Genomic DNA, 72089 nt, shown 5'->3' on the forward strand with positions numbered 1-72089 from the left:
GCAGGAGCTAGCATTGAAGATGTACTACATTGCGGTTGTTGTTGCCTCTTGCTCATGGTAGCTTTATATTTGTAAATATATTTATGTATATTTCAAACAGAGGATGTATTTATTTCGTACTGACTTTATAAATTCTATGTCTTAGCAACTCATAGCTTGTACTACCAATCCTTGGTATTTTGTATAGAAATTATTTATTTGATTTATTTATTTCTGCTATCCTATTTGAGTTGTATTGTCTATCATTTGGCTTACCTATCGGGATGGGGTAAGTGTCATCATAACTGGCTGAATTTTAGGTCGTGACAAGTTAGTATTAGAGCTCTAGGTTTAAAGGTTATGCGAATCATGAGTAAATGTCTAGTAGAGTCTTGTAGATCAACATGATGACGTTCATACCTATCTTCGAGAGGCTACAGGGCATCTAGGATAAACTTCTCATAGTTCTTTCTTTATCGTGTGGCTTGAAATGACGAGAAGGTTTTCTTGGGATGTTAAAAGAACTATTGGTTGCTTGATATCTGTTTTGTTGTATTGTACAGTCTCGAGTTGTGATCATATTTTCCAGTTATAGGATGGAGTAGATTCTTATGTCTCGTTGACAAGTTTAGACTCGGGAAGGTTAAGTGATTACAGGATGGTTGTTACCATGGTAGGTCGTAGTGAAATGCCAATTTGAGGCTAAGCATGTGGGTTATTTCCTGTACGGTGGTCTACGAATATGTAATCCTTATGATGTTATGTGAAGAGTTTCTTTCTACCAGTGAGTTATATGTGTTGTGATTTGAGTTTGGATCGGTTGAGAAAGTTGACCTGATTGTCACGAGGATGAATGCAAGCTTAGCGGATGATTTAAGGTATTTTATGGTTTATGTTGTAGGAGCTTATGAAGGATTTAGTTGAATTCCGGTGCGGGATTATGGCAATAATAGATTATGGGTATTGTGAGTTATCGGATGTTTTGTTCTATCGTTGTAATCCAAGTGGGGGATTATGCTATAGACGATTTGATTTCATAGTTATGTTGTATTAGTTTCGATCGGAGGCATACTTGTGGATCGGTTACGACTTGCAAAAGTTGGTTTTGAGAATGACTTAAGCAAGGAAATTTCTGGATACATGATGCATTACACCTTATGGATATACAACGGTCTTAGAATGGTTTACGTTTACTGTTCATGATGGATGTAATTTACTAAGAAAATGGATTCACTCAGTTACTTATAGGTGTGGACTACTTATTTGGGTGTTGGTGTGATAGTGAAGCACAGGTCATTTGGCTCGTTTGAGCGGCGCATTTGAGAATGGATATAGTGGAGGACCCTCGAGGAGGTTCTAATGGATTCAAGACTCACATGTGGCATTTGTGAAATTTTGGGAATTGTAAAAGGATAAATCTAAGATTGCATTGGATGGTATTGGGACCCGCTACATTTCTATATCATTATGGATTCTACATTCTAGTATCAGAGAGGTTAAGGAAACAATGTCAGATTCATAGAAGGTTTCCTCAGAGTAGGTATCTCGATTGTGTTACTTTGGGGCACTTAAGAGGGAATACAGTATCTTATGGGCTTAAAGGAGACATAGTTTCATGCTAGGATCTGTTGTAGTGAGCTTTGGGTTAACAATCATAGTGTACTAGCAAGAAGAAATGTTAACTTAAAGGTAATTCAGAAGGAACTCAAAGAAATAGGACAGCTTTTGGTAGATTGGATTGGTATGATAATGGGTATAATTAGTTGTTTGGCTTCTTATGATGTGGTGATCAATCTCTACAAGTATGTTGTGACAATACTATTGGATTTGGCGATCTTCTTGACTTGGTTGAGTTATAGGAATCCATTTCTGATGGCTAGTTAAGTGCAAATGAGTTTTGTAGAGTTATCGAGGATTTCTACCATGGTTTGAGATGGATATTTTCTACCGGCATGAGGAGTAAGTTGTGTAATATGATTTTCTCCTGGATGGGATCAAGTGGAAGGTTTCTGGCTGACTGAGTATGTATCCTGCTAGTGACCCAGAGTTGATAATGTGGTTCTCGTGTTTTCATATGATGTCGTGATAGATGCGGTGCATCATGTGGGATTGAGGTTTGCATATACTAGGTTGTGGTTGAGTTTTGAAGGGAAGGTCATGAATTTTAGATAGAACGGACGGTTCCAGATATTTAGATGAATGCTAGTACTACTTGGTATTACCTGAGAAGGGCGCGCATTTTAGAAGGCGCACTATGTTTTAACTTACGAATGCTTAATTCGTATTGTGGTACTCGTCTGGTCGGTCGACTACTGATGTTCAAATTTTTCCATATGGCACGAAAGAATTTTGTAAGTATTTCTCATGGAATGATTATATATGAAGTATGTGTCAGTCACTTGAGTGGTCGAGTTAGAAACGGATACGGTGATTCTGGTATTCTAGGGATTTGGAGACTGGGAGTTTCCAAAGGCAAATTATTCCTTGGTTACGGACTGTGAAGGTATGGCTAAAGCTAGATAGATAGTGGTATGTATTATGGTTAGGTCATTGTGGACTTTTGGACACTTATTTATCTATTTGTGGATGATTAGAGTTGATTTGGGGGCTATTGGTAGGCCCAATGAGGATATGTATTCTACACCAAGTCGGATTTGTTGACTTAGCACTGTTATTGTTAAGGGGTGTGTCATTCAATTGGAGTTGAGCTTGTTCGTGTTCTGATATGTTCTATGTGTTACTCTTCTATGATATAATAGGTTGTGATCTGTTAGTTATTTCAACACTAGATGTGATTCTTTTTGGACCCTATGGCAAAAATTTGAGCGAGATGGTTATCAGGGTGTTGAATGGTTGATTGTGCCTTAGTTATGGTGTTTCATGTTGATGGTATATTATGCTATCATTTTCTCCAAAGTTATGGTTATGCACTTCGTGTGGTTGTTTTTGATTTGCATATGATTGTTGATTTTGAGCATTGTGGCTCGAGGTATTTCATACGGACCAGCGTTTGGCTGGGCTCACCCATTGTAGTGGAGTTATGTTGAGATATGATCTTTTCTATTAAATTCGCATGTCCTTAATCTACAATGTGTAATGTGTTCATAGCATTATGTTTGTGGTGGTACCCATTGAGCCTGTGAGACGAATCACTCATTTGATTCACTTTCCATTTTGGGTGCATTTGAGTTGTTTCTTATCAATGCACGAATTTGCACGGTTTGTGGCTTAGGTAGTACTATTGTGGCATGTCAGTAAGCGCAATTTGTATTGGGTGAGTTGAGTTCATTGGACCATTAATGAGTGCGACCAAATTTGATTACGGTACTTTTGGGAGAATAATATCGGACGTCAGCTTATAATTTAGCAATAGTTCGTATCGGGTGAGAAAGCTCCATAACTGGTTGATTTGATGAATGGTTATGAGTTTTTGCGTGTTTCATTCATCATTGAAATTGTACTAAGGTTTTTATTTAATATGACGTTTATTACCTGTATCGGGTTTATTTTAGGTAGATATCGTGGTCAGAAGTTATTGTTGTGTGTATTTGCGTTATATGGTATATCATGTAACTACATCTTGGGTTATGTTTTTGTCTTGGTACAACTTGTTCAAACGTATACATTACATATATGTGAGAGTCGGGTCTTCTAATGGATTTCGGATGCTGGAGATTTGATTCTAAGATTTATGGGCTAAGATTCAAGAAAGGATCTTCATTTATGTTGTGTTGTCAGGCTTATATGGATTTGGGTGACGTGATATAACCTACGGGTGCGTGCATGGTGAGTTTACACAATGATTTGATGGCTTTGGAACGATTCTTAGCATGTTCAAGGACGAGTGTATACTTAAATGGGGGATAATGTAATGATGCAATCAGTCATTTTAAGAATTTGCATTTCGTTCAATTGTTTGAAGTTTTGGGTAGCTTCATATGATGTATATGAGTTGTGTGAATCGTCGGTTTTGGTTTTCAAATGATTCGGGATTGATTTAGAAGAATGATTCTCAACTAGGAAGCTTTAAGTTGGAAGAGTTGACCAAATTTGACTTTTGTGTATTTGACCCCAAATTAGAGTTTTGATGGTTCCATTAGGTTCGGATGGTAATTTTGGACTCGGGCGTATGCCCGGATTTGTATTTGGATGTTCTTTGAAGGTTTTGGCATTAATTGGCGAAAGTTGGCAATTTGAAGGTTTGGAAAGTTTATAGATTTGACCGGGAGTTGATTTTGATGTTCCTTGACTGGAAGGATGTTCCGCAAGGTTTTGATATATCATTCAAAACTTGTGTGCAAAATTTGATGTTATTCCGAGTTGATTTGATGAGGTTCGGCACGAGTTTTGGAAGTTGAAAGTTCAAAAGTTCTTCAAGTTGATTTGAGGTGAAATTCATCATTTCGATGTTGTTATGTGTATTTGAGGTCTCGAGTTGGTCTGTATTATATTTTGCAACTTATTGGTATGATTAGACGAGGTTCCGGGGAGCCCGGGTGTGATTCAGGTAAGTTTCAGATGGTTTTGATCACTTTGAGCAATTTTGGTGCTGGCGTCTCGCACCTACGTGATTTTGGCAGCTGGTGCGGTACAGCTTTTGTGGAGTTTTGGGTCCCTTCTGCGAAGGATATAATGCAGGTGCAATGTCGCACATGCAGTTGGTTGTGCACACCGCAGCAGGTCATATTGGCTTTGTAACTTTTATTGATTATTGTGGAACGGGTCGCACACCGCAGTTCGCCTTATTGACTTATCTATTATTGTGGATTGAGTTGCACGCCGTAGTAGGCCGTATCAGCTTTGGATTAGTGCTTGGTCAGGATCCACACCTCTGGAGTCTGACATACCAGCAGTAAGCGCAGGCACAATGATATATATACTCGTGCTTTAGTGAGGGGCTTATGAGTCAGGCACCCGTGCAGTGCTGAATGGTGGTGGTGTGTGTGATGAAGTGGAAAAATGAGACAGATAGCTTGAGTATGTTGAGGGTGAAAGTACTTGAGAATATCACCGTGAGATCATTTATTTGACATGCATACTTGGCATGTAGGTAATAGAGATGCATTTTTTCCTCATGCTATACAGTATTATAACATTTATGACTTGACATGCATATTGACATGTAGGCGTAGAGATGCACTTTCCTCATGCTATATGATAATGGAATATCTTATCTGTTGTTGAAAGTTTGGGAAACGTCACAGGTTTTCTGATCTACTCATATTTTGGTTATTTCGATGATAGATCATGGATTTAGTGTTATTCCTGAAAAGTATGTTTATTTTTCGTAACTGCGAACAAGTTGAGCATAATATCTTTTGAATTATTACTTGTACAACTTTTATTATAGTATTACGAGTTATTTTTGGCTATTAGTGTTGGACTCTAACCGATTTTCGAGCTCGTCATTACTTTCAATCTAAGGTTAAGTTTGCTACTTATTGAGTACATGGGTCGGTTGTACTCATACTACACTTCTGTACCTTGCGTGCAGATTTTGGAGTTGATGTTACTGTGTATGGCGGGAGCTGACATTGAAGTACATGCGTTCGGGTTGTTGCTGCCTCTTGTTCATGGTAGATTTAGATTTGTAAATCTGTTTATGTATATTTCGAACAGATGGTGTATTTATTTCGTACAAGCTTTATAAATTTTAAATCTTAAGAGCTCATTACTTGTACTACCAATCCTTGAGATTTTATATAGAAATCTCAATTATTTGATTTATTGATTCCTGTTATCATGTTTAAGTTGTGTTGTCTATCATTTGGCTTATCTAGCGGGTTAGTTTAAATGTCATCACGACTAACTGGATTTTGAGTTTTGACAAAAATAATAAGTCATTAAGGCTATTTAAGAGTAATGCCAAATTTCTGTTACAAAGCATTATTTTTGAGATAGTAAGATTAGTTTTCAACATTACACACCATTTTTGTGCTTGCTCGATTTTCTATAAAAAAAAAAAAAAAAAAAAAGTGTATATCACGCACTAATAGGACTGTGTACATCAGTCTCTAGGATTGTGACACGTGATATTCGTAATATGAATACTTAAAAGCAACATTTCATTTATAACATTTAACAAAACGTATAATTATTGGGACATATAGTATTACACAAGATCAAGTCCACAACCATTTTAGCACAATTCAATGCAAGCACAATAAAAGCCATCAGTTATTTTTGGGATTCAGACCTAATTTTGTATCCATTTCTTCCTTTTTCTTGGACCAGCATATGCATCTGTGAAAAAGACAACTGGTTTTCAGAGCAGGAGAACAAACCCCATCGCAATCATCTGAAGTATGACATTTTCTCAGTGCTGCCGCCTTAAAGGATGAAACATCTGCAATTATATACAAGAAAATTGTAAGCAATTCATTATATCACATACGAGTTAGGGGTGTCAAATATGCGAGTCCGACGGAATATAGGCGCGTCAAAATGGGTTGAGTTAACTAATAAAAGAGTTATTAGTCCGCCCAAACAAAAAATATTTAGATTGAGATGAGTTAAATCAAAATTAGCTAAATAATATGGCATAACACGACCAACCCACCTCTTATCAAATTTTAATTTTTCTGTTTGTTTTCTTGTAATTTATTTAATTACTAATAAAACTTATGAATTTCCCCCCTTTATTGCAGCTATATATATAACATATTAAATTTAAATTTATTTAAATATTTTGATAAGGTTTCTCATAGGTCCAAATCAGCTTAACTTTTAGACGAGCTGAATTTGGATGGGTCAAAATGGATTGAGTTAATGAATGAGTAGTCAATGACTCGCCAAAACTTAAGCCGGTTCATAATTTTATGGGCTAATTATGTCACCCCTATATATGATTATTACCATTCTTTTTTCCTCTTTGCTCTAAGATATTACAATGAAAAACTGACATTAAATGAAATGACTATGAAGGAAATGAATAAGAAAGAGAAACAAACCCATGGTAATCAGCAACAAAGCAACAAAGAAAGCAAACTTCATAAGAGCCTTGGCCATAGTTTATCTCTACTACTGCACTTTGTAAAGAGGACAATATTATAACTTTTGTATGATTTGAATTAAGGTCTTGTTTAGCATTATATAGTGGCAGAGGCAATGCTCAGTCGAGATTAATGCAATCTCATGAAAAGAAAATTAAATGATTTAGATATTAAGACTAAATTATCTTACCTTGAAGGATAGAGATGAAAGGTAACAAAAGGTAGACTTTTTAAATTATAGGATCTAATTTTGGGAATTCTTAATTACTTAAGTATTTTCCCATAAATGTTAGCATCTTCAAGATATCAACTACTGATTCTCCAAACATGCCTAATTAAAAATTGAGTACTTTTCTTAATTAGGAGCTCTCAAATGAAACGGAAAAAAAAAATGATTTTCTCAATAAGAAATTAACTAATCTACCAATTCTTTACTAAGATCAGAAACATCTACAAAAACATATTTGGTCAGTACTTCATTTTTTAACCAACTTGAATACATGTGCTAATAAAAGTAAGTAACTTATGACATTACCGGTCAATGCAAGTCTAATAATGATTACGCAGTACAATGTGGGTGATGACGTCCAATCCTATACCTTTAAATGAAGCGTAGCATTATCGTTAGCAATAATAAACCAAATAAGGTTGGGATCGAATTCCATAAAGAGTAGGCCTCAGCGGCGGAGACAGGATCTTCGCGAAGGGGGTTAAAAAAGTAAAAAGTTAAAAAGGACTGTAGATAATGGGAATTAAACCTATGACCTTACAAAGATTTTGAACCCCCTTGACCACTAAGTTACACTTTTGGGCTATGTCAAGGGAATTCAAAACATAACATATAGAGGTAAAAAATATATTTTGCCTTATATATACAGTGTAATTTTCTGGCAAAGGGGGAATCCACCCCTGGTAGGCCTATGTTAGAGTGTCCAAATGTGTATAACCTTGATGATTCTTAATGTAATATTCAAACAAAAAATGGTTGTTCAATTACTTTTAAGTTACTTCTAGAATGATTACAAAAGCTAGTTTAAGAATTTTATCGAACACTTAGAATACGAGTAAAAATGTAGTTATTACAAATAAGAGAAAGATGCTAGGATTGCTTCCCCTTCGTGTAGGCTATGCTTTTGGGTATACACATGTTCAATTTTAGTTAATTACGCATGTGTTGTGACCTCAATTTCTATTTCACCCACTTAACGTCTTCCAACACTTAAGAGGTTTTTTCCCAAATTGCTCTTCCAAGTAAACTAAGGCTCAATTATAAGCAATCGATTAATCCAAGTAAAAATCACACCATTCATAGCTAGATTTCATTAATCAAATGATTAACCCACTTAATTCCTTACTAATTATTTTGTACCTAAGCTAAATTTCACTTTTTCAAGATAGAACAAGAAAAATAGGCATGGATTTAGTGTTTGCAGTCACAAAATTATTCAATAAAGCATAGCGTAATATGATAACTCAATAGGTCATTTTGAGTTTTAGCCTTTATTTTCGTGTTCCGAGACCTCCAATATCTTCATTTAGCCTTCCTCGATTTGCATGCTCAGTCCGTGTCTTTTTCAGGAAACTTCTTATGTGAAAATTTGAAGAAAATGTGAATTGTAGCATTAAATGATGATTTGAGTTGACTACGATTAATATTTTATGTAAACGGACCCCAGATAAGTATTTTGATGGTCCCGGTAGGTTCGTATCATGATTTGGGACTTGGGCATATGCCCGAAATTGAATTCGGAAGTTCCTAACTTGATTTAATGTGATTTGTTGAAAACTAGTAATTTGAAGGTTTAAAGAATTCATGAGTTTGACCGTAGGTTGACTTTGTTGCTATTGGGTTTGGATTTCGGTTCCAGAACTTGGAATAAGTTCATTTAACTATTAATGACTTTTTTGTAAGATTTGGTGCAAAACGGTGTTGATTTGACGTGATTCGGACATCCGGTTATAAAATTCAAAAGTTCTTAAGTTTCTTTGAAAATTTCATACAGTTTGATGTCCGATTCGTGGTTCTAGATGTTATTTTGGTATTTTGATTGTGCGAGTGAGTTCGTATGATGTTATTACACTTGTGTACATATTTGGTTTGGAGCCCGAAGGGCTCGCTGGGTTTTGGATAGGCTTCGGACCATTTCTAACTTAGAAGGATTGCCGGTTTCAGAGATTTCTTGTGTCTAGCGCTTTGTTCTTTGCGATCGCATAGCCACTCTTGCGATCGCAAAGCTTAACCTGCTTTGGGGTGGGATTCCTTCTATGTGAACGCAAGGTCAAGGTCACGAACGCGAAGTAGTGGTAGGATCACCCCTCGCGAACGTGACGAACCCCACGCGAACACGATAAGTAATTGGCCTGGGAGGGGATCTGCTGAGTGTTCTATGCGAACGTGATCAAAAGGTCGCGAACGATAAGACCAGGGGGATCCATAGCGAATGCGAAGGCCAATTGGGTCCAAGTGCTTTGCGATCGCGTCAGGTCCTTCGCGAACGCGATGAAGACCTGATCTAGTGATTTAAAACCTCCAAAAGTGGGATTTATCCCATTTTCACATCTCTACATTTGAGCTCAGCCTAGAGGCAATTTTAAAAAGGAATTTCATCCACATGTCATAGGTTAGTAGATTTTAACTCATTTTCTTCCATTTTCATCAACGGCTATTGATTTCTAACTTTTAAGCAAAGCTTTTGCATGGTAGAAAGTAGGATTTAGATAGAAATTGGGGATTTTGAGAAATTGATATTTAGACCTCAAATTGAGGTTGGATTTTGAAACTAATCACATAATCGGGTTCGGGGGTAAAGGGGTAATTGGGTTTTGGTCCGAATTTCGGGTTTTGACCAAGCGGGACCGGGGTTGACTTTTGTTGACCTTTTCCAAAATCATTAAAAATTTGAATCTTTTTCACTCGTGAGTAGTTTCTAAAGCTTATTTTGAATTATTTGAACTATATTTGGTTAGATTCGATTAGTTTGGAGGCCAAATTTAGAGAAAATGCCCCGATTGAGCTTTGATTTGATTGCGGAACGATGTAAATGTTTGGTCCAACCTTGATTTGAGAGAATTAGGAACCCTTAAACTATATGTTATGTGAATTATGTGTGAAACGGTGTATATGTGAGGTGACGAGTGTATATGCGCCGTCATGATACTTACTTCCATGTCTTTCTCATATTTTATGAATTAGCTCATTCCATACCTTAAATGTTACATGCTTTAGTTTCTTTCTATGCTGCAATTTGTTTCTTGTCATTAATTATTCTTGTATTTCATTGTTCGTCCCTTCCATGACTCCGTGCTTAATTACTACTTGCCTTAATTGTCTTACTTGCACCTCTTAATTATCACGTACTTGACTTATCTTGTTACTTTTGTATTATTTATAGCATTCCTTTGATTAGTATGTAATTCCTTTGTCATTTTGCTTTCATATCCCAAACTGTAGAGATCCTTGTGAATTGAGATATTGGATTGATTACTTTTATGAAATTATGTGTAGATCAGGTTGTACGCCACAACGGTTATGATATGGTGTAATAAGGGAGGATTATGACATTGATTATGATGATGTGGTGGGATCGGGTTGCACACCACAACGGTTGTGTATGTAATGCTTGATATTGATAAATAACAATAAGGTGTAATAAGGGAGGATTATGACATTGATTATGATGATATGGTGGGATCGGGTTGCGTACCACAACGGATTGTATAAGCAATTTTTTATATTGATAAATGATGCTATGGTGAAATAAGGGAGTATTGTGTGTGTACGCTGGGATCGGGTTGCGTGTCACAAAAGATTGTGTGTGTATACTCATTGTTGTTATTGTGTTGGGTTTCAGCATTTTTTGTATGAAATTATAAGATCTGTTATTCTGGATTCTCTGATTGCGAGGATTTAGTTCATATTCATAAATTAACTGCCTTACTTTCATTTCCTCTGTTTCCTTTCATGTTATTATTATTATTACTGCATATAGGTTGTTGTAAGTGACACGTCTTAGCCTCATCACTACTTCATCAATATTAGGCTCGGCACTTATAGAGTACATAGGGTCGGTTGTTGTAAGGACCCGACCGGTCGTTTTGAGCAATTGCACTTCGCTCGGTAGTTTTCGGGCATGAGTAGCTTCGTATGATATATTATGACTTATGTGAATCATTGATTTGGATTTTTAGGTTATTCGGGATTGAGTTGGGAGAATGATTCCCATCTACAAACTTTAAATTTGAAAGGTTTGACCAAGTTTAGACTTTTTAGTATTTCACCTCAAATTGGATTTCTAATGATTCTGTTAGCTCCGTTGGGTTTTGGACTTAGGAGCGCATCCGGATCGTGATTTGGAGGTCCATGGTAGAATTTGGCTTGAAATGGCGAAAGTTGAAATTTTAAAAAGTTTGACTGGGAGTGGAATTTTTTATATCGGGGTCGAATTCCGATTTCGGAAGTTGGATCATGTCCATAATGTCAAATGTGACATGTGTGCAAAATTTGAGGTCCGCTCAAACGGACGTGATTTGATAGGTTTAGGTATTGGTTGTGGAAGTTGAAGTTTCAAGGTTCAATGATTTCGAATTTAGGTGTGATTCATTGTTTCAATGTTGTTACGTGTGTTTTGAGGCCTCGAACAGGTCCGTCTTATGTTTTGAGACTTGCTAATATGTTCGGACGGGGTCCCGAGGGACTCGGGTGAGTTTCGTACGAGGTTCGGATCATTTTCACTCCATGTTGCATAGCTGAAGAGTTTCTAGTTCTGGTGTGACCACACCTGCAGAATGTTGGGCGCAGCTGCGGAGCTAGAAAAGCGGCAGTGTCATTGCAGAAGCGAGAAAGGAAGCTAGGCGTGAGGATCGCATGTGGGGGTGCTTGGACACACCTGCGCAACCGCAGATGCGGTTCATGAGCGCAGAAGCGTGATCGCAGAAGCGGCTTAAGACCGCAGGTGCGGGGGTTGCTGAGCATGGCTATTTTCGCAGAAGCGAATCATTTACTGTAGAAGCGGTAGTCGCAGATGCGACTATTTGTCCGCAAATGTGAAATCTGCTAGGCATAAGCTATAAAAACGAGGTTTTGATTATTTCTTCATATTTTGAGATGGGACTAGGATTGAGGCGAGTTTTGGAGCAATTTTCATCACAGGGATTGGGGTAAGTGTTCTACACTCAGTTTTGATTATATTTCATGAATCTATCTTCATTTTTAGCAATTGGTTGATGAATTACAATAACAACAACAACAACGACCTAATGTAGTTTCACAAGTGGGGTCTGGGAGGATAGTGTGTACGGAGACCTTACCTCTACCCCGATGGGATAGAGAGACTATTTTTGAAAGACCCTCGGCTCAAGAAGACGAAAATACAAAAAGAGAAAATATATCAGTACCATCATGGAAATAATAACAACAACACAAGAACCAGCGAATAGATGAAAGGCAGAAATAATGACCAGTAAATAAGACCCGGTACTATAAAAACAGAAGAGTAGTGTAAATACAGCACTGACCACTAGTAGTCTAAGACTAAATCTTATCAGCCTAGCCTCACACTGGTAGACTAAATATGTTCAACTACCTCCTAACCCACAACCTTAATGCTCGACCTTCATATCGTCCTATCGAGTGCCATGTCCTCGGAGATCTAAAGTCTCGCCATATCCCGCCTGATCACCTCTGCCCAATACTTCTTAGGCCACCCTCTACCCCTCCTCGTACCCACCAACGCCAACCGCTCGCACCTCATTACCGGGGCATCCAAGCTCCTCCTCTGAACGTGGCCGAACCATCTGAGTCTCACTTCATGCATCTTGTTATCAATAGGAGCCACTCCCGCCTTCTCCTGAATATCTTCTTTCCTAATCTTATCCATACTAGTATGCCCGCATATCCATCTCAACATCCTCATTTCTGCTACTTTCATCTTCTAGGTATGTGAATTCTTAACTAGCCAACACTCAGCCCCATACAACATGGCCGACCTAACCACCGCCCTATAAAACTTACCTTTGAGGAGCGGAGGCACTTTCTTGTCACACAATACTCCAGATGCTAACCTCCATTTCATCCACCCTACTCGTATGCGGTATGTGACATCCTCGTCGATCTTCTCATCCCCATGGATAATTGACCCAAGGTACTTGAAACTACCTCTCTTGGAAATGACCTGCAATCCAAGCCTAACGTCTATGCCCGCTTCCCTCGTCTTAGCACTAAACTTGCACTCAAGATATTCCGTCTTCGTCCTACTCAACTTGAAACCTTTTGACTCAAGGTCATGTCTCCAAACCTTCAGCCTCTCGTTAACGCCACTCCGCGTCTTGTCAATCAGAACAATGTCATCAGTAAATAACATACACCATGATGGCACCTCTCTTTGAACATGGTGTATTAGTGCATCCATCAATAGAGCAAACAAGAAAGGGCTGAGCACAGATCTTTGGTGTAGCCCCATAACAATCGTGAAATGCTCGGAGTCGCCTCCACTATCCTAACTCAAGTCTTAGCTCCATCATACATGTCCTTAATCGCCCTAATGTAAGCAACCGGCATACCTTTAGCCTCTAGACATCTCCAAAGAACCTCTATAGGAACCTTGTCATATACTTTCTCCAAATCAATAAACACCATGTGCAGATCCTTCTTCCTATCCCTGTACTGTTCCACCAACCTCCTAATAAGGTGGACAGCTTCCGTAGTAGAACGACCCGGCATGAACCCGAAATGGTTGTCTGATACAGACACCGTCCTCCTTACCCTCGATTCTACTACCCTCTCCCACATATTCATGGTATGACTCGATAGTTTGATACCCTTAGAGTTATTGCAACTCTGGATGTCACCTTTGTTCTTGTACAACGGAACCACCGTACTCCACCTCCACTCGTCTAGCATCCTCTTCGTCTTGAAAATAACATTAAATAACCCTGTCAGCAACTCCAAACCTGCTCTACCCTTGCTCATCTTACGCATAGCTCCCATGACCTCCCCAACCTTGGCGCGCCTCCAGTACCCAAAATTGCGGTGGCTCTCAGAATGCCCCAACTCGCAGCACAATATCCTGATCCCCTTATTCATTTAGAAGTTTGAACACCGAGTTCAAGTCAGACTTGAGCGAAACTAGTACGGTTGGACTCGTAATTGAATGGGTTGTCATATTTTATGAGTTTTGTCGAGTTTCAAGGTGTGGGCCCAGGTATGATTTTTGGCTAAAATTGGGATTTGATGTAGGATTCGATCTTTATCAATTGTAATTGCTTCCTTGGGCTTTATCTAATGTATTTGAGTTGTTTTTGGATAGTTTTGAGCCATTCAGAGGTCGCTATGTGCGTGATGGCATTCTTGGAGCATCGCTTGGCTTGCTCAGTGTCGAAATTGGCTTACTTAAGATAAGTAACTCTACTAAACTTAGTATTAAGGGTATGAAACCTCGAATTATGTGTTATGTGATTAGTGTTGAGGTGACGCACATGATAGGTGACGGGCATGTGGGCGTGCACCCATTGAGCCGTACATCATGCTAGATATCATGTTTAGGATTTATGCTGATATTGTTGGGACCCCTGGCGATCGTTTGCTGTCATCTCATTGATTTCATTGATATTTCGTACTCAGTCACATTCATGCATTCATATTATATCTCAGTCTCAGTTGTGCTTATTGATACATCATATCATTACTCTGGGTCAGTTTTCATGACATTGTGAGCATGTGGGTAAGATTAAAGAGATTGATGACTGAGTGAGGCCAAGAGTTTGATTATGAGTGATAGTTATGGGATCGAGCTACATGTCGCTGTGAGCACGTGATTTTTGTTTCACACAACAATCACTCCAAAAAGAAATAAAAAAAAATATAATTGGCCCTGCTGTACAATTTCGGATTTCTGTACGGCACCTTGTGGATTTATTTGTGATTTTGGCCCATTCTTATTTATTTACTTTATTAAAATAAAATTCAAAAAATATATATGTGTCCTGCGTAATTCAAACCGTAATTCGGTCGTTAAATAGAAAATCGTGAATAGGCATTTTCGTCCGTGATTTTATTTGGTTTGACTTTACCGGTTTTGAAATATTTTAGTATGTGTGCAAATAATTGTATTTGAGTGTGTATTTAATTTTAATTTGATTTTTTTTGGCTTAGCTTTGTTTTAAAATAAATAAGAAGAAAAAAAAAAAAAAAAAGAAAAGACCCCTTCCGGACTTGGGCCAATTTTAACAAAATTGGCCCAAACAAACAGCCCAAGACCCAGGCCTGCCCAGCCCAGGTCACCTGATGCCCAGGACGTCCAAACGACGTCGTTTGAGTCGTGCCTGATCTGGGCCGTTGATCTCAGAGTGATCAACGGCCAAGATCAATCCCCATAACCCATCAACAAACCCGACCCATTTACACCCGGACCGACCCCAACCCCTTACCCTTGAAACGACGTCGTTCCCTGTTAGCCGAAGGATCCTGGCCCTTCATCTCGTCTCATCCAACGGCCAGGATCCACTTGCCCACTAACTATATAAGCGCATAACACTACCCTGCCCCCCCTATCCAAACCCCAGCCTTCGTCGTCTTCACCACAACACCTAAAACCCTAGCCGCCTCTGCATACTTCCGCCATGAAAGCCGGCGGCATGGACGCCGGTGACCTTCCCTTGAACACCATAGGACCCCCAGGCCATCCTGAACCCAAATCTACCAACCCCATGTTTCGAATCACCCCCCAGGTCCTCGAATCTTCATTCGAAGATTCGAGTCAAAACTCGATCTGACCCAACCAACCCCAGTTTTGTACCAGATACTCCCCAGACCCCCCTCGTGACCGAACCATACTTGGTTTGGTCCGAATCTAACCAGGGAAACATGAATCCCGGATCTGAGTTTTGGAACTTTGTAGTTCCTCGTCACTAGTTCATACCCGTTCGAGCCAAAGAAATTAAGGTCCAAGGGACCTTAATCGAAGTGTTTCTCATCTGAGAAACACTTCGATTAAAGTCCGTTCAGCCTTAAGAAAGGCTGTCCAAGTCCGGTTCAAGGTTTCCGATTTTTCAAGATTTGAGGTGAGTCTGCCTTCTTCCCTTATTTGTTTGGTCCATGTGAGGGATTAGATGTCTGTTCATGTTTTGTGTCAATTTGTGTTTTGAATTTTTATCAACTTTTGTTCGTCCACTCTGTTTGAACATCTGTGTTTGTCTGAATCCTTCTCCTCCTATTCTGATACGGCATGCGTATTGGTTGTATTCCAATTTGTACTAACTAACTGATTCCTCGGATGCACCATTCTATTTTAATCAGTATAAGTCGAGTCATGTATCCTATACTTCTGAATGTTTGATTTTCGGCTACGATTGTGTACGATAATGCTAATATAGTCGAGTCGACATGTGTCGTCAATTAATTTCAACTGTCTGAGCATAGTAAATCGATTTGCCTCTGTTGAACATTTGTTGAAATCAATTCAGAATCAGTTTCGTTTACCTATAGCTGTTGATTTGGACCAGTCAATGTAAAAAGGGATTGTTTATGTTTAAATCCTGAATTGGAAGGCATGTGCACTCGTGCACAGCATGTGCATTGGTGCACCTCATGTGCCTTGTGCACAGCCTGTTTTTCTGCATTAAGAAGCTTTTAAGTTTTAAACAATCTGACAGTATATGCTGTCAGATATATTTTACTGCCCATACTTGCTTTTAGATAATAAAGTAAAAAAGTTAAAGCCTGCTAAGGGAATGTCATGGGATTAATACTTAAATAGTTGAGTGGAAACTGAAAAGTAATGGGCACATGGGAGGGGTATCTGATTAATCTAACAGGCTGTAAAAGTTTTGATGTGGAGGCTTATAAAAGGGGAGGATCTGAGATTAGGACAGGGGGATTAGAGAAAAAACACACACACACTGTGAGGAGTTTTGAAAGAGAGAGTTGATAGAGATACACAGAAAAAGCATACAGAGATAGAGAGAGGCAATGAGAGGGAACATCTGAAAGTTTCAAATTCTGAAAACAGAAACTGGAAAGGTTTTCTCTTTGATAAACCAAATAGATTTCAAATTGAGGACTGATATTAGAACTTGAAAAGAAAGGAGATAGGGAAAGAGATATCACAAAAATCAGGAATTGTCTTCTCCCTACTGTTTGTCGATTCTCATTTTGTTCAAACTGTCCAAGTTAGTCCTGTTTTCCTTCAAGTATCAGTTAAGTCTATTGTTTGGATTTGTTTGTTGGCTTCCCCTGGAATTGGATTGCTTGATTCTCTGACTCCATTACTACTCGGAATTTGTCTCATTCTGCCTCTCCTCCATTGGCTTTATTGGCCTCTTGCACTGGGATTTCTGTTCTATTTGGCACCTGCTGTTACTGCTGTTGTTTGGTATCGCTTCTATTGCCCTACTGACCCCTTGCTTCTCCTGTTGTATCCAATATCCAGGTACATACTAAGACTCGCATTTGATGTAACAATGAAAGCATGAATCAAAAGATTTGAAGGAGTTATAATCACCTGTTGTATTGCTTACGAATTGCCTTTTTTAATGTTGTTAAGATATGCAGTTTCTTGGTCTGTTAGCCTAATAGAGACACATTAGTAAGGTTGTACTTAATTAAAGTTTATGCCCATCTGGAGCTGTGACATTTTATTCGTTTGGTAGTACATAAGATGTAAATACAATCCATGAAATGTGCAGCCATTTTAATACAATTGCTAACTCAAAATCGCCATTTCAGCATGTTTTGAATATGTAGGGGCAAATGATTGTTTAAGATTTAGCTAAAGACAATACAGTTTCAAACTCTTGAGTTTCAGTTTGCGTGAAGCAGTTTATAGGATGAGTAAAATACCATTAGTCGCATTTCTTAACAAGCAATCTTAATTAATCTTGTCTGAATAAGTTAAAGTTAAGGAGCTCTTGTAACAGTCATAGCATTTCATCAATCCCATATACGTTTCTTTTATCAAGTTCAAAGCATGTTTACATGAGGTACAATGTTTCTTCATCCCGTAAATAATTAATTGGATGATTAGCTAAAAATCTGGATTTGGGCCAAACACATAGTAAAAATAGCACGCATCTTTTTTTTTATTTTTTTAAGAGATAAACACATTAGAAATGTAATCGCTTTAGGATGTTCCTTCTAAAAAAATGAGACGAGCCTCGCCAAATGAGATGAAAATCGCGGGGTCCTCAATAAATAACCTTGATAATTATCTAGAATTCAGGATAGGCCATTTAATAAATTTCATGGCCTTCCACAAATAATAACGCACTAGACCCCCTTAGGCGCCCTTAATGAATTACACTGTTAAACTTGGGTGCACATTGATGTGACCCGAATCCAAATCTCGACGGAGTCGAAATGTGTTAACAACTACGGGCGCCTTGACTGTGACGTGGTTTGAGGTGCATTTTCACGACGTTGCAATTCTATAAAACAAATGATAATAATAAAAGCGGTTTAAACTTAATAAAAGCACATAAGTCACAACCTGTATTTAAATCAGATATTTAGCCATTATAATAATTTAAGCGACCGTGCTAGAACCACGGGATTCGAGGGTGCCTAACACCTTCCCTCGGGTCAACAGAATTCCTTACTTAGAATTTCTGGTTCGCAGACTTCATTTGGAAAAGTCGAAAATTTCCTCGATTTGGGATTCAAGATAAACCGGTGACTTGGGACACCAAAAACCAAACCTTTCCCAAGTGGCGACTCTGAATTAAATAAATAATCCCATTTTGAATATTGTCACTTAAATTGGAAAAACTCCACCCGCGCATCTTACCCCTCGGGGTGGGGCGCGCAAAAAGGAGGTGTGACAGCTCTGGCGACTCTGCTGGGGACAGTGGACCCAGAACCACTGGTTCAGGGTTCAAGAATTCGAGCTTAGAATAATTGTTATATTTGGCTTTATTATCTGATCTTTATTACATGTTTTTGCATAATGTGCTAAATGCTGTCTTTTACCGCTTTGATATTATCTGAACTGTATATAAACTGTGCCGAAACCCTTCTCTTCTTACCTCCGGGGAGAAGCTCGCTGGTCGAGACTCCCTATTCTGTTAATGTCAATACCTAAAATAAGAAAGAGGACGGACAAGTTACAAAGCCGGACGATCTCGCGGGTCCCCGGTACGTAGCCCCTCCTCGACTCGAGTTGGTCCGCTCGGGTACACAGTCTAGAACAAATACCAAGGTTTAAACCTAGTATAACGAAACTTCATGCCGGATCCCTAGTAGGAACGTTTATTTGCATTATGTTGCATTTGACTTAGGGGGCTCAACACAGGGGTTGGGTCCGTCTAGGACAGGCAACCTGAATTGAAAAGACCACCCTGCTGCATCCTATTTGTTTTGTGCATTTATTTGCTTCGGTTCCGCATGCTGACCGGTTTCTAAAAAAAAGAGGAAAATAGCAACGTGGAAGGATAATTACTTATTTTGGAAAAATAAAACCAATGTTCAAGTATTGTCAAAACCTCACCGGAATTGTTCTAAAAAAAAAGAAAAAGAAAGAATAAAAACAAAATTTGTCTTCTTAGTTTAAATTATTAAAAAAGGGGGGTATATATAAAAAATCAAAAAAAAGGGGTATTTATTTTTAAAGTAAAAAAAAAAAATAAAAAAAAAAAAAAAAATCAAATTCATAATTCAAAAAATGTGTTGTTTCTTTCGTAGTGCCCCTTTTATGAATTCAGACTAAAAGTCCAAATTTTTCCTAAAAAGAAATACAATATAATCTTTATCTCTTTTCAAAAATGTAAAAAATACGCATTCTTGATTTCTAGGTTTATTCGATTTTTTTCCCTATTTTACGATATCCCCGAACTACGCCGGTTTGATTCTCACCGGATGTGAGATACGTAGGCAACCCTCGTCGGGTTCAACCCCCATTTTGCTAAAATAGCCAAAATCAAAAAAATATATGTTTCAAATTTTTAAAGAGTCATAAATAAGTCAGGTGATGCTGTTTTGACATGAATAGCCGAATGGTCCCGAAAGGGGACGCCGGAAGGCTGACTTTGCATAAATAGCCACTTTTGGGTTTTGCTTAGCATTTTTAGACCCACACAGCCTTAAAATCTTCGTCCCCGAAGTGCTTAAAGGCCGTGTTCAAAGCTTGGTCCCCTCTGTAAAATATTTTGAGTCAGTCATTTTTGTTAAAATCACCTTAATAAATGTGCAGGATGAGCACGATGCAAAATGAACATTTTTCAATAATGACCAAAATCCCTATCAAGTTACGGCTATGGTGGAATGATCTAGGTGTTGAAGGGCAAAATGAGGTTAAGAAAAATCTGAAAGGTCTTGTGGGTCTGTTGGAAATCCAGCCTCGGGGAGATATCATAAGAGCTTTGGTTACCTATTGGGACCCGGCGCACAATGTTTTCCATTTCCCTGATTTTGAGCTCACCCCAACTTTGGAAGAAATGGCCGGATACATCGGGAATACTGAACTTCCGTTGAGGGAAAAATACTTGGTCGCCCCAAGAGTCGTCACGGTACATCGGTTCCTGGATTCATTGAAAATACCTAGAACAGTCCACAACCCGGATCTAGCAGCCGGATTCTGTACTCCAGACTTCATATATGATAGATACGGTCACGAGGGGGGATTCAATAATCCAATCAACAAACTGTGCAGCAAAGGAGTTCGTCAGAAGTGGGACGAGCACAGACGGGTGGCGTTCATGATAACGTTTCTGGGTCTTCTGGTATTTCCCAGGAAAGATGGAAACGTTGATTTGAAGATATCTGGGGTCGTCGGCACTTTACTCACGCAAAGCAACAGTACTCTCGCGCCTATGGTGGTATCCGACATCTTTCGAGCTCTCACAGCTTGTAAAGCTGGGGGAAATTTCTTCGAAGGTTGTAACTTGCTTTTGCAGATATGGATGACCGAGCACCTTTGCCATCATTCCGAGATTTTGAGCCATGGTTCCCCGGGTAAGACCCGCATAGAAGAATCTTACGCAAGAGCCAAAGAGATCAGTTTGCCCGAAGGAGTCCTGGCTTGGACCTCGTTCTTTCAAGCTCTTACTGCCAGCCAAATACAATGGAAGTTGGGATGGTTGCCCGTTGATGAGGTCTTATATATGTCAGCGACTAAAACTCATTTCTTGCTGATGGGGCTTAAGAGCATTCAACCTTACGCACCCGGCCGAGTTTTAAGACAGTTCGGAAAATGCCAGACAGTACCTCATGAGGAAGATCTAAGCACTCAAGCAATCGAGATAAGTCCTAACGGACAGTTCCCAGAAGCAAAGATTCGCCAAATCTGGAATGAGGGTCAATATTTGAAATCAGATACTTGCGTGCGGGATCAAGCCAAAGGAGAAACGGCGCCAGGTTACCTTGCATGGTACAGAAGGGAACTCGAGCACGAAAGGCCAGCTAAGAGACCCCACATCCGGAATTTTACCGAATCATCACAAAAGCAGTGGGATTGGTTAGCAAAAGAAAGAGGCTATTGCACCGAAATCAGCAGGTTAAAGCAACAAGTGGAAAAATTGAAATATGAACACAACGTGCAAGTTGCTACCGATCTGGGAGAACGGAACAGGTTGATTCAAGAAAATGAAATGCTCAGAGCCCAGATCAAACAGATAAGGTTGGATGCAGATGGACAACCAAGGCGTCGATCGGACGAGCAGTTGATAAAAGGGCTAAAAGGTGAAATCAGGGAATGGCGAGATGGTTTGGAGAAATCTGAAAACATCATAGCAGAGCTCAAAGCACAGTGGGGCACAAGAACAGACAAGCATCGCAGGTACTTGAATCGATTGGAAAGCGACCATGAGAAGACTGTTGCTAAGATAAAGAGAGAGATGGCTGCACTTGAGATCAAAACAGCTAATCAGGCCAAGGATTTCCAAATTGAGAGCAGATACTGGTATGACTCATTAGCCCAGATGAAGTTGGAAGTACGACGACTGAAGCATCAGCATGTACAAGATGCTCAAGTTTTCAAGATATGCAGCGATCAGACAAGACGCCTGCTCGTAGAGAAGAAGCAAACCAGAGATAGGATCAAGGCCATTGCCCATGCCATCACCAGACGATGCCTACGATGTGAGAACATGTCCAGCGCTACCGTCCTCTCGGCAGTAATGGGTTATGTCAAGCAGACTATGCACGAGCTAGAGCAACTTGAGTGGGATCTCACGCCTAGGACCGCGGCGAGGCCGAACGACGCCCCGCGGAAACCAATTTTTAAAACCATAATGCATTCATAGGTCAAATCTGTATCTATAGCATCTTCTGCCTGTTTTTTTCATCAGGGTGATTTTTAGTCTATTTTTGAGTCTAGGTTTATTTCCAAAGTTTGCTTTTTCTTTTGCAAATGTAGTTTGTAACAGACTGCTTCAATAATAAAGAGTTTGCTTCTTTCACGCTCATTCGTGTTTTCGAACTACGTAATGATCTGATTCACGTGAGTATCGTGATACGTAGGCAATCCTCATCGGATCCGATCGCATTTTATTTTCCTACAAAAAAAAATATATAAAAGAAAAATAAATGAAAATAAAAAAAAAAAAAGAAGAAAAGGGGGAAATAAGAGGAAAATACCGGAATGACGCATGCTCTCGTAGCAGACATATAGTAATCCACTTAACTGTATAGGTGCATCATGCCCAACGTGAGATTAACTATCTGTTATTTGCTGCAAATTAACCGTGCGCTTGTCATTGAGCATGTTTCCAGGGTTTTTGAAAAGACGGTTGGTTTGGTGAAAGTCTGGCCTCGCACTCATACTTCACGAGGTCAAAGAGAGGTGTTCAACTACCTATTGTTAGGACCAGAAACAGTACTCACACCTACTTCACCAGGTCAAAAGGAAGTGTGGAAATGTCTTCGGAAATTCCATTGCAAACAGTCCCCGTCTCTGAGGAGAGCTCAATCTCAGCCGTCCTCACGCCTGAATCCGCAACTGCAGAAGAAAATAGAATCCTACGGCTCCGCATGTTGGAAATGCTGGATGATTGGAACAACGGGAAAGAGCCGCCAAGTGTCGTCCCCGGATTCCCTGAATTATTCTCCAGGTCAGGTGGGACTTCTAATGTCCCCATAAATTACCCTGCTACCCCATTCGGGTATCCAGCCAACTCCGTTTTCTCCGCCGGATCACCTTCTGAGCCTCATCCCCGAATGTCGGCCACCGATGCAAGCATGAATATCTTTACTGCATCGTCTTGCCCAGCTACGGCACAGCCTGCCACATACAAGCCCAGCTTTGACTCATCCTCTTTTACATTCCAAGCACCATCGTTCTCAATGGAACCAACCAGGTTCGCTACCAACAATAATCCTCTACCGCCTCAGTGCGAACTCGCACCGGGACAGGAACAGAACCCCAGGATTGCAGAACAAAATGAGATTGCTAAGAGAATGAGAAGCCTTGAACAAAGTTTGAAGAATATGCAAGGGTTGAGTGGACAAAAGAGCGTCTCTTACGCCGATCTGTGCATGTTCCCTCACGTGCACCTGCCAACGGGTTTCAAGACCCCCAAATTCGAGAAATATGATGGGCACGGTGACCCCATTGCACATCTTAAGAAATACTGCAACCAATTGCGGGGAGCCGGCGGAAAAGAAGAACTGCTCATGGCATATTTTGGGGAAAGCTTAGTAGGGATAGCTTCGGAATGGTATATGGATCAGGAAATGTCCCGATGGCATATATGGGATGATCTCGCCAGAGATTTTGTAAAGCAATTCCAGTATAACATCGACATTGCGCCAGACCGAAACTCTCTGTCGAATTTGAAGAAGAAGCCGTCGGAAAGTTTTAGAGAGTATGCTATTAAGTGGCGTGAACAGGCGTCGAGAGTGAAGCCTCCCATGGATGAAGTGGAAATGGTCACTACCTTTCTCCAGGCTCAAGAGTCTGACTATTTCCAAAACATGATGTCGGCCATGGGTAAGCCATTCGCGGAAGCAATCAAGATAGGAGAAATGGTAGAGAATGGGCTGAAAACGGGTCGGATTCTGAGTCAAGCAGCCCTAAGGGCAACCTCTCAGGCCATCCAAAGTGGGTCTGGAGGAACGACAAGGGGGAAGAAGAAGGAAGAAACGGCTATGGCAGCCTCTGAAGCAAGGGAGTATCGTCATCACAGGCCCCATTTTCCGGAAAGGGCCTCACAACACTACTACCCCCACTCAAATGCGGCATATGCTCATCAACCTTATATGGTCATGAATGCCCAACCTTATAACCATTCACCACAACAAGCCAGCCGAGGCCCAGCTCCACCTCCCAGAAATCAGCCTCCTTACCGCAACCACTATAACCCACAACCCCCTCAAAATAACTACCGCTCCCAAGAGCCACCTCGACGGCGGACTTTCACGCCCATCGGTGAGCCATACTCGACTTTGTTCCCAAAGTTGGTTCAGTTGGGTTTCCTACAACCCATCCCTCAAACAAGGCAAAACCCGACATCTCCTTCTTACAAAGCCGGAGTCAGATGCGCCTATCATTCAGGGGCCGAGGGTCATGATACAAACGACTGCTGGTCATTGAAAAGAGTGGTCGAAAATTTGATAGAGCAGGGGAAGATAGTGCTAAGGGACGAAGAGATCCCAAATGTAACTAACAATCCATTGCCCGCTCACAATAATGGGCCGCTGATCGGCATGATTTGTGAAGACAAAGAGTTCGACCCTGCCTTGAAAGCCATAATTGCCATTGTCGACACAGCGAGGAGGCCTGAAACAGACCAGAAATCAGAAAGGGGGAGGAGGCCAAGGCTGCAGAAAGCAAGCCTGAAAAGAAGGTGGAGAAGAAAGTGGTACCGGCAAAGGGTGGAGTTCTTTACATACCGCGAGGTCAAGCCAAGAAGACGCAGAACTTCGGGATCAAAAAGACAAAACCTATGTATGTGCCAAAAGGGGCCTATGTGGTCCGGGGGACGATTCAACCACCTCGGCTGAATGAGCCAGTGGTTATCGGACGCGTGCCACAAAAGCCAATGACCAACCCGTCCACAGTACCGTGGAATTATCAAAAGACTTTGGTAACATACAAAGGTAAGGAGGTCATGGAAGAACTTCCAGAAAATACTTTCGTTGGAGGGTACTCAAATACCCAAGAACTGAACAACGCCACACAAAGGCGCTTCCCTCCAAAGGAGCCTGTGAGTGTTGAAGAAGCGGAAGTGTTCTTCAAGCAGATGAAGATGCCAGATTATGAAGTGATAGACCAGCTGCGCAAGCACCCTGAGCAGGTGTCCATGCTGTCACTATTAATGAGGTCAACCGAGCATCAAAAGATCCTGCTGAAAACCCTGAATGAAGCATACGTACCGGTCGAAACCTCGGTGGAGCAACTAGAGCGGATGACCGAAAGATTCTTCGCCGTCAACCAAATCTCCTTCAGCAAGAACGATCTACCCCCGGAAGGAGCAGCACACAACAAGGCATTGCATTTAACAGTCAAATGTGAGGACTACTATGTCAAGCGGGTGATGCTGGATGGGGGATCAGGTGTTGACATCTGCCCGCTCTCCACGCTGCAAAGAATGGAAATTGAGACCGGAAGAATTCGACCCAACAACGTCTGCGTGAGAGCTTTCGATGGTATCAAGAGAGACACCATGGGAGAAATAGACCTGTTGCTGGTCATAGGACCAGTCGAATCTCGAGTCACTTTCCAAGTGATCGACATGGACACATCTTACAATTTCCTCCTTGGCAGGCCTTGGATCCATGCGGCAGGAGCCGTGCCTTCTACTCTTCACCAGATGGTGAAGTTCGAGTATGAAGACCAAGAGATCGTGGTCCATGGAGAAGATGAACATGCCATTTATCGGGACCCATCTATCCCGTATCTTGAACCAAGAGAAGGGAGTGAGCATACGGTCTATCAAGCTTTCGAGGTGGTATTGGCAGAGCAGCACGAAGAGGGAGTACCTTGCCCCCAGCCTTTCTTGTCTAACGCTTCGGTTATGGTGGCCAAAGAGATGATCCGACACGGATTTAGGCCAGGGAAGGGGCTTGGACGAACCCTTCAGGGAATGACGGAACCCATTACTTTACCAGTCATCAAGAAACCTTTTGGACTAGGTTTCAAACCTACTCCAGCAGACGAAAAATGGGCAAAGAAAAGGAGAAATGAGGGCTGGAAGTTGCCTCAACCACTGCCGGATTTACATGCGACTTTTGTCAGGCCAGGGTACACTGAAGAAGAAGAAGATGAGGTCTTCACAGTTGAGGAAATCGAGGGAATATGTGGGGCAATGAGGGAAATGCTCTACGAGGTCCACATGGTTCAACCAGGCGAAGGCACGAGCACTGCTGAGATGATATACATGGGGCCAAACGCCAAGCTCCAAAACTGGGAGATCACGCCATTCCCAACTAGACGGAAGTCCGGGTAGACTTGTCCTGCCACCTTTCCTGTATCACAAGTTATCCCCGGGACATAACTTGAACGTTTTCTTCTTTTCATTTGTTATTCCGAATTCCTAGTTGTAAACGTTGTTGTCTTCCAATTTTCCAAAGAAAATGAAAAAAAAATCTTCATTGCTTTCCTTTCTTTCTTTCGTTCTGATTTTATTACTTTTCCTCTTATCTTCCTTTTCAGTCCTAATAATGCGGCTTTAAATATGACATGCTTGCGGACTTCACGCCCGGATCACAATGAGCTATTTAACTGCGAATTAATGGATCCAGAACCAGAATATGATGCGGAAGAGGCTTTTAGGGAGATAAACCGAGAGTTGGAATATTTCGAGAATAAACCTAAGCCAAATCTGAATGACACTGAACCGGTAAATTTAGGAACCCCGGAAGAAATCCGGGAGACCAAGATAAGCATTCACACGGACAAGAAAACGCGAGAGGCGATAATTCAACTTCTTCTTGAATTTAAAGACGTGTTTGCTTGGTCATATGATGACATGCCGGGACTAGGCGTCGATCTAGTGGTTCACAAATTGCCGATTCATCCTGATTGTCCTCCGGTTCAACAAAAGCAACGAAAGTTCAAAACCGAGGTCAGTGACAAAATTAAAGAGGAGATCACCAAGCAACTGAAAACAGGAGTGATCCGAGTAGTCCAATATACAACATGGTTGGCGAATGTGGTTCCAGTACCGAAAAAGGACGGGAAAACTCGAGTATGTGTAGATTACCGAGATCTGAACAGAGCAAGTCCTAAAGATAATTTCCCGCTGCCCAACATCCACATCCTCGTTGATAATTGCGCCAAGCACGAGATACAGTCTTTCGTAGATTGTTACGCTGGGTATCATCAGGTATTGATGGATGAAGAGGATGCTGAGAAAACTGCCTTCACCACGCCTTGGGGCACCTACTGTTATCGGGTCATGCCGTTTGGTTTAAAGAATGCTGGGGCTACTTACATGAGGGCCATGACCGCCATTTTCCATGACATGATGCATCAGGAAATAGAGGTGTACGTGGACGATGTAATAGTCAAGTCCAGGACACAGGATAATCACATCCAAGACTTGAGGAAATTCTTCGAGAGACTAAGGAAGTATGACTTGAAGCTAAATCCAGCAAAATGCGCTTTCGGAGTTCCGTCAGGTAAACTTTTGGGTTTCATCGTAAGCAGGAGAGGTATCGAGCTAGATCCGACTAAAATAAAATCTATCAAAGATCTACCTCCCCCAAGAACGAAGAAAGACGTGATGAGTCTTTTGGGCAGGCTAAACTACATCAGTCGGTTTATTGCCCAGCTGACAAGCACGTGTGAGCCCATATTCAAGTTGTTAAGAAAGGATGCGGCGATTAAGTGGACAACGGAGTGTCAAGAAGCCTTTGATAAAGTCAAAGAGTACCTTTCGAATCCCCCAGTCTTGGTCCCTCCCGAACCAGGGAGGCCACTTTTCTTGTATCTGACAGTCTTGGAGAACTCCTTTGGCTGCGTCCTGGGGCAACACGATGTGACCGGGAAAAGGGAACAGGCGATCTACTACCTGAGCAAGAAATTCACCAGCTACGAGGCCAAATACACTCTGTTGGAGAAGACATGCTGCGCTCTCACATGGGTTGCTCAAAAGCTGAGGCATTATCTCCAAGCCCACACTACATTCCTCATAAGCAGGTTGGATCCCTTGAAATATATATTTCAGAAACCAATGCCTGCTGGGAGACTGGCTAAATGGCAAATCTTGCTTACGGAGTTCGACATAGTTTATATCACTCGCACGGCAATGAAAGCCCAGGCGTTAGCAGATCATTTGGCCGAAAACCCGGTCGATGAGGAATACCAGCCATTGGATACCTATTTTCCAGATGAAGAGGTAAACACCGTAGAAGTGATCTCAGAGGAAGCTCATGTTTGGAAGATGTTCTTTGACGGAGCCGTGAATGCCAAGGGTATAGGGATTGGGGCAATTTTGATCTCACCTGCCGGTCAGCATTATCCCGCCACAGCTAGACTTCGTTTCTTCTGCACAAATAATACAGCTGAATATGAAGCCTGCATTATGGGCATACATATGGCAATCGATCAGGATGTCAAAGACTTACTGATTATGGGAGATTCTGACCTGATCATCCGGCAAGTTCAAGGCGAATGGAAAACTCGGGATGTCAAACTTATCCCATACCGACAACATGTGGAGGACCTCAGCAAGCGCTTTAACTCAATAGAATTCAGGTATATTCCGAGGTTTCACAATGAACTGGCAGATGCACTTGCTACTCTGGCTTCTATGCTACCCTACCCGGGCGACGCCCACGTCGATCCTTTGGAAATCCAAATCAAGGAAAGACACGGTTACTGCAGTGTAATCGAGACGGGATCGAATACGCAGCCTTGGTACCATGACATCAAGAGATTCTTGAAGACACAAGAATACCCCGAGCATGCAACTGGAGATCAAAAGAGGACCATTAGGCGACATGCAAGTGGTTTCTTTTTGAGCAGTGAATTGTTATATAAGAGGACTCCGGACCTCAATCTCTTAAGATGTGTCGGTATCGAGGAAGCGAGAAAAATCATGCACGAAGTACACGCAGGTGTGTGTGGACCTCACATGAACGGGTATGTCTTAGCGAAGAAGATCCTTAGAGCAGGTTATTACTGGATGACCATGGAAAAGGATTGCTTTAGCTTTGTCCGGAAGTGTCATCAGTGTCAGGTGCACGGTAATTTGATTCATGCACCGCCCACAGAACTGCATCCCATGTCCGCACCTTGGCCATTTGTCGCTTGGGGCATGGACGTCATTGGACCAATTGAACCAAAGGCTTCGAATGGACACAGGTTTATACTGGTTGCCATCGATTACTTCACAAAGTGGGTAGAGGCTGTCACTCTCAAGTCGGTCACCAAGAAAGCTGTAGTGGATTTTGTACACTCAAATCTTATCTGTCGCTTCGGTATTCCTGCGACTATCATTACAGATAATGCAGCAAACTTGAACAGTCACTTGATGGGAGACGTGTGCGAGCAATTCAAGATAACACACAGGAATTCCACTCCTTATCGGCCAAAAGCCAATGGTGCTGTAGAAGCTGCAAATAAAAACATCAAGAAGATTTTGAGGAAAACAATACAAAGTTCCCGACAGTGGCATGAGCAGTTACCTTTTGCGTTATTGGGGTATCGCACTACGGTGCGCACATCGGTGGGAGCGACTCCTTATCTTTTGGTTTATGGAACCGAGGCCGTAATACCGGCAGAGGTAGAGATTCCTTCACTTCGAATCATTGTCGAAGCAGAAATCGAGGACAGCGAGTGGGTTAAGACTCGACTGGAGCAATTGACGTTGATTGACGAAAAGCGGATGGCTGCAGTTTGTCACGGACAGTTATACCAACGAAGGATGGCCCGTGCTTACAACAAGAAAGTCCGACCTCGGAATTTCGAAGTGGGACAATTGGTACTGAGGCGTATTCTGCCGCATCATGAAGAAGCAAAAGGAAAGTTTGCCCCAAATTGGAAAGGCCCATACATCGTAAGGAAAATATTGCCAAGAGGAGCATTGTATTTAGGTGATATCGAAGGAAATGACCCTGACACAGCGGTGAATGCAGATGCAGTCAAGAGGTACTACGTCTAGATCATACTCCAAGTGGTCCTGACACGTTGAAAAGGGCGAAGGTGTTTATTCCCCACTACTCCCCAAACACTACCCAATTCTCGCTACTACCTTTTGAGCCGTTGTATATAATAAAAAAAAAAACAAAACATTGATTGAGGCCTGAACTACGTTTGACTTGATTCCGAAAGGATACGTAGGCAGCCTCTCCCTGAGGTTCAGTCACACCAACAACAAAATCCCATTCACCCTGAAATGGAAAACCGGGGCATGTCAGACACTTGAGAAGTTTAGTATCAGCTACCTCTCTTCACCAGGTACAAGCCTTCAAATCAATTACCAAAGATGGTGGGAAACCAATAAGCATCACAAAAGGAAACCAGCACACCCTGAGTTGAGAGAAATAAAATGAGAGAGTCTCGGCGGTGAAAACCTTCGGGCACCACGAGGCGACGGGAGAAGAGAAACCAAAATGAGAGAGTTTGTTTAGTAGAAACTCGCAAAGAGTGCTATCAAGCGACGACAGGAAGAGAAATGAGAGAGGTCAGCCAGTGAAAACCCGCAAAGGGCGCTGTTGGCCGAAAAGGAATGACGCCACCCCAAGAAGGTCGCGGCAAAGTTCCACCAGTTTTGGAACCACAGATCTGTTCTGGTCTAGGAAAACGCAAGTTCATGGAAGGTCAGACGTCCAGTCCAAAAGGCATGTCATGTCATTTAAAGCCAGCATTATCTTCCTCAGATAAGTCTTTCTCTCCCCGAAAAGGGTATTTCTTTTCTGATTTGTTTTCCCCTTTTGTTTCTTTTCGAATCCCTTTCGCATTTTAACCCCGAGTTCAGGACACACCGGAAAGGGTAGGTGGCATGGTTTGTTTACACGGAATCCCGTCTCATGAAGGAAAGCACCTCATCTCGTTGATATGATTACCCAAGCATGATGAATCATGACGTTTGATGGTGTTCCGGAGAAAAGGAAAAGAGAGAAATCTTGAAATCTTCCCCAGCAAGTCCACCTTCGGACAAATCCCCACAGAGTCTCCCCCTGTACAAATCCCAACAGAGTCTTGTACAATCTCCCACAGAATCTCCCCAAATTATAAAATTATAAGAAAAAAAAGAAAGAAAAAAATGGAATCTCCCCAGCACATCCCAGCGGGTCCTTTGGTAGACATCCCCAACAAGCTTACCCCAACAAATTCTAGAAATCCCACTTTGAAATAAATCCCCCAGCATGCCCATTGTACAAAATCCACACAAAGAATCCACTTTGTAAATATTCCCCACAAAGCTTCCCTTTTGTACAAATCCCCACAAAATACCTCCAATAAAACCCCCGTTGAGAACCTCCAAGCAAAACGGGACACAAAAAAAAGAGAGCCTTACGAGGCAAATCATCACAGAATCTGGAAATACAAGCCTGAGCGGTCCAAAGGGTTTCGGCATATGAATCAAATCAATGGCGGGACTTCACAACAGAAATGAAGACGCAACAAAGCAACTGGGAACGATCGAGGTCACCGAACCGACCGTCATTTCCGAACTAACAATTGTTCTTTATCTGAAAAGTTGAAACAGGTATAATCCAAGACAACCGTGCAAGAAGCAGGTGTCGCCCAAAGAGGAAGGTACAAGAAACATTTTGACAATAAGGAATTCACTCGAAAGGTAAGCTTCCACGAAACTCCCTTTTATCTAAAACAAGAAAACTCAAAAATAGATCGTGTAGTATTCTCGAGCTTTATCCCCAGCCAGTCAGCATTAGGGTTTTAAACCCTAAACTGAACTTTTCCTTCTAGCCAGCATTAGAGTTTTAAACTCTAAACTGAGCTCTTCCATGCGATCAGCATTAGGGTTTTAAACCCTAAACTGAATTTTCCTTTAGTCAGCATTAGGGTTTTAAACTCTAAACTGAACTTTTCCTTTTAGCCAGCATTAGAGTTTTAAACTCTAAACTGAGCTTTTCCATGCAATCAGCATTAGGGTTTTAAACCCTAAACTGAATTTTCCTTTAGTCAGCATTAGGGTTTTAAACTCTAAACTGAATTCTCTTTAGTCAGCATTAGGGTTTTAAACCCTAAACTGAACTTTTTCCTTTTAGCCAGCATTAGAGTTTTAAACTCTAAACTGAGCTTTTTCCAATGCAATCAGCATTAGGGTTTTAAACCCTAAACTGAATTTTCCTTCAGTCAGCATTAGGGTTTTAAACCCTAAACTGAACTTTTCCCTTTCAGCCAGCATTAGAGTTTTAAACTCTAAACTGAGCTTTTCCATGCAATCAGCATTAGGGTTTTAAACCCTAAACTGAATTTTCCTTTAGTCAGCATTAGGGTTTTAAACCCTAAACTGAACTTTTCCTTTTAGCCAGCATTAGAGTTTTAAACTCTAAACTGAGCTTTTCCATGCAGTCAGCATTAGGGTTTTAAACCCTAAACTGAACTTTTCCTTTTAGCCAGCATTAGAGTTTTAAACTCTAAACTGAGCTTTTCCATGCAATCAGCATTAGGGTTTTAAACCCTAAACTGAATTTTCCTTTAGTCAGCATTAGGGTTTTAAACCCTAAACTGAACTTTTCCTTTTAGCCAGCATTAGAGTTTTAAACTCTAAACTGAGCTTTTCCATGCAATCAGCATTAGGGTTTTAAACCCTAAACTGAATTTTCCTTTAATCAGCATTAGGGTTTTAAACCCTAAACTGAATTTTCCTTTTAGTCAGCATTAGGGTTTTAAACCCTAAACTGAACTTTTTCCTTTTAGCCAGCATTAGAGTTTTAAACTCTAAACTGAGTTTTTCCATGCAATCAGCATTAGGGTTTTAAACCCTAAACTGAATTTTCCTTTAGTCAGCATTAGGGTTTTAAACCCTAAACTGAACTTTTTCCTTTTAGCCAGCATTAGAGTTTTAAACTCTAAACTGAGCTTTTCCATGCAATCAGCATTAGGGTTTTAAACCCTAAACTGAGTTTTCCTTTAGTCAGCATTAGGGTTTTAAACCCTAAACTGAACTTTTTCCTTTAGCCAGCATTAGAGTTCTAAACTCTAAACTGAGCTTTTCCAGCCAATCAGCATTAGGGTTTTAAAACCCTAAACTGAATTTTCCTTTTTAGTCAGCATTAGGGTTTTAAACCCTAAACTGAACTTTTTTCCTTTTAGGCAGCATTAGGGTTTTAAACCCTAAACTGAATTCTTCCTTTGTTTGGCGTAAGGGTTTTAAACCCTACACTGAACCTTTCCCCAGCTAGTCGATATTAGGGCTCCAACCCTGAACTGAGCACGCATATCCTCTTTCATCAAATTTATGAACTTCCTGGTGAATAAGTAACGAAATTTTCCTAGTGAAACTGGGGCAGAAAATTTCGTTTGTTTGTTTCCCTTCTCCCGCAGGTCTGACCTCGAGCCACATGGATCGAAATGACCCAGAGATGAATCCCAGTTCGGAATCAAAGAAGAAAAAGACAAAAAAGAGGTATCCCGAGATATCAGAGTAAAGGGAAAGCAAATCGACTCCAACATTTGACTAAGGTCCTGACCTCTGCCGGTCACATTTTATTCGGTATCCCGGAGATTAAAAAACAAGTCGCCGCAACTCGCAAGCATCAAGTTTCAGATCAGAGTCTACAAGCAGAATCAGCTAAGACCCAAGATCAAGTCGTAAAAGAATCATAGATAGGAATCTTGTAACTAGCAGTTGACATGCATAAAAGTAGTTAAGTTCAGTTTCCAATTTTCGCTTGGTTGTAATAAGGCGGTCAGTGACGTAGCAGTGACAACAGCAGCAGCAGTAGCGGCAAGCATTGCAGTCCCATGGTAGTCCCAGCTACCAAAACTTCTCGAACTACATTGACCTGATTCCTGTTTAGCCCAGGATATGTAGGAAATCTTTGAAGCAAGATTCGGTCAGATCTTTCAAAAAATGCTTCATACGGAGTGGTCTATAGGCAAAAATCGCTCATACACGCTCACTTGATCTTTGCACGAAAACCCTTCGTGTTTCCGAACAAAGAGGGGCAGCTGTGAGCACGTGATTTTTGTTTCACACAACAATCACTCCAAAAAGAAATAAAAAAAAAATATAATTGGCCCTGCTGTACAATTTCGGATTTCTGTACGGCACCTTGTGGATTTATTTGTGATTTTGGCCCATTCTTATTTATTTACTTTATTAAAATAAAATTCAAAAAATATATATGTGTCCTGCGTAATTCAAACCGTAATTCGGTCGTTAAATAGAAAATCGTGAATAGGCATTTTCGTCCGTGATTTTATTTGGTTTGACTTTACCGGTTTTGAAATATTTTAGTATGTGTGCAAATAATTGTATTTGAGTGTGTATTTAATTTTAATTTGATTTTTTTGGCTTAGCTTTGTTTTAAAATAAATAAGAAGAAAAAAAAAAAAAAAAAAAGACCCCTTCCGGACTTGGGCCAATTTTAACAAAATTGGCCCAAACAAACAGCCCAAGACCCAGGCCTGCCCAGCCCAGGTCACCTGATGCCCAGGACGTCCAAACGACGTCGTTTGAGTCGTGCCTGATCTGGGCCGTTGATCTCAGAGTGATCAACGGCCAAGATCAATCCCCATAACCCATCAACAAACCCGACCCATTTACACCCGGACCGACCCCAACCCCTTACCCTTGAAACGACGTCGTTCCCTGTTAGCCGAAGGATCCTGGCCCTTCATCTCGTCTCATCCAACGGCCAGGATCCACTTGCCCACTAACTATATAAGCGCATAACACTACCCTGCCCCCCTATCCAAACCCCAGCCTTCGTCGTCTTCACCACAACACCTAAAACCCTAGCCGCCTCTGCATACTTCCGCCATGAAAGCCGGCGGCATGGACGCCGGTGACCTTCCCTTGAACACCATAGGACCCCCAGGCCATCCTGAACCCAAATCTACCAACCCCATGTTTCGAATCACCCCCCAGGTCCTCGAATCTTCATTCGAAGATTCGAGTCAAAACTCGATCTGACCCAACCAACCCCAGTTTTGTACCAGATACTCCCCAGACCCCCCTCGTGACCGAACCATACTTGGTTTGGTCCGAATCTAACCAGGGAAACATGAATCCCGGATCTGAGTTTTGGAACTTTGTAGTTCCTCGTCACTAGTTCATACCCGTTCGAGCCAAAGAAATTAAGGTCCAAGGGACCTTAATCGAAGTGTTTCTCATCTGAGAAACACTTCGATTAAAGTCCGTTCAGCCTTAAGAAAGGCTGTCCAAGTCCGGTTCAAGGTTTCCGATTTTTCAAGATTTGAGGTGAGTCTGCCTTCTTCCCTTATTTGTTTGGTCCATGTGAGGGATTAGATGTCTGTTCATGTTTTGTGTCAATTTGTGTTTTGAATTTTTATCAACTTTTGTTCGTCCACTCTGTTTGAACATCTGTGTTTGTCTGAATCCTTCTCCTCCTATTCTGATACGGCATGCGTATTGGTTGTATTCCAATTTGTACTAACTAACTGATTCCTCGGATGCACCATTCTATTTTAATCAGTATAAGTCGAGTCATGTATCCTATACTTCTGAATGTTTGATTTTCGGCTACGATTGTGTACGATAATGCTAATATAGTCGAGTCGACATGTGTCGTCAATTAATTTCAACTGTCTGAGCATAGTAAATCGATTTGCCTCTGTTGAACATTTGTTGAAATCAATTCAGAATCAGTTTCGTTTACCTATAGCTGTTGATTTGGACCAGTCAATGTAAAAAGGGATTGTTTATGTTTAAATCCTGAATTGGAAGGCATGTGCACTCGTGCACAGCATGTGCATTGGTGCACCTCATGTGCCTTGTGCACAGCCTGTTTTTCTGCATTAAGAAGCTTTTAAGTTTTAAACAATCTGACAGTATATGCTGTCAGATATATTTTACTGCCCATACTTGCTTTTAGATAATAAAGTAAAAAAGTTAAAGCCTGCTAAGGGAATGTCATGGGATTAATACTTAAATAGTTGAGTGGAAACTGAAAAGTAATGGGCACATGGGAGGGGTATCTGATTAATCTAACAGGCTGTAAAAGTTTTGATGTGGAGGCTTATAAAAGGGGAGGATCTGAGATTAGGACAGGGGGATTAGAGAAAAAACACACACACACTGTGAGGAGTTTTGAAAGAGAGAGTTGATAGAGATACACAGAAAAAGCATACAGAGATAGAGAGAGGCAATGAGAGGGAACATCTGAAAGTTTCAAATTCTGAAAACAGAAACTGGAAAGGTTTTCTCTTTGATAAACCAAATAGATTTCAAATTGAGGACTGATATTAGAACTTGAAAAGAAAGGAGATAGGGAAAGAGATATCACAAAAATCAGGAATTGTCTTCTCCCTACTGTTTGTCGATTCTCATTTTGTTCAAACTGTCCAAGTTAGTCCTGTTTTCCTTCAAGTATCAGTTAAGTCTATTGTTTGGATTTGTTTGTTGGCTTCCCCTGGAATTGGATTGCTTGATTCTCTGACTCCATTACTACTGGGAATTTGTCTCATTCTGCCTCTCCTCCATTGGCTTTATTGGCCTCTTGCACTGGGATTTCTGTTCTATTTGGCACCTGCTGTTACTGCTGTTGTTTGGTATCGCTTCTATTGCCCTACTGACCCCTTGCTTCTCCTGTTGTATCCAATATCCAGGTACATACTAAGACTCGCATTTGATGTAACAATGAAAGCATGAATCAAAAGATTTGAAGGAGTTATAATCACCTGTTGTATTGCTTACGAATTGCCTTTTTTAATGTTGTTAAGATATGCAGTTTCTTGGTCTGTTAGCCTAATAGAGACACATTAGTAAGGTTGTACTTAATTAAAGTTTATGCCCATCTGGAGCTGTGACATTTTATTCGTTTGGTAGTACATAAGATGTAAATACAATCCATGAAATGTGCAGCCATTTTAATACAATTGCTAACTCAAAATCGCCATTTCAGCATGTTTTGAATATGTAGGGGCAAATGATTGTTTAAGATTTAGCTAAAGACAATACAGTTTCAAACTCTTGAGTTTCAGTTTGCGTGAAGCAGTTTATAGGATGAGTAAAATACCATTAGTCGCATTTCTTAACAAGCAATCTTAATTAATCTTGTCTGAATAAGTTAAAGTTAAGGAGCTCTTGTAACAGTCATAGCATTTCATCAATCCCATATACGTTTCTTTTATCAAGTTCAAAGCATGTTTACATGAGGTACAATGTTTCTTCATCCCGTAAATAATTAATTGGATGATTAGCTAAAAATCTGGATTTGGGCCAAACACATAGTAAAAATAGCACGCATCTTTTTTTTTATTTTTTTAAGAGATAAACACATTAGAAATGTAATCGCTTTAGGATGTTCCTTCTAAAAAAATGAGACGAGCCTCGCCAAATGAGATGAAAATCGCGGGGTCCTCAATAAATAACCTTGATAATTATCTAGAATTCATGATAGGCCATTTAATAAATTTCATGGCCTTCCACAAATAATAACGCACTAGACCCCCTTAGGCGCCCTTAATGAATTACACTGTTAAACTTGGGTGCACATTGATGTGACCCGAATCCAAATCTCGACGGAGTCGAAATGTGTTAACAACTACGGGCGCCTTGACTGTGACGTGGTTTGAGGTGCATTTTCACGACGTTGCAATTCTATAAAACAAATGATAATAATAAAAGCGGTTTAAACTTAATAAAAGCACATAAGTCACAACCTGTATTTAAATCAGATATTTAGCCATTATAATAATTTAAGCGACCGTGCTAGAACCACGGGATTCGAGGGTGCCTAACACCTTCCCTCGGGTCAACAGAATTCCTTACTTAGAATTTCTGGTTCGCAGACTTCATTTGGAAAAGTCGAAAATTTCCTCGATTTGGGATTCAAGATAAACCGGTGACTTGGGACACCAAAAACCAAACCTTTCCCAAGTGGCGACTCTGAATTAAATAAATAATCCCATTTTGAATATTGTCACTTAAATTGGAAAAACTCCACCCGCGCATCTTACCCCTCGGGGTGGGGCGCGCAAAAAGGAGGTGTGACAGTCGCAGCGGTTATATAGTTATGGGATCGAGCTGTACTATTGATGACTATGATAGAGCTTGGGCTATAAGAGCCCCTCAAAAGTATGTAACACACCCCAAGGAGCGCGGATGATATTATTGAGGGATGGATTTCCCTGGACATGGATTTGTCCGAAGTATTGATATATGGAGATTGATTTCTCCATAGGGATGGATTTCCCTTTTTTCCTCGGTACTGGGCGACTTATAGTCATTGTTGTATATGTTTTGGGATGGATTTACCTCGGACGTATGGGCCATATACAGTACCGAGTGGTTAGTGGAATGTTGTGAGGTTGAGTACTCTAAGAGTGTGAGTACATGATTCATCTCTGAGATACATGTCATTGACATGCATATATGGCATACATGCATAGAGACGCATTTTCATCATGCAGTAATGTGTCACATAATTCATGACTTTTTACACATATTGACATATGGGCATAGAGTGGTATTTCACACTTGTTACTTGGAAAAGATTTTTCAGGAAAACTACAGTTTCAAACTATCTCATAATTTTTTGATGATTTCGATAAAGGATTTGGGTTTTCACTGATATTCTTGAAAAGCGGAACTATTTACGAAAAACTGTGCAAAGGCTGAACATTATTATCTTTGAGATTATTTCCTTGTTTATATGCTCTACGTTTTATGAACTGATGTTGGTTATTGGTGTTGAACCCGACCTATGTTCAAGGTCGTTACTGCTTTCAACCTGAGGTTAGGTTTGTTACTTTTTGAGTACATGGGGTCGGTTGTACTCATACTAAACTTCCGGAACATTGCGTGCAAATCCCGGATGCCAATATTGCTGCGTTCGATGGTTGTTTGATTCGAAGGCGTACTTGCGTTCCTGCTGTAGCTGCCTATTGTTGATGGTAGCCTTAGATTATTAAAATTCTGTTTATGTACTTTTCAAATAGAAGACGTATTTTCTTCATATCAACTTTATAAACTCTATTCTTAGAAGCTCATGAATTGTACTACTAGTCCTTAGGAAATGTAATAGATCCAAATAACTTATTATGTTTAACTGACTTATTAGCAATATTGAAATTGGCTAGTTATTAGTTGGCTTACCTAGCGGGTTGGGTTAGGTGCCATCACGACCAGTGAATTTTGGGTCGTGACAGTTGTACTCATAATATACTCTATACTTCTTGTGCAGATTTTCGAGTGGGTCCTAGCTATGTTTAGTAGATTTGCTCGGATCCAGTTCTTAACAGAGACTTGAGGTACACCTTATCGCGACCCAAAATCCACTATTCGTAATGGAACCTAACCCAACCCGTTAGGTCAGTCAATTAACAATTACCACAATTCTAATAAAATAAAGGTGACTAACAAATGATATATCTGGATTCCATACAATACCCCAAGGTCTGGTAATACAAGTCATGAGCTGCTAAGACTAGATTATTGTAAAAATAGATATGAAATAAATATAACTTCTGTTTGAAATGTACATAAACAAAATTCAACTCTAAAACTACCTAGGGACAAGTGGTAGCCACACCCGGAAGGCACGAACATCTTCAGAGTCAGCTCCCATCATCTACCGTAGCTCTGCCCAAGATTTTCATGCAATGTGCAGAAGTGTAGTATGAGTACAACTGAACCCATGTAGTCAATAAGTATCTTGACTAACTTCAGTGAAGTAGTGACAAGGATATTTAGTTAAAGATACACGCTGATATAACCTATGGATAAGACTAGAAATAGAACAATACTATAACATAACCAAAAATAGAAAGATACTAGATGTGCGAAGTAGTAAATGATTACTAGAAGAAATCGTGATTTATATTCCTCAATATCATGACCAATCCTTTCCTTAGAGCGATAACCAACAAACCACGATAGTAAATCCATAACTTTCATAGTGTGAGAAATGCACTCACGATATCAAATCAAATGGCACGGCAACACCCTTCGTGCATTTATCTCATCCTCACCAAGTATTTATATAACAGTACCAAGCATGCGAATGAAATACCAATAATGTAATGACAAAGTGGAAATACACAACTAGCAATAATGAACAAGGCATTACATATAGACAACAGTAACAGACTAGGTAGAACCCATAGAAGTAATGACAACAATTAGGAAAGAAGAATATAAATTTCACTAACTAACATGGTAGAAGACCTAGATGTAGATATAACAAAAAGAGGGAAAGCATGATCTTTATGAGCTAACAAATAGAAGGCATGAATAACTAACATGGTAGAAGTCTTATACGAAAGTACAACAAGTGAGGAACGGCATAGATGTAGGTATGACAAACAAGAAGGAAACACATGATATTTGCAAGTTAAGCAGATAGAAGGCAGGGATAATACAATTACAATTGAGGTGGAGGAAAAAGATAGAAAATATTAGGTGCAACAGTAATAGTTCAAGATAAAAGGCTTGAATATATTCACAAGGAAAGATATCACAACATATTGCATGTCTCTCGTCCTCGCCCGCACGGAAACACCCTTCGTTCCATGAGCATATGATAATATAAAAACATGATAATGTAAATGAAATGGCACAAGAACCTCAAGAACCTTATTGTTCAAGCATTTCAACAAGTCTCAAAAATTATCTTCAACATAAGTATAGGATCCAATATCTCTAGAATAACTGCCCTAGCGATGTATTAGTGATTAAGCATAGTGATGACAGAATTTAACGCATCAATAGTGTCACACCTCCTTTTTGCGCGCCCGCCCCGAAGGGTTAAATGCGCGAGGGAGTTTTTCCAATTTAAGTGACAATATTCGAAATGGGATTATTTATTTAATTCAGAGTCGCCACTTGGGAAAGGTTTGGTTTTTGGTGTCCCAAGTCACCGGTTTATCTTGAATCCCAAATCGAGGAAATTTTCGACTTTTCCAAATGAAGTCTGCGAACCAGAAATTCTAAGTAAGGAATTCTGTTGACCCGAGGGAAGGTGTTAGGCACCCTCGAATCCCGTGGTTCTAGCACGGTCGCTTAAATTGTTATAATGGCTAAATATCTGATTTAAATACATGTTGTGACTTATGTGCTTTTATTAAGTTTAAACCACTTTTATTATTATCATTTATTTTTATAGAATTGCAACGTCGTGGAAATACATCTCGAACCACGTCACAATCAATGCGCCCGTGATCGTCAACACATTTTGACTTTGTTGAGATTTGGATTTGGGTCACATCAATGTGCACCCGAATTTAAGAATATGATTTAATTAAGCCGTGCCTAAAGAGTCTAACGCGTCATTATTTTGTAGAAGGCCATGAAATTCGCTAAATGGCTCATCCTGAATTCTAAATAATTATTGTGGTTATTTATTGAGGGCCTCGCAATTTTGCATTTTTATTTGGCGGGGCTCGCCTCTATTTTTGAAAAGGATATCCTAAAGTGGCTACATTTCTAATACATTTGTCTCTAAAAAATAAAAGAGAAAAATACTAAACTTAACTTGTTTAAGCAACTAACATACTAAATCTCTACTATATATGACGAATCCAAATTTTTGCTTGATTGCCTAATTGGTTGTTTATGAGGTGAGAATTATCTCATGCCTCGTCTTTAAGGAGTGAATAAGTTTTGTTAATTTGCTAAGGGGATTGCAAGCAAACTAATAACGTACACTAAATTTGCATTAAAAACGACCTTCCAGTTCGGATTGCAAAACTAGCTCATTAGGGCTTGATAAATGAAATCAGTTGTTTATTAGGAAAACCACTGTTAATTGAACTCAAAAAAGTAGTCGCGTTATTTCGAAACGATGAATCTATATTGAAGCCCATATCGAAACTATGTAGAAACAAGTAGTCCGATAAAAGGGTCAGCATACATTATTACCCTGTTAACATAACGCTGCATGAGAATTAGTTTGGGGTACACTTATCTTGAAGTCAAATAGAAACGAATGTAGCAGATTCGATGGTTCAGAGATCTAGGCAAAAATACATACATATGCTTGCTATGATTCTATGTTATGATATCATAACTGAAACAAAGCTAACGGTTGCATGCTTTAAAACACATCTGATCTATCAAGCCAATGCTATCTAATTGTTCATCTCAACTTAGAATATATGTTAATTTATACAGAATGTTTGCAGTTTGCAGTTAAACAAATACAGGCCAAACTAACATTCAACCTATTTTGAACACCAGTATTATAACATAAACAGATGTTCATTTCTTTATTTCTGCTTCAGCTTCAAACTTTCAACAACACATGGTTTCAGAAGTTGTATACCTGGAAATATTTGGCAATTGAAGAAGAGGGAAATCAGCAGAGTAACAATGGCAACAAGTGCAGCAGCAATAACAGCAGGCAACAAACAGGGCAGTGGAAATAGAAAACCCCAGATAGGCCAAACTTCAGGAAGTAACCCAATGCAAACTACAACCAGTGAGCTCAGTTTAAACTTGAAAGGAACAGAATAAGCAGAAGAACAAATGAATCCAGATGACAATGTGAAGAAAACAGTTCCTGATTTTCCTATCCTTTCTCCCTTGTATCTGTCTGTGTGTGTTAATAAGTATGTATTCAGCTCTCTCTTCTCAAATCTATCCTCTCTCTTATGTTCTGAAAATCCCAAACCCCAGTCCAGTCTGAGTTCCCTATGTGTGTTCCCTAATATCAGATGTATTCCTCTCCTCCCTCTGTCTCCTATATGCTCTCTAATATTAGGTGCCCCCCTATACTTTTCTTCACAATTCCCTCTCTCTCTTTCTCTCTCTGTGTGTCCCCCTCTGTATATCTATTCCTAATCCCTTCTCTCTCTCTCTATATGTTCTCTCCCCTCTCTATCATCAGATGTCTTCTTTTTATATGCCTAAAGTCATCCCTTTAACAGCCTGTTTTGATCATCAGAATACCCTCCCATGTGCTGCCCCTTTTCAGTTTCCACTTAGCTAATTAAGTATAAACAAAACCCCATGATATTCCCTTGGCAGGCTTACCTTTAGTAATGTTTATTATTTCTGAAACTAAAGTAGGGTGTGGGCAGCAGGATGTAGTCTGACAGCACATGCTGTCAAACTATTTAATTCAAAAAGCCTTTAGGCAAGGCTCAGGCTGTTCACCAATGCACATGTTGTGCACAAGTGCACATGCCCTCCAATTTCAAAACTGTAACTAAACAAAACATTGATTTTACATTTCTGATCCAAATTAATAATTATAAGCACTAGACTCAGTTCTTAATTGATTCAGGCAAATGTTTAACTGCAGCAGGTCAATTTGTTATTGTTCAGCTAGTTTAAAACTAATTGATGACACATGTCGACTCGACTATATTAATCACAACAGGTGCAATCGTAGCCAAAAATTAGACATCTAAAAGTATCACACAAGGGGTTCATATTGCAATGTTAACACAGAACGGCCTTAGGAGCTAAATGAACGAACCAATTCAATATTCACTTGATTGTACCGCTTACACATACCATTATCAGTGAACCAGTAGAAGAAAGAAAACAATCAAACACAAAGGCTCGGGCAAGGTGGACAGGACACAGTTAATAAAACTCAAAACAAAAGATTTCAACAAACATGAACAGCTTTTAGAACAATCACATGGACCAAAACAAATAAAGAAAAGAAAAGAAAAAGCAAGACTCAACTCAAATTTCGAAAAATCAAAAGCCTTAACTCGGATTTGGACAGACCTTTCTTAAGGCTGAACGGGCTTTAATCAAAGTGTTTCTCAGATGAGAAACACTTCGATTAAGGTCCATTAGACCTTAATCCTTTGGTTTGAACAAGACATGGACCATCGACGAAGACCTTTAAAGTTCCAAAAATTAGATCAGGGATTCGTGCTTCCCTGGTCAAATTCGGACCAAACCAAGCATGGTTTGGTCACGAGGGGGGTCTGGAGACTGTCTGGTGCGAAGTTGAGGTCGATTGGTGTAACTCGAGTTCCGACTCGAATCTTCAAATGAATATTCGAGAAGGTGGGAAGGGATTCGAACTAAATGGCCAACAGATCAATGTTCAGGGCGGTGAGGGGATTCTATGGTGTTCAGGCGGAGGTCATCGGCGTTCATGCCGCCGGGATTAATGGCGAGGGATAAGGGGGCGGCTAGGGTTTCGTGGGGAAGGAGGTGAGGACGGAAGCTGTGGTATTGGATAGGGGGGGCAGGGTAAGGTTACAAGCTTATATAGTTAGTGGGTAGGTGGATCCTGGCCGTTGGATGAGATGTGATAAAGGGCCAGGATCCTTCGACTAACAGGGAACGACGTCGTTTCAAGGGTAAAGGGTTTGGGTTGGTCCGGGTGGAAACGGGTCGGGTTCCTCAGTGGGTTATGGGGAATCGATCTTGACCGTTGATCAATTTGAGATCAACGGCCCAGATCAACCTGGATTAACACGACGTCGTTTGGACGCTCTGGGTGTTTAGCTGGTGTGGACCGGGCAGGCCTGGTTTTGGGCTGAGTTTGTTTGGGCCAATTTATTTAAAATTGGCCCAAGTCCGGAAGAAGAAGATTTTTTTTTATTATTTCTTTTTCTTCTTTATTTTAAAAACAAACCTAAGCAAAATCAAATTAAAATTAAATACACACTTAGTACAATTATTTGCACACACATTAAAATATTTCAAAACAAGTAAAATCAAACAAAACAAAAATCACGGATGAGGATGCCTATTTATGATTTTCTATTTAACAACCGGATTGCGGTTCGAATTATGCATGACACACACATTTTTTGTATTTTGTTTTTTTAGATAAAAATAAAAATGGGCAAAAGTCACAAATAATTAACAAAGTGCCGTACAGAAATCCAAAAATTGTACAGCAGGACCAATTGTTATTATTATTTTTTTTTATTCTTTTGGAGCGATTGTCGCGCAAAACCAAAATCACGTGCTCACAGCTGCCCCTCTTTGTTCGGAAACACCAAGAGTTTTCGTGCAAAGATAAAGTGAGCGTGTATGAGCGCTTTTTGCCTATGGACTACTCCGTATGAAGAATGTTTTTTGAAAGATCTGACCGAATCTTGCTTCAAAGATTTCCTACATATCCTGGGCTAAACAGGAATCAGGTCAATGTAGTTCGAGGAAAATTTTGGTAGCTGGGACTACCATGGGATTGCAATGCTTGCTGTTACTGTTGTTGCTGTTGTCACTGCTGCGTCACTGACCGCCTTATTACAACCAAAGGAAAATTGGAAACAGAACTAACTACTTATATGCATGTCAACTGCTAGTTACAAGATTCCTATCTATGATTCTTTTGCGACTTGATCTTGGGTCTTAGCTGATTCTGCTTGTAGACTCCGATCTGAATCTTGATGCTTGCGAGTTGCGGCGACTTGTTTAATCTCTGGGATACTGAGTGAGACGCGATTGGCAGGGTTCATGACCTTAATCAAATGTTGGAGTCAATCTGCCTTCCATTTACTCCGATATCTCGGGACATCTTCCCTTTTATTTCTTTGATTCTGAGCTGGGACTCATCTCGTGGGTCATTTCGATCCGTGTGGCTCGAGGTTAGACCTGCGGGAGAGAAAAGAAACAAACGAACGAAATTTTCTGCCCCAGTTTCACTAGGAAAATTTCGTTAATTATTCGCCAGGAAGTTAATAAAATTGTTGAAGGAAGATAAAAATGCTTAGTTCAGGATTGGAGCCCTAATACCGACTAGCTGGGGAGAAGTTCAGTTTTAGAGCTTGAAACTCTAATACTGACCAACTGGGGAAAAGTTTAGTTTAGGGTTTAAAACCCTAATGCTGACTGAAGGAAACAATTCAGTTTAGGGTTTAAAACCCTAATGCTGATTGCATGGAAAAGCTCAGTTTAGGGTTTAAAACCCTAATGCTGGTTGAATGGAAAAAGTTCAGTTTAGGGTTTAAAACCCTAATGCTGACTAAAGGGAAAATTCAGTTTAGGGTTTAAACCCTAATGCTGACTGCATGGAAAAGCTCAGTTTAGGGTTTAAAACCCTAATGCTGGCTGAATGGAAAATGTTCAGTTTAGGGTTTAAAACCCTAATGCTGACTAAAAGGAAAATTCAGTTTAGGGTTTAAAACCCTAATGCTGATTGCATGGAAAAGCTCAGTTTAGGGTTTAAAACCCTAATGCTGGCTGAATGGAAAAGTCCAGTTTAGGGTTTAAAACCCTAATGCTGACTAAAGGAAAAATTCAGTTTAGGGTTTAAAACCCAAATGCTGACTAAAAGGAAAATTCAGTTTAGGGTTTAAAACCCTAATGTTGATTTCATGGAAAAGCTCAGTTTAGGGTTTAAAACCCTAATGCTGGCTGAATGAAAAAGCTCAGTTTAGGGTTTAAAACCCTAATGCTGGCTGAAATGGAAAAAGTTCAGTTTAGGGTTTAAAACCCTAATGCTGACTAAAAGGAAAATTCAGTTTAGGGTTTAAAACTCTAATGCTGATTGCATGGAAAAGCTCAGTTTAGGGTTTAAAACCCTAATGCTGGCTGAATGAAAAAGCTCAGTTTAGGGTTTAAAACCCTAATGCTGGCTGAAATGGAAAAAGTTCAGTTTAGGGTTTAAAACCCTAATGCTGACTAAAAGGAAAATTCAGTTTAGGGTTTAAAACCCTAATGCTGATTGCATGGAAAAGCTCAGTTTAGGGTTTAAAACCCTAATGCTGGCTGAATGAAAAAGCTCAGTTTAGGGTTTAAAACCCTAATGCTGGCTGAAATGGAAAAAGTTCAGTTTAGGGTTTAAAACCCTAATGCTGACTAAAAGGAAAATTCAGTTTAGGGTTTAAAACCCTAATGTTGATTGCATGGAAAAGCTCAGTTTAGGGTTTAAAACCCTAATGTTGGCTGAATGGAAAAGCTCAGTTTAGGGTTTAAAACCCTAATGCTGGCTGAAATGGAAAAAGTTCAGTTTAGGGTTTAAAACCCTAATGCTGACTAAAAGGAAAATTCAGTTTAGGGTTTAAAACCCTAATGCTGATTGCATGGAAAAGCTCAGTTTAGGGTTTAAAACCCTAATACTGGCTGAATGGAAAAAGTTCAGTTTAGGGTTTAAAACCCTAATGCTGACTAAAAGGAAAATTCAGTTTAGAGTTTAAAACCCTAATGCTGATTGCATGGAAAAGCTCAGTTTAGGGTTTAAAACCCTAATGCTGGCTGAATGGAAAAGCTCAGTTTAGGGTTTAAAACCCTAATGCTGGCTGAAATGGAAAAAGTTCAGTTTAGGGTTTAAAACCCTAATGCTGACTAAAAGGAAAATTCAGTTTAGGGTTTAAAACCCTAATGCTGATTGCATGGAAAATCTCAGTTTAGGGTTTAAAACCCTAATGCTGGCTGAATGAAAAAGCTCAGTTTAGGGTTTAAAACCCTAATGCTGGCTGAAATGGAAAAAGTTCAGTTTAGGGTTTAAAACCCTAATGTTGACTAAAAGGAAAATTCAGTTTAGGGTTTAAAACCCTAATGCTGATTGCATGGAAAAGCTCAGTTTAGGGTTTAAAACCCTAATGCCGGCTGAATGAAAAATTCAGTTTAGGGTTTAAAACCCTATTGCTGATTAATAGAAAAATTCAGTTTAGGGTTTAAAACCCTAATGCTGATTGCATGGAAAAGTTCAATTTAGGGTTTAAAACCCTAATGCTGGCTGAATGGAAAAGCTCAGTTTAGGGTTTAAAACCCTAATGCTGGCTGAAATGGAAAAAGTTCAGTTTAGGGTTTAAAACCCTAATGCTGACTAAAAGAAAAATTCAGTTTAGGGTTTAAAACCCTAATGCTGATTGCATGGAAAAGCTCAGTTTAGGGTTTAAAACCCTAATGCTGGCTGAAAAGGAAAATTCAGTTTAGGGTTTAAAACCCTAATGCTGGCTGAAATGGAAAAAGTTCAGTTTAGGGTTTAAAACCCTAATGCTGACTAAAAGGAAAATTCAGTTTAGGGTTTAAAACCCTAATGCTGATTGCATGGAAAAGCTCAGTTTAGGGTTTAAAACCCTAATGCTGGCTGAATGAAAAAAGTTCAGTTTAGGGTTTAAAACCCTAATGCTGACTAAAATGGAAAAAGTTCAGTTTAGGGTTTAAAACCCTAATGCTGGCTGAATGGAAAAGTTCAGTTTAGGGTTTATAACCCTAATGCTGACTAAAAGGAAAATTCAGTTTAGGGCTTAAAACCCTAATGCTGATTGCATGGAAAAGTTCAGTTTAGGGTTTAAAACCCTAATGCTGGCTGAATGGAAAAGCTCAGTTTAGGGTTTAAAACCCTAATGCTGGCTGAAATGGAAAAAGTTCAGTTTAGGGTTTAAAACCCTAATGCTGACTAAAAGGAAAATTCAGTTTAGGGTTTAAAACCCTAATGCTGATGGCTGGGGACAAAATTCGAGAACAACCACTGACTTCTTTTTTTTTTGAATTTTCTTACTTTAGTAAAAGAATAAAAGGGAGTTTCGTGGAAACTTACCTTTCGAGTGAATTCCTTATTGCCAAAATGTTTCTTGTACCCATGTACCTTCTTCTTTGGGCGACACCTGCTTCTTGCACGGTTGTCTTGGATTACATATGTTTCAACTTTTCAGACAAAGAACAATTGTTAGTTCGGAAATGACGGTCGGTTTGGTGACCTTGATCGTTCCCGGTTGCTTTGTTGCATCTTCATTTCTGTTGTGAAGTCCTGCCATTGATTTGATTCATATGCTGAAACCCTTTAGACCGCTCAGGCTTGTATTTCCAGATTCTGTGATGATTTGCCTCGTAAGGCTCTTTTTTCTTTTCTCTCTCTTTTTTTTGTGTCCTTTTTTGCTTGGAGGTTCTCAACGGGGATTTTATTGGAGGTATTTTGTGGGGATTTGTACAAAGGAAACCCTATGGGGGAATATTTACAAAGTGGATTCTTTGTGTGGATTTTTGTACAATGGGGCATGCTGGGGATTTTTTTTTGAAGCGGGCTTTCTAGGCTTGGTTGGGGTAAGCTTGTTGGGGAATTTTTATAAAGGGACCCGCTGGGGATGTGCTGGGGAAATTCCAACGGGGATTTTTTTTATTTTTTTTTTATATATTGGGGAGACTTTGTGGGGGATTGTACAAAGGGAGACTCTGTGGGGATTCGTTCGAAGGCGGACTTGCTGGGGGAAATTTCTCTTTTTCCTCTTTACTTTGAACGCCATCAAACATCATGATTCATCAGGCTTGGACAAACGTACCAACGAAACGAGGCGTTTTCCTTCATGAAACGGAACTCCGTGCAACCAAACCTGCCACCTGTCCTTTCTGGTACATCTAGAACTTGGTCTTAAACATAAAAGAGATTCGAAGAAAAACAAAGAAAAGATAAAACGAATTTCAGAAAAGGAGTGCCCCCTTCGGGACGAGAAAGACTTATCTGAGGAAGATAATGCTGGCTTTAAATGACATGACATGCTCTTTGGACTGGACGCCTGACTTTCCATGAGCTTGCGTTTCCCTCAACCAGAACGGATCTGTGATTCCAAACCTGGTGAAACTTTGCCGAAACCTCCTTGGGTGGGGTCACTCTTTCGGTCAACAGCGCCCTTTGCGGGTTTTCGCCGGCTGACCTCTCTCATTTCTCTTTCTGTCATCGCTTGATAGCACTCTTTGTGAGTTTTTACTAAACAAGCTCTCTCATTTTGGTTTCTCTACTCCCGTCGCCTCGTGGTGCAAGGTTTTCACCGATGAGACTCTCTCATTTTGTCTCTCTCAATTCAGAGTGTGCCGGTCTCCATTTGTGACGCTTATTGGTTCCCCACCATCTTCGGTAATTGATTTGAAGGCTTGTGCTTGGTAAAGAGAGGTAGATAATACTAACTTCTCAACTGCTCGACGTGCCCCGGTTTCAATTTCAGGGTGAATGGGATTTTATTGTTGGTGTGACTGAACCTCAGGGAGAGGCTGCCTACGTATCCTTTCGGAATCAAGTCAAACGTAGTTCAGGCCTCAATCAATGTTTTTTTTTAAGTGGCTCAAAGGTTTGTAGAGAGAATTGGGTAGTGTTTGGGGAGTAGTGGGGAATAAAACCTTCGTCATTTCAAATGCGTCAAGACTACTGGAGTATAATTCAGACGTAGTATCTCTTGACTGCATCCGCATTTACTGCTGTGTCGGGGTCATTTCCTTCGATATCACCTAAATACAATGCTCCTCTCGGCAATATCTTCCTTATGATGTATGGGCCTTTCCAATTTGGAGCAAACTTTCTTTTTTCTTCCTCATGATGCGGCAGAATATGCCTCAGTACCAGCTGACCTACTTCGAAATTCCTAGGTCGGACTTTTTTGTTGTAAACACGGGCCATCCTTCGTTGGTACAACTGTCCGTGACAAACAGCGGCCATTCGCTTTTCATCAATCAAAGTCAATTGCTCTAACCGAGTCTTGACCCACTCGCTGTCTTCGATTTCCGCTTCGACAATGATTCGAAGTGAAGGAATTTCTACCTCTGCTGGTATTACAGCCTCGGTCCCATAAACCAAAAGATAAGGGGTCGCTCCTACTGATGTGCGTACCGTAGTGCGATACCCCAACAATGCAAAAGGTAACTGCTCATGTCACTGTCGGGAACTTTGGATCGTTTTCCTCAAAATCTTCTTGATGTTTTTGTTTGCCGCTTCCACAGCGCCATTGGCTTTCGGCCGATAAGGAGTAGAATTCCTATGCGTTATCTTGAACTGCTCGCATACATCTCCCATCAAGTGACTGTTCAAGTTTGCTGCATTATCTGTAATGATAGTCGCAGGAATACCGAAACGGCAGATAAGATTTGAGTGTACAAAATCCACTACAGCTTTTTTAGTGATCGATTTGAGAGTGACAGCTTCTACCCATTTTGTGAAGTAATTGATGGCAACCAGTATAAACCTGTGTCCATTCGAAGCCTTCGGTTCGATTGGTCCAATGACGTCCATGCCCCAGGCGACAAATGGCCAAGGCGCAGACATGGGATGCAGCTCCGTGGGAGGTGCGTGAATCAAATCACCATGCACCTGACACTGATGACACTTCCGAACGAAGCTAAAGCAATCCTTTTCCATGGTCATCCAGTAATAACCTGCTCGAAGGATTTTCTTTGCTAAGACATAACCGTTCATGTGAGGTCCGCACACACCTGCGTGTACTTCGTGCATGATCTTTCTTGCCTCCTCGATATCGACACATCTTAGAAGATTGAGGTCCGGGGTCCTTTTATACAACAATTCACCGCTCAGAAAGAAACCACTTGCGTGTCGCCTAATGGTCCTCTTTTGATATCCAGTAGCATGCTCGGGGTATTCTTGTGTCTTCAGGAACCTCTTGATGTCATAGTACCAAGGCTGCGTATTTGATCCCGCCTCAATTACATTGCAGTAACCGTGTCTTTCCTTGATTTGGATTTCCAAAGGATCGACGTGGGCATTGCCCGGGTAGGGTAGCATTGAAGCCAAAGTAGCGAGTGCATCTGCCAGTTCATTGTGACATCTCGGGATATACCTGAACTCTATTGAGGTAAAGCGCTTGCTGAGGTCCTCCACATATTGTCGGTAAGGGATAAGTTTGACATCCCGAGTTTCCCATTCGCCTTGAGCTTGCCGGATAATCAAGTCAGAATCTCCCATAATCAGTAAGTCTTCGACATCCTGATCGATTGCCATATGCATGCCCATGATGCAGGCTTCATACTCAGCTGTATTATTTGTGCAAAAGAAACGAAGTCTAGCTGTGGCGGGATAATGCTGACCAGAAGCTGAGATCAAAATTGCCCCAATCCCTACACCCTTGGCGTTCACGGCTCCATCAAAGAACATCTTCCAAACATGAGCTTCCTCCGAGACCACTTCTGCGGTGTTTACTTCTTCATCTGGAAAGTAGGTATCCAATGGCTGGTATTCCTCATCGACCGGATTTTCAGCCAAATGATCTGCTAACGCCTGGGCTTTCATTGTCGTGCGAGTGACATAGACTATGTCGAATTCCGTAAGCAAGATTTGCCATTTAGCCAGTCTCCCAGTAGGCATTGGTTTCTGAAATATATACTTCAAAGGATCCAACCTGCTTATGAGGAGCGTAGTGTGGGCTTGGAGATAATGTCTCAACTTTTGAGCAACCCATGTGAGAGCGCAACATGTCCTTTCCAACAATGTGTATTTGGCCTCGTAGCCGGTGAATTTCTTGCTCAAGTAGTAGATTGCTTGCTCCTTCTTTCCGGTTACGTCGTGTTGCCCGAGGACGCAACCGAAAGAGTTCTCTAAGACTGTTAGATACAAGAAAAGTGGTCTTCCCGGTTTTGGAGGGACCAAGACCGGGGGATTCGAAAGGTATTCTTTGACTTTATCAAAGGCTTCTTGACACTCAGTTGTCCATTTAATCGCCGCATCTTTCCTTAACAGCTTGAATATGGGCTCACACGTGCTTGTCAGCTGGGCAATAAACCGACTGATGTAGTTCAACCTGCCCAAAAGACTCATCATGTCTTTCTTTGTTCTTGGGGGAGGCAGATCTCTGATGGATTTTATCTTAGTTGGATCTAGCTCGATACCTCTCCTGCTTATGATGAAGCCCAAAAGTTTGCCCGACGGAACTCCGAAAGCACATTTGGCTGGGTTTAGCTTCAAGTCATACTTCCTTAGCCTCTCAAAGAATTTCCTCAAGTCTTGGATGTGATTATCCTGCGTCCTGGACTTGACTATCACGTCATCCACGTACACCTCTATTTCCTGATGCATCATGTCATGGAAAATGGCAGTCATGGCCCTCATGTAAGTAGCCCCAGCATTCTTCAAACCAAATGGCATGACCCGGTAACAGTAGGTGCCCCAAGGCGTGGTGAAGGCAGTTTTCTCGGCGTCCTCTTCATCCATCAATACCTGATGATACCCAGCATAACAATCTACAAAAGACTGTATCTCGTGTTTGGCGCAATTATCAACGAGGATGTGGATGTTGGGCAGCGGGAAATTATCTTTAGGACTTGCTCTGTTCAAATCTCGGTAATCTACACATACTCGAGTTTTCCCGTCCTTCTTTGGTACTGGAACCACATTCGCCAACCATGTTGTATATTGGACTACCCGAATCACTCCCGTTTTCAGTTGTTTGGTGATCTCCTCTTTAATCTTGTCACTGACCTCAGTTTTGAACTTTCGTTGCTTTTGTTGAACTGGAGGACAATCAGGATGAATCGGCAATTTATGAACCACTAGATCAACACCTAGCCCCGGCATGTCATCATATGACCAAGCAAACACGTCTTTAAATTCAAAAAGAAGTTGAATTATCGCCTCTTGCGTTTTCTTGTCCGTGTGAATGCTTATCTTGGTCTCCCGGATTTCTTCTGGGGTTCCTAAATACTGGTTCAGTGTCATTCAGATTTGGCTTAGGTTTATTCTCGAAATATTCCAACTCTCGGTTTATCTCCCTAAAAGCCTCTTCCGCATCATATTCTGGTTCTGGGTTCATTAATTCACAGTTAAATAACTCATTGTGATCTGGGCGTGAAGTCCGCAAGCATGTCATATTTAAAGCCGCATTATTATGACTGAAAAGAAAGATAAAAGGAAAAATAATAAAAATCAGAACAAAAGAAAGAATGGGAAAGCAATGATGATTTTTTTTTATTTTCTTTGGAAAGTTGGAAGACAACAATGTTTACTAAGGAATTCAAAGCAACAATTGAAAAGGAGAAAACGTTCAAGTTATGTCCTGGAGATAACTTGTGACACAGGAAAGGTGGCAGGACAGGTCTACCCGGACTTCCGTCTAGTCGGGAATGGCGTGGCCTCCCAGTTTTGAAGTTGGGCGTTCGGCCCCATGTACAGCATTGCAGCAGTGCTTGTGCCTTCACCTGGTTGAACCATGTGGACCTCGTAGAGCATTTCCCTCATCGCCCCACATATCTCCTTGATTTCCTCAGCTGTGAAGACCTCATCATCTTCTTCAACGTACCTTGGCCTGATGAAAGTTGCATATAAATCTGGCAGTGGTCGAGGTAACTTCCAACCCTCATTTTTCCTTTTCTTCGCCCACTCTTCGTCTGCTGGAGTAGGCTTGAAACCTAGTCCAAAAGGTTTCTTGGTGACTGGCAAGGTAATGGGTTCTGTTATTCCCTGAAGGGTTCGTCCAAGCCCCTTCCCTGGCCTAAATCCATGCCGGATCATCTCTTTGGCCACCATAACCGAGGCGTTAGACAAGAAAGGCTGGGGGCAGGGTATTCCCTCTTCGTGCTGCTCTGCTCGTACAATCTCAAAAGCTTGATAGACCGTGTGTTCGCTCCCTTCTCTCGGTTCCAGATATGGAATGGATGGGTCCCGGTAAATAGCATGCTCATCTTTCCCATGGACCACGATTTCTCGGTTTTCATACTCGAACTTCACCATCTGGTGAAGAATGGAAGGCACGGCTCCTGCCGCATGGATCCAAGGTCTGCCAAGGAGAAAATTGTAGGATGTATCCATGTCGAGTACCTGGAAGGTTACTTGAAATTCGACTGGTCCTATGACCAACAACAGGTCTATTTCTCCCATGGTATCTCTGTTGATGCCGTCGAAAGCTCTTACGCAGACATTGTTGGGTCGGATTCTTTCGGCCCCAATTTCCATTCTTTGCAGCGTGGAGAGCGGGCAAATGTCAACGCCTGAGCCTCCATCCAACATTACCCTCTTGACATAATAGTCTTCGCATTTAACTGTTAGATGCAAAGCCTTGTTGTGTGCCGCTCCTTCCGGGGGTAGATCGTTCTTACTGAAAGAGATTTGGTTGACGGCGAAGAATCTTTCTGTCATCCGCTCTAATTGCTCAACCGAGGTCTCAACTGGCACATATGCTTCATTCAGGGTCTTCAGTAAGATCTTTTGATGCTCGGCCGACCTCATCAATAATGATAGCATGGACACTTGCTCGGGGTACTTGCGCAGTTGATCTATTACTTCGTAATCCGGCATTTTCATTTGTTGGAAGAACACTTCCGCCTCTTCAACACTTACGGGCTTCTTTGGCGGGAAGCGCCTTTGTGTAGCATTGTTCAGTTCTTGGGTGTTTGAATACCTTCCAATGAAAGTATTTTCTGGAAGTTCTCCCATGACCTCTTTACCTTTGTACACTACCAAAGTCTCTTGATAATTCCACGGCACTGTGGACGGGTTGGTTATTGGCTTTTGTGGCACGCGTCCGATAACCACTGGCTCATTCAGCCGAGGTGGTTGAATCGTCCCCCGGACCACATAGGCCCCTTTTGGCACGTACATAGGTTTTGTCTTTTTGATTCCGAAGTTCTGCGTCTTCTCAGCTTGACCTCGTGATATGTAAAGAACTCCATCCTTTACCGGTACCACTTTCTTCTCCACCTTCTTTTCAGGCATTTTCTTTATAGCTTTGGCCTCTTCCCCCTTTTCTGGTTTTTGGTCCGTTTCGGGCCTCTTCCCTGTGTCGACAATGGCAATTATGGCTTTCAGAGCAGGGTCGAACTCTTTGTCTTCATAAATCATTCCGATCAGCGGCCCATTATTGTGAGCAGGTAATGGATTGTTAGTTACATTCGGGATCTCCTCGTCCCTTAGCACTATTTTCCCTTGCTCTATCAAGTTTTCGACCACTTTTTTCAACGACCAGCAGTCATTTGTGTCATGTCCCTCGGCTCCTGAATGATAGGCGCATCTGACTCCAGCTTTGTAAGAAGGTGACGTCGGGTTTTGCCTTGTTTGAGGGATTGGTTGCAAGAAACCCAACTGGACCAGCTTCGGGAACAAAGTTGAGTATGGCTCACCGATGGGCATGAAAGTCCGCCTTCTGGGCGGCTCCTGAGGGCGGAAGTTATTCTGCGGGGGTTGTGGGTTATAGTGGTTGCGGTAAGGAGGCTGATTTCTGGGAGGTGGAGCTAGGCCTCGGTTGGCTTGTTGTGGAGGATGGGTATAAGGTTGGGCATTCATGACCATATAAGGTTGATGAGCATATGCCAAATTTGAGTGGGGGTAGTAGTGTTGTGGGGCTCTTTCCAGAAAATGGGGCCTGGGATGACGATACTCCCTTGCTTCCGAGGCTGCCATAGTCGTTTCTTCCTTCTTCTTCCCCCTTGTCGTTCCTCCGGACCCGCTTTGGACGGCCTGGGAGGTCGCCCTTATGGCTGCTTGACTCAGAATCCTACCTGTTTTCAGGCCATTTTCCACCATCTCTCCAATCTTGATCGCTTCCGCGAATGGCTTACCCATGGCTGACATCATGTTTTGGAAATAGTCAGACTCTTGAGCCTGGAGAAAAGTAGTGACCATTTCCACTTCATCCATGGGAGGCTTCACTCTCGACGCCTGTTCACGCCACTTAATAGCATATTCTCTGAAGCTTTCCGAAGGTTTCTTCTTCAAATTCGACAGAGAGTTTCGGTCTGGCGCAATGTCGATGTTATACTGGAATTGTTTTACAAAATCTCTGGCGAGATCATCCCATATATGCCATCGGGACATTTCCTGATCCATATACCATTCCGAAGCTATCCCTACTAGACTTTCCCCAAAATACGCCATCAGCAGTTCTTCTTTTCCGCCGGCTCCCCGTAATTGGTTGCAGTATTTCTTAAGATGTGCAATGGGGTCACCGTGCCCATCGTATTTCTCGAACTTTGGGGTCTTGAAACCCGTTGGCAGGTGCACGTGAGGGAACATGCACAGGTCGGCGTAAGAGACGCTCTTTTGTCCGCTCAATCCTTGCATATTCTTCAAACTTTGTTCAAGGCTTCTCATTCTCTTGGCAATCTCATTTTGTTCTGCAGTTCTAGGGTTCTGATCCTGCCCAGGTGCGAGCTCGCACTGAGGCGGTAGAGGATTAGTACTAGTAGCGAACCTAGTTGGTTCCATTGAGAACGATGGTGCTTGGAATGTAAAAGAGGATGAGTCAAAGCTTGGCTTGTACGGGGTAGGCTGTGCCGCAATCGGGCAAGGCGATGCAGTAAAGACGTTCATGCTTGCATCAGTGGATGACATTCGGGGATGAGGCTCAGAAGGCGATCCAGCAGAGAAGGCTAAGGTGGCTGGGTACCCGAATGGGGTAGCAGGATAATTTATGGGGACATTAGAAGTCCCACTTGACCTGGAGAATAATTCAGGGAATCCGGGGACAACACTTGGCGGCTCTTTCCCATTATTCCAATCGTCCAGCATTTCCAACATGCGGAGCCGTAGGATTCTATTTTCCTCCGCAGTTGCGGATTCAGGTGTGAGGACGGCTGAGATCGAGCTCTCCTCGGAAACAGGGATTGTTTGCAATGGAATTTCTGAAGACATTTCCACACTTCCTTTTGACCTGGTGAAGTAAGTGTGAGTACTGCTTCTGGTCCTAACAAAAGGTAGTTGAACACTTCTCCTTGACCTCGTGAAGTATGAGTGCGAGGCCAGACTTTCACCAAACCAACCGTCTTTTCAAAAACCCTGGAAATACTCAATGACAAACGCACGGTTAATTTGTAGCAAATAACAGATAGTTAATCTCACGTTGGGCATGATGCACCTATACAGTTAAGTGGATTACTATATGTTTGCTACGAGAGCATGCGTCATTCCGGCATTTTTCCTCTTATTAGTTTTTCCCCTTCTTTTCTTTCTCTTTTTCTTTTTCTTTTTTTTTTGTTTTTTTTTATCTTGCAGTAAAAGAAATGCGGCCGGATCCGATGAGGACTGCCTACGTATCACGATGCCTATGTGAATCAGATCATTACGTAGTTCGAAAAACACAAATGAGCGTAAAAGAAACAACCTCTTTATTGTTGAAATGGTCTATTACAAACTACATTTTACAAAAGAAAGAGCAAACTTTGAAAATAAACCTAGACTCAAAATAGACTAAAAAAAATCACCCTGATGGAAAACAGGCAGAAGATGCTAAGATACAGGCTTGACTTATGAGTGCATTATGGTTTTAAAAATTGGTGTCCGCGGGGCATCGTTCGGCCTCGCCGCAGTCCTAGGCGTGATATCCCTCTCAAGTTGCTCCAGCTCATGCATAGTCTGCTTGACATAACCCATTACTACCGAGAGGACGGTAACGCTGGACATGTTCTCACATCGTAGACATCGTCTGGTGATGGCATGGGCAATGGCCTTGATCCTATCTCTGGTTTGCTTCTTCTCTACGAGTAGGCGTTTTATCTGGTCGCTATATGTCTTGAATACTTGAGCATCCTGTATATGCTGATGCTTCAGTCGCCGTACTTCCAACTTCATCTGGGCTATTGAGTCGTACCAGTATCTGCTCTCAATTTGGAAACCCTTGGCTTGATTAGCTGCTTTGATCTCAAGTGCAGCCATCTCTCTCTTTATTTTAGCAACAATTTTCTCGTGGTTGCCTTCCAATTGATTCAGGTATCGGCGATGCTCATCTGCTCTTGTATCCCACTGTGCCCTGAGCTCTGCCATGATGTTTTCAGATTTCTCCAAACCATCTTGCCATTCCCTGATTTCACCTTTTAGCCTTTTTATTAGCTGCTCGTCTGATCGATGCCTTGGCTGTTTATCCGCATCCACCCTTATCTGTTTGATCTAGGCTCTGAGTCTTTCGTTGTCCTGAATTAACCTGTTCCGCTCTCCCAGATTGGTAGCATCTTGCACGTTGTGCTCATATTTCAAACTTTCCACTTGTTGCTTTAACCTGCTGATTTCGGCGCAATAGCCTCTTTCCTTTGCTAACCAATCCCACTGCCTTTGCGATGATTCGGTGAAATTCCGGATGTGGGGTCTCTTAGCTGGCCTTTCATGCTCAAGTTCCCTTCTATACCATGCAAGGTAACCTGGCGCCGTCTCTCCTTTGGCTCGATCCCGCACGCAAGTATCTGATTTCAAATATTGACACTCACTCCAGATTTGGCGAATCTTTGCTTCTGGGAATTGTCCGTTAGGACTTATCTCAACTGCTTGAGTGCTAAGATCTTCCTCACGAGGTACTGTCTGGCATCTTCCGAACTGTCTCAAAACTCGGCAGGGTGCGTAAGGTTGAATGCTCTTAAGCCCCATCAGTAAGAAATGAGTTTTAGTTGCCGACATATATAGGATCTCATCAACAGTCAACCATCCTAGCGTCCAATGTATTTGGCTGGCAGTAAGAGCTTGAAAGAACGAGGTCCATGCCAGGACTCCTTTGGGCAAACTGATCTCCTTGGTTCTCGTGTAAGATTCTTCTATGCAGGTCTTTTCGGGGGAACCATGGCTCAAAATCTCGGAATGATGGCAGAGGTGCTCGGTCATCCATATCTGTAGGAGCAAGTTACAACCTTCGAAGAACTTTCCCCCAGCTTTACAAGTTGTAAGAGCTCGAAAGATGTCAGATACCACCATTGGCGCGAGAGTACTGTCACTTTGCGTGAGTAAAGTGCTGACGACCCCGGATATCTTCAGATCAATGTTTCCGTCTTTCCTTGGAAATACCAGAAGACCTAGGAACATCATCATGAAAGCTACCCGTCTGTGCTTGTCCCACTTCTGACGAACTCCTTTGCTGCACAGTTTGTTGATTGGATTATTGAATCCCCCCTCATGACCGTACCTATCATATATGAAGCATGGAGTACAAAATCCGGCTGCCAGATCCGGGTTGTGGACTGTTCTAGGTATCTTCAATGAATCTAGGAACCGATGTACCGTGACGACTCTTGGGGCGACCAAGTATTTTTCCTTCAAAGGAAGTTCAGCATTCCCGATGTATCCGGCCATTTCTTCCAAAGTGGGGGTGAGTTCAAAATCAGAGAAATGGAAAACATTGTGCGTCGGGTCCCAGTAGGTAACCAAAGCTCTTATGATATCTCCCCGAGGCTGGATTTCCAACAAACCCACGAGACCTTTCAGATGTTTCTTGACCTCATTTTGTCCTTCAGCACCTAGATCATTCCACCATAGCCGTAACTTGACAGGGATTTTGGTCATTATTGAAAAATGTTCATTTTGCATCGTGCTCATCCTGCACATTTATTAAGGTGATTTCAACAAAAATGATTTTGACTCAAAAATATTTTACAAAAGGGATTAAGTTTTGAACACGGCCTTTAAACACCTTGAGGACGAAGATTTTAAGGCCGTGTGGGTCAACTGGACAAAATACTAAACAAGACCCAAAGGTGGCTATTTATGCAAAGTCAGCCTTCCGGCGTTCCTTTCGGGAACATTCGGCTATTTATGACAAAACATCATCACCCGATTTATTTACGACTCTTTTTAAAGTTTGAAACACATTTTTTTTATTCATTGATTTTGGCTATTTCAGCAAAAATGGGGGTTGAACCCGACGAGGGTTGCCTACGTATTTCACACCCGGTGAGAATCAAACCGGCGTAGTTCGGGCATATCGTGAATAGAGAAAATCAAATAAACCTAGAAAACAAGAATATATTTTTTTTATTATTTTTTTTGAAAAGAGATAAAGACTAAAGAAATTTTTATTTTTTTTAGAAAATATTTGAACTATTAGTCTGATTTTATAAAAGGGGTACTACGAAAGAAAACAACATTTTTTATTTGAATTATTAATTCCGTTTTTTTTTTTGATTTTGGGAAGCGATAAAAAAAAGAAAAATTTTTATATTATTATTTTTTTTATAACTCAAACTAAGAAGACAAATTTGTTTTTATTCTCTTTTTTTTAGAAAAATTCCGGCGAGGTTTTGACACTACTTGGACATTGGTTTTATTTTTCCAAAATAAGTAATTATCTCCCTACGCTGCTATTTTCCCTTTTTTTTTAGAAATCGGTCAGCATGCGGAACCGAAGCAAATAAATGCGCAAAACAAATAGGATGCAGCAGGGTGGTCTTTTCATTTCAGGTTGCCTGTCCTAGACGGACCCAACCCCTGTGTTGAGTCCCCTAAGTCAAATGCAACATGATGCAAATAAGCGTTCCTACTAGGGATCCGGCATGAAGTCAAGTTATTCTAGGTTCGTAACCTGGGTATTTGTTCTAGACTGTGTACCCGAGCGGACAACTCGAGTCGAGGAGGGGGCTACGTACCGGGGACCCGCGAGATCGTCCGGCTTTGTAACTTGTCCGACCTCTTTCTTATTTCAGGTATTGACACTAACAGAATAGGGAGTCTCGACCAGCGAGCTTCTCCCCGGAGATAAGAAGAGAAGGGTTTCGGCACAGTTTATATACAGTTCAGATAATATCAAAGCGGTAAAAGACAACATTTAGCACGTTATGCAAAAACATGTAATAAAGATCAGATAATAAAGCCAAATATAACAATTATTCTAAGCTCGAATTCTTGAACCCTGAACCAGTGGTTCTGGGTAAAACATCCCCAGCAGAGTCGCCAGAGCTGTCACACCTCCTTTTTGCGCGCCCGCCCCGAAGGGTTAAATGCGCGAGGGAGTTTTTCCAATTTAAGTGACAATATTCGAAATGGGATTATTTATTTAATTCAGAGTTGCCACTTGGGAAAGGTTTGGTTTTTGGTGTCCCAAGTCACCGGTTTATCTTGAATCCCAAATCGAGGAAATTTTCGACTTTTCCAAATGAAGTCTGCGAACCAGAAATTCTAAGTAAGGAATTCTGTTGACCCGAGGGAAGGTGTTAGGCACCCTCGAATCCCGTGGTTCTAGCACGGTCGCTTAAATTGTTATAATGGCTAAATATCTTATTTAAATACATGTTGTGACTTATGTGCTTTTATTAAGTTTAAACCACTTTTATTATTATCATTTATTTTTATAGAATTGCAACGTCGTGGAAATACATCTCGAACCACGTCACAATCAATGCGCCCGTGATCGTCAACACATTTTGACTTTGTTGAGATTTGGATTTGGGTCACATCAATGTGCACCCGAATTTAAGAATATGATTTAATTAAGCCGTGCCTAAAGAGTCTAACGCGTCATTATTTTGTAGAAGGCCATGAAATTCGCTAAATGGCTCATCCTGAATTCTAAATAATTATTGTGGTTATTTATTGAGGGCCTCGCAATTTTGCATTTTTATTTGGCGGGGCTCGCCTCTATTTTTGAAAAGGATATCCTAAAGTGGCTACATTTCTAATACATTTGTCTCTAAAAAATAAAAGAGAAAAATACTAAACTTAACTTGTTTAAGCAACTAACATACTAAATCTCTACTATATATGACGAATCCAAATTTTTGCTTGATTGCCTAATTGGTTGTTTATGAGGTGAGAATTATCTCATGCCTCGTCTTTAAGGAGTGAATAAGTTTTGTTAATTTGCTAAGGGGATTGCAAGCAAACTAATAACGTACACTAAATTTGCATTAAAAACGACCTTCCAGTTCGGATTGCAAAACTAGCTCATTTGGGCTTGATAAATGAAATCAGTTGTTTATTAGGAAAACCACTGTTAATTGAACTCAAAAAAGTAGTCGCGTTATTTCGAAACGATGAATCTATATTGAAGCCCATATCGAAACTATGTAGAAACAAGTAGTCCGATAAAAGGGTCAGCATACATTATTACCCTGTTAACATAACGCTGCATGAGAATTAGTTTGGGGTACACTTATCTTGAAGTCAAATAGAAACGAATGTAGCAGATTCGATGGTTCAGAGATCTAGGCAAAAATACATACATATGCTTGCTATGATTCTATGTTATGATATCATAACTGAAACAAAGCTAACGGTTGCATGCTTTAAAACACATCTGATCTATCAAGCCAATGCTATCTAATTGTTCATCTCAACTTAGAATATATGTTAATTTATACAGAATGTTTGCAATTTGCAGTTAAACAAATACAGGCCAAACTAACATTCAACCTATTTTGAACACCAGTATTATAACATAAACAGATGTTCATTTCTTTATTTCTGCTTCAACTTCAAACTTTCAACAACACATGGTTTCAGAAGTTGTATACCTGGAAATATTTGGCAATTGAAGAAGAGGGAAATCAGCAGAGTAACAATGGCAACAAGTGCAGCAGCAATAACAGCAGGCAACAAACAGGGCAGTGGAAATAGAAAACCCCAGATAGGCCAAACTTCAGGAAGTAACCCAATGCAAACTACAACCAGTGAGCTCAGTTTAAACTTGAAAGGAACAGAATAAGCAGAAGAACAAATGAATCCAGATGACAATGTGAAGAAAACAGTTCCTGATTTTCCTATCCTTTCTCCCTTGTATCTGTCTGTGTGTGTTAATAAGTATGTATTCAGCTCTCTCTTCTCAAATCTATCCTCTCTCTTATGTTCTGAAAATCCCAAACCCCAGTCCAGTCTGAGTTCCCTATGTGTGTTCCCTAATATCAGATGTATTCCTCTCCTCCCTCTGTCTCCTATATGCTCTCTAATATCAGGTGCCCCCCTATACGTTTCTTCACAATTCCCTCTCTCTCTTTCTCTCTCTGTGTGTCCCCCTCTGTATATCTATTCCTAATCCCCTCTCTCTCTCTCTATATGTTCTCTCCCCTCTCTATCATCAGATGTCTTCTTTTTATATGCCTAAAGTCATCTCTTTAACAGCCTGTTTTGATCATCAGAATACCCTCCCATGTGCTGCCCCTTTTCAGTTTCCACTTAGCTAATTAAGTATAAACAAAACCCCATGATATTCCCTTGGCAGGCTTACCTTTAGTAATGTTTATTATTTCTGAAACTAAAGTAGGGTGTGGGCAGCAGGATGTAGTCTGACAGCACATGCTGTCAAACTATTTAATTCAAAAAGCCTTTAGGCAAGGCTCAGGTTGTTCACCAATGCACATGTTGTGCACAAGTGCACATGCCCTCCAATTTCAAAACTGTAACTAAACAAAACATTGATTTTACATTTCTGATCCAAATTAATAATTATAAGCACTAGACTCAGTTCTTAATTGATTCAGGCAAATGTTTAACTGCAGCAGGTCAATTTGTTATTGTTCAGCTAGTTTAAAACTAATTGATGACACATGTCGACTCGACTATATTAATCACAACAGGTGCAATCGTAGCCAAAAATTAGACATCTAAAAGTATCACACAAGGGGTTCATATTGCAATGTTAACACAGAACGGCCTTAGGAGCTAAATGAACGAACCAATTCAATATTCACTTGATTGTACCGCTTACACATACCATTATCAGTGAACCAGTAGAAGAAAGAAAACAATCAAACACAAAGGCTCGGGCAAGGTGGACAGGACACAGTTAATAAAACTCAAAACAAAAGATTTCAACAAACATGAACAGCTTTTAGAACAATCACATGGACCAAAACAAATAAAGAAAAGAAAAGAAAAAGCAAGGCTCACCTCAAATTTCGAAAAATCAAAAGCCTTAACTCGGATTTGGACAGACCTTTCTTAAGGCTGAACGGGCTTTAATCGAAGTGTTTCTCAGATGAGAAACACTTCGATTAAGGTCCATTAGACCTTAATCCTTTGGTTTGAACAAGACACGGACCATCGACGAAGACCTTTAAAGTTCCAAAAATTAGATCCGGGATTCGTGCTTCCCTGGTCAGATTCGGACCAAACCAAGCATGGTTTGGTCACGAGGGGGGTCTGGGGACTGTCTGGTGCGAAGTTGAGGTCGATTGGTGTAACTCGGGTTCCGACTCGAATCTTCAAATGAAGATTCGAGAAGGTGGGAAGGGATTCGAACTAAACGGCCAACAGATCGATGTTCAGGGCGGTGAGGGGGTTCTATGGTGTTCAGGCGGAGGTCATCGGCGTTCATGCCGCCGGGATTAATGGCGAGGGATAAGGGGGCGGCTAGGGTTTCGTGGGGAAGGAGGTGAGGACGGAAGCTGGGGTATTGGATAGGGGGGCAGGGTAAGGTTACAAGCTTATATAGTTAGTGGGTTGGTGGATCCTGGCCGTTAGATGAGATGTGATGAAGGGCCAGGATCCTTCGACTAACATGGAACGGCGTCGTTTCAAGGGTAAAGGGTTTGGGTTGGTCCGGGTGGAAACGGGTCGGGTTCCTCAGTGGGTTATGGGGAATCGATCTTGACCGTTGATCAATTTGAGATCAACGGCCCAGATCAACCTGGATTAACACGACGTCGTTTGGACGCTCTGGGTGTTTAGCTGGTGTGGACCGGGCAGGCCTGGTTTTGGGCTGAGTTTGTTTGGGCCTATTCATTTAAAATTGGCCCAAGTCCGGAAGAAGAAGATTTTTTTTTTATTTCTTTTTCTTCTTTATTTTAAAAATAAACCTAAGCAAAATCAAATTAAAATTAAATACACACTTAATACAATTATTTGCACACATATTAAAATATTTCAAAACAGGTAAAATCAAACAAAACAACAATCACGGACGAGGATGCCTATTTATGATTTTCTATTTAACAACCAGATTGCGGTTCGAATTATGCATGACACACACATTTTTTGTATTTTGTTTTTTTAGATAAAAATAAAAATGGGCAAAAGTCACAAATAATTAACAAAGTGCCCTACAGAAATCCAAAAATTGTACAGCAGGACCAATTGTTATTATTATTTTTTTTTATTCTTTTGGAGCGATTGTCGCGCAAAACAAAAATCACGTGCTCACAAATAGTTTCACAAAAGTCCGTCAAATTTTAATGAGGTTATAATAAGATAAATCTTGGTTTCTAGCATTTAATTTCATATTCTTAATAATCTAGAGGTCAAGTAAGACATGAAATAAGAAGATCACGTAATCCTACAAGGCACAATTAATCGTATAATTTACCCCCGAGCATGATTAACCTTGCCACATGCATATACGCTAGTCACCTCATATATGCATCGTCCCCGCTGTAGCAAACAATGTATATTAGTAGAAAATATTCTCCCAACAAAGTTAGGTAAGACACTTACCTCAAACAAGTCAAATCGATAGATTAGAAGCGCCATCCCGCTCAAATCATCCTCCGAACAGCTCGAAACTAGCCAAAAGCAACTCAAAATCATCAAATAATTCCATAGGAAGCAAATTCAATTGATAAAAGTCAAATCTTTACACATTTACTCAAAATCAGCCAAAAAGTAAAACCCATGACCGCACTCAAAACCCAACAAAACTCACAAAATCCGATAACTCATTCAATTACGAGTCCAACTATACTAATTTCACTCAAATCCAACTTTAAATCGATGTTCAATGCTCAAAAATTCACTTTATGAAAGTTTAGACAAAACCCCCAATTTTTGTTTAAAAACCATAATCCAAATGCCAAAATTGAAGATAGATTCATGAATTATAATAAAACCCAAGTAAAGAATATTTACCCCTATCCATGTGGTAAAAATCACCCAAATACGAGTCTAGGGTTAAAATATGAAATAATGAGCTAAATTCCTAAAATTCCAACTCTTAACCTAGCCGTAGAAGCCGCATTTGCAACCAAAAGTTCGCAATTGCGAATTGTTCGCAATTGCGACTACATGGTCTCAATTGCGATCAAGGTTCGCAATTGTGACATGTTCGCAAATGCGGTAGTTCACAATTGTAACAAAAAGTGCGCAATTGTGAAATACCAGCAATTCACCGAAATGATCCGAAACCACCCCTAATCTCACGTAGCAACGTTAAAACCACAAATCAGACCTCCAATCAAACTTTCTGAACTTTTGAACTTTCAACTTTCAAAACTCGTGTCGAACCATATCAAATGAACTCGGAATGACCTCAGATTTTGCACACAAGTTCCAAATGACATAACAAACCTATTCCAACTCCCAGAACCACAATTTGAACCCGCTAACATCAAAGTCAACTTCAATCAAACTTATGAACATTCCAAACTTTCAAATTTCCAACTTTTGTCAAATAGTGTTGCAACCTTCTAGAAACATCCAAATAAAATTACGAGCATACCTCCAAGTCCAAAATCACCTTCTGTACCTACCATAACCATCAAAATTCTAGTCCGAGGCTAAATACACAAAAGTCAAACTTGGTCAATTCTTCCAACTTAAAGCTTCTAACATGAGATTCATTCCTCCAATACATTCTGAGGCACTTGAAAAGCAAAACCGACGATTCCCACAAGTCATAATAAATCATATGAAGCTACTTAAGACTTTAAACAGCTAAAGGGAATGCAAATGCTCAAAACGACTGGTTGGGTCTTTACATCCTCCCCCACTTCAACATACGTTCGTCCTCGAACGTGCCAAGAGTCGTTCTAAGGCCATTAGTCACAGTGTAACCTTACATCCACATATCCGAGGATGATCCCACGTCACCCGGCTCCATATAAGTTTGCCAACACAATATAACTGGAGATCCTTACTTCAACCTTAGTCCGTATAACCTTAGAGCCTAATTTCTAACACCCGGAACTCAGTACAAGACCTGAATCTTGTATATACACACTGTAGAAGTCTGAACAGGTTATGCCAAGCAATAACCATGACCCAAGATGTAATCACATGATATACTATATCACACTGATATTCGAAACAATAATTGCTGACCATCATAGCTGCCCAAAACCAAATATGGTACCGGCAATAAACCTCATATCAAATAAAACCTCGTTTAAAACCTTTGTACATTGCCGATGATGAAAGAAACACGTAGAATCTCTTAGCCACTCATCTGATCAATAATCCAAGAAGCTCACTTATCCGACCAGGGCCATTTCCCAAATCCTTAGTGGAAATATGGTATCATTCTTCCAAATATTCCTTATCCTAATATGATAGTGAAAATCTCAAGTCTAAAAACCTCATCTCAGCCAATACAAGCAGCCCAACCAACAAGTCTTACCAGAAACCATATGAAGCCCTGCACAATGCGGTGTCATACACCAACAAGTAGTAATTCAGACATGACAAATAATAGTAAGAAAGTTAAATAAGAATGCAACTAAGTAAGTTAAGCAGGCGGGTAATTTTAACATTTTCCTATGAATTATTTTCAACAAAGTGAAAGAAAAATACACGAAATAAGCATAAGGAGTTACATCTCATCACATCATAGTTGAGAAAGTATCATGTTCTATGCTCCGAAAGTATATTGGGGATCTATCTCATGTTCTGGATTTCCGCACGGTTCAGTTGGATGGTGATTTGACCTATGATGTGGAACCAGTAGCTATTTTGGGTCGTCAGGTTCGAAAGTTGAGGTCAAAGGATATAGCTTCAGTGAAAGTGCAGTGGAAAGGTCTGCCCGTGGAGTAGGCTACCTGGGAAACCGAGCGGGAGATACACAGCAGATATCCTCACCTGTTTGAGGTTTCAGGTATGTTTCTTGACTCGTTCGAGGACGAACGTTGATTTAAGTTGGGGAGGATGTGACGACCCAGCCAGTCGTCTCATGAGTTATCGCTCCATTTTCCCCATTTCTGCTTCTTATTGCTTTGTCTAATGGTTCTATATGTGATCAAGTTAATTGGTTCGGGTTCAGAAAGGATTTGGTAAGGTTTGAGACACTTAGTCTCTCTTGAGGAAGCTTAAGTTGGAAAAGTCAACCGGATGTTGACTTATATGTTAGAGGGCTCGGATGTGAGTTCTGACGGTTCGAATAGCTTCGGGAAATGATTTGGGACTTAGGAGCGTGATCGAAAGGAGTTTTGGAGGTTCGGAGTAGATTTAGGCTTGAATTGGTGAAGTTGATATTTTGGCGATTTCCGGTTGGTAGGTGAGATTTTGATATAGGGGTCGGAATGGAATTCTGAGAGTTGCAATAGTCCTGTGGTGTCATTTGGGATGTGTGTGCAAAATTTCGGGTCATTCGGACGTGGTTTGGTTAATTCGAAAGATTTTGGAAACTTTGGAATGAATCCGATGTGTTTTGGTTGATTCGATGTTATTTGAGGTGTTTTGAAGATTGGTATAAGTTTTAATAAGGTTTGGGGATATATTGGTGTTTTTGGTTGAGGTCCCGGGCGCCTCGGGGTGATTTCGGATGGTTGACGGAGAGTTTGAGGTTTTGTTGAAGGTGCAGATTTTTCTGCTTCTGGTATATCCACACCTGCGGATTGGGGACCGCAAGTGCGATGTCGCAGATGTGAGGAAGGACCGAAGAAGCGGTCAAGGAGGAGAAGGGCAGGAACTGCAAATGCGGTTGGCTGACCGCACCTGCGATGGCACAGGTGCGACTACTTGGTCACAGATGCGATTTTGGACCATTAAGTGAAAGCCGCAGAAGCAGCTCATTGACCGCAAATGCGGTACCGCAGAAGCGGAATAGGGGCCGCAGGTGCGGAATCCCTGGGCCAGAAGGTATATATTGTTTTCTTTGCGAAATTTTGCTAAGTTCTCCATTTTTGAAGACGAGAAGCGAGTTAGGGCAGTGATTTCAAGCGAAGATCGAAGGGAATCAGTTGGGTAAGTTCCCTAAGCTTTATTATTTGGGTTTATGATCATTTTTCCATTGTTTAATCATGGTATTAATGGACATTAAGGGAGAAAAACTGGGGATTAGGGCTTGAGATTAAAAGACTTTAAAATGGAAATTTGAGGGGTCATTTGAACTCCGATTTTAGTGTTCTTGGTATGTATGGACTCGTGGAAGGATAAGGATTCCGTTGATGTGATTTTTACCGAGTTTCGAGATGTGGGCTCGGGGGTCTGGTTTTTGCAATTTCGAGATTTTTGGTATTAATTGATTATTTTCGCTTGGGCTTCCCTTAGCATATTCTGACGGTGTGAGTTTGATTTTGGATAGATTTGATGCGACTAGAGGCCGATTCGAGGGGAAAAGGCGTCGCAGAGTAGTATTTTCACCGGTTTGAGGTAAGTAACCATTGTAAATCTGGAACTGAAGGTACAAAATCCTGGTATTTGAATTGTTTTTGATAAATGCGGTGACGCACATGCTAGGTGACGAGCGTGTGGGCGTGCACCGGTAGGGATTGTGCTTTGGTCCATCCCGTAGCGACTATTAAGGTGCGTATTTGATTTAGAACCTTATGATATTCCGTATTTTAGAAATTTATACTGTATTATGGGCTGTATGCCATGTTTGGGGCCTTGTGCCGACCTGTTGAGACCCTTAGGGGCATTTTTACTGTTTTTCCTCATTTTATTTATTTTGAAGCACATCCTCAGTCATGTTTTACCTGTTTATTGTTTAAAACTGGTTTTATCACTCTACTTCTTAAATGTGAGAACTGTTTGGACTAAGTTCCCTGATTTCCACTATTGTGCCCGAGAGGCTGCGAGGTTAATGACTGAGAGGGGTTGAGAACCTAATAGTGAGGATATTTATATATGTATGAAATATGGATCGGGCTGCACGCCGCATCGATACTTATATGGATCGGGCTGCACGCCGCAGCTATATATATATATATTGGATCGAGCTGCGTGCCGCAGGGATATGACGTTTGGGCTGTAGGAGCCCCTTCGGAGTCTGTACACCCCCAGTAAGCGTAGTCGACTATAAACTATGGATCGGGTTGCACGCCGCAGCGGTTACTATGATTATTACTATTATGAAATATTAATGAGCCTGAGTGCTGAGTGTGAGTACTGGGTGGCGAGAGCTGAGTCACGAGTGACTGAGAGGCTGCCCGAGAGGCCATATTCTAAGTGATATCTTGCCCGAGAGGCCCATTTATGATATTTTCACTACTTTCACTCTTCTCTTAAAATAAGCCTCTGTTGATGAATTGCTAAGTAAATGATTTCAAGTATTCCAAATAAAACTAGAGATTTTATGACGAGACTGATTTTAAACTGTAGAGTTTGATCTATTATCCTGTTGTTTACTCCGTTATATGATTTTAAGTGCTTGTCACTACTTTCAGACCTTATTTACTTTAGTTACTTATTGAGTTGGCGTACTCACATTACTCATTGCACCTCAGCATTTTCAGAGGTTGCCGGAGATTGCAAGGTAGATGCATGGCGTCTGCAGCCCTGCTTTCTTCCTCTATCCTTGTTTTTCCTCATTTTAGACTCGTTTTGTATCAGACAGTCAGACTTGTATATATTTGTCACAACCCCAACCTTGGTCGTGATGGCGCCCAACAGACTACTAGGCAAGCCTGACCAACTAACAACCTCGGCCCATTTCTTATACAATTCATTATTAGCTAACACAGTTAAATTGCTAATTTATCATAATAAAAGTTTAGGACAACGAGTCAAATATGCGGAAATTCAGATGATAATACCACTACATAACCCATACAGATCTGGTGTCATAAGTCTCGAGCCTCTAGCACAAGTTTAACAGCCTAATACATAATCAGTTTAGGAAATGCGGATAAAACGAAAGGATAGAAGGGAGAGATCCGGGCTGCGGACGCCGTGCAGCTACCTCGATGCTCCCGGATATGAACTGATCGATTGAATATCCTCACGCAGCCTCTGGAATACCTGGATCTGCAAGCAAGGTGCAGGGAGTAATCTGAGTACTCCGACCTAGTGAGTAATAAGCATAAATAATGACTGAGAATAAGAAATCACAGAAATCACAGAGTAATCTATAATGCGGCAATTTAACCAAGTAATATGAAAGCAATAAACCAATGGAAACGAAATATGGAGATGCTACAACAAATAAGCAGTTAAGTGACAGACATATAACGAAAATCAACACAAGGAACGGTACCCTATAGTACCTGCTGCGGCGTGCAGCCCGATCCGTATATTTATCGTCGACAGCGCTCACTGGGGGTGTGCAGACTCCGGGAGGGGCCCCTTACGGCCCAAACGCAATATCAAGCTATCTCGTTGCATCAACTAGGCCCTCTGCCTCATATCAATATCAACATAATACTGCTGCGGCGCGCAGCCCGATCCCATAGTATCCTCACATCTAGCCCTTGGCCATACTCGGTCCAAAAATCATATAAGCCTCTCGGGCATTTAGTAAAATAGTAGTTCTCAGCCCAAAACATCATTTAATATATCTTTTTGTTTCAAAAAACCGAGTAAAAGTGGCTGAGTTATAAAACAGTGGAAAACGGTACGACTGAGTTCAAGTAGTAAGTCTAAACAGTGAGGAAATAGTGATAAAACTCCCCGGAGGGTTCAAATAGTTGGCACGAAGCACAAATATGACAATCAATCCAAATAATGAGGATAACAAATAAGCTTTAATCAAATACGCGGTAAAAGCGTCACTCAGGACGGACCAAGTCACAATCCCCAATAGTAAACGACCCCACACTCATCATCAAGTGCGTGTCTCACCTCAATATAGCACTATGATGTGCAAATTCAGGGTTTCAAACCCTCAGGACATCATTTACATTCATTACTCACCTCGAACCGGCTAAAGCCCTAGCTCACTATGCCCTTGTCTCTCAAATCGGCCT

Source organism: Nicotiana tabacum, chromosome 3 (genome assembly GCF_000715075.1).
Source record: "Nicotiana tabacum cultivar K326 chromosome 3, ASM71507v2, whole genome shotgun sequence".
Lineage (NCBI taxonomy): Eukaryota > Viridiplantae > Streptophyta > Magnoliopsida > Solanales > Solanaceae > Nicotiana > Nicotiana tabacum.